The sequence below is a fragment of the Triticum dicoccoides genome, chromosome 7A, assembly GCF_002162155.2.
Source record: "Triticum dicoccoides isolate Atlit2015 ecotype Zavitan chromosome 7A, WEW_v2.0, whole genome shotgun sequence".
NCBI lineage: Eukaryota > Viridiplantae > Streptophyta > Magnoliopsida > Poales > Poaceae > Triticum > Triticum dicoccoides.
This window is the reverse complement of record NC_041392.1, coordinates 229,092,430-229,164,518: the sequence shown is the minus strand read 5'-3', so window position 1 is coordinate 229,164,518 and position 72,089 is coordinate 229,092,430. Positions and strand designations below refer to the sequence as shown.

The window sequence follows — 72,089 nt, the reverse complement described above, 5'->3', positions numbered from 1 at the left end:
ATGCCGCCGGCGACTGCGGCAACCCCGCCGGACCAAGGTCATGTTGCCTGCACCCTCTCCTTTCTTCTCCCTCTGTCATCTGATCACTCTCCTCTCCCCTGCAGTGCCCTCCACCGCAGCCATGGGAGTTCTCTGGAGCTGGAGCTCCCTCGGCGCCGTCCTCGCCTCCCGCCGCTGGATTCGTCTGGAAACGGAGCCGCCACCTCCAGATCCGTCGTCCTCCGCTGCCTCGCGTCCGTCCCCGACCTCCTCTGTCGCCCCTCATCGGAGATCGTGTCATCGCCATTCTCCAGATCGATCGGGGATCTAGCATTTGGGGTTGTCTTTCTTTATTTTGGTTCCGTAGTCAGACCTTTGTTTGGATGATGTATGTTTAACTTGTATTTGTGTGAAGTGGCGATTGTAAGCCAATTCTTTATCCCTTTCTTATTCAGTACATGCGATTGTGTGAAGATTACCTAATGTGCGGCTATGCCTCTAAGTCGTGCCCCGACACGTGGAAGATCACCTCTCGGTTTTCCCAACGTTGGCCGTTTCATCTGCCCCCAAGTTGCCTTTGTTTTCTCGCCCACCCACCCCCTTTTATTGAAGGATTTAGATTTCTTAATCAAGTATCCTTTTATTGACGGGAAGCCTATCCATTCTTTTTTGGCAATGTAATTACCCGGTGGTTCTCATGAAGATGCTTTACAAGTTCATCATTCTTCATTCTTTTCTTCTCCGGTGGACTAAATTCAAGAATTCAGTGTTGATCACATTCTTTTTCTTGTTTCAAATGTTTTCCCATGTCGGCGCACGTCTTAATCGCTCACCTCTCTCTATTCACTTCCGGAGTGCTTAAGATTATCTCAGAAGATTCAAGTTTCTATTCTTAATCTTTTCTAGCTATTTTGAGGTTGTTATCTCATTCAAGCCATTTAATTCAACCGGAGCAATCTCCTTTTCAAGTAATCGTTCAACGGTGTTTCTCTTGAGTGGGCCCTAACCCACAAGTCTTTTTCCAGGATCTTACCTAACTCTTGTAATTCTTTTCCGGAGTTATTCTCAAATTCTTTTCAAAGTTTGACGTAAGAATGAGTTATCATCAGTCAAATGTCTTTCTCCAAGATCTTTCAAATTCTTTTCATCATTGGTTCAACCATTCTAATTTTCATTCTGGAGTGACTCAACAATTTATGGTGGTGTATATCATCATCATTCTCAACACTGGAAGACCGAAGAAGAGTTTCTCTCAAATCTTGGTCCATTCTCTCAAAGATGTGTGGTTCTAGCTTGATGCCATCCTCTCATAATTGTTTTCGATTGTGATAATTCTTTTCACCCATCCGGAGCATTTCATGAGTTGTTTCCATTTCTTTCCCCCAAAGGCCATCTTTTCAAATATTACTCATTCCCAGCTTTCAGCTCTCGTTCTCCAAATCTTACCGGTGTATCATTCAAATATCCTCTAATCAGTTCATGATCTCTTTGTTCTCATGTATCTAAATCCCCTCAAGTATCTTCATTCATTTTCCAATTCTTCTAAGCAATTTATTCTCTCTCTTCACTCATTTTCAATTCTTATGGCGGTTTGTTCAAGATTCCTCTTCATATGTTCTCATCTCTATTCATTCATTCTTTCCAATCCTACTGACGGATCGTTGAAGACCTTTCTCAAGTTTGCGCCATATCTATCTTAATCCTTTCTACGAGAATAAGTAGTATGCCAAATCCGTTGCTGGTTATCAATTTAAAATGGTGAAGGATACGCATAACATAATTCTTATTCTTGCTTCATCCAAGCGATGGATTCATCTTCCAGAGTTTGTTCACGATGAGTAACTACTCGGTTCAAATGCTTCATACTTTCCCAGAGTTCCAAGATCTCTCAATTATATCACCACGAAGCTCCATCTAAATCTTCGCAAGGCTTCACCTTGTGTTTTCAACTTCTCTTTCTTTCTATCATCTTGTTTACCGGAGTTCTTCATGGAGGCTCTACATGGTGGTTCGTCAAGGATTCTTTTCATTCTTCAATTGTTCTTCAAGATTTTCTCTCGGAGTCATGACCCGCCAAGCTATACTCAATGATAAACATGGTGCTCAACACATGTTTTGTTTTAGGAGTTCAAGTATTCTTCATCGTGCATTCCAAAGTGCACTTCACCCTACCTTATCTATTGAGATGGTGTTATGTCATTCTTGTTAATTTCTCTTCGTGTTTCACAATTCTCAAATGTCAAGAAGGACATATTCTAAATCCATCATTTTCTCTTCGTTCAAAAGACCTTTCCAACCAATCAATCTTTCGTTGGAGTTATATTGGGTTATATTTCACCTAAAGCCTATCCTAAGGATGGTTGCAATTGTGGTGCTTATCAATGATCCAATCTTCTCCTTCCTATCTCGGTGAAGAAGTTTTTCGTCTCTTCTTTGTTCTCGATCAATCTTTATTTTCGGTGGCAGAACTTCACCTCAGTTTTGAGATGTTTTCCATAAGCCCACTACAAGCTTATTCTTTTCGTTGTTGATTTCCCAACAACCCCGTGCAACCCTTCTTTGCAAGGATGCTTTCCAAGTTCATTTGTGGCAGAAGTTGTCATTTTCTTCTCCGTTCCTTTATCCCAACAATCTAGCTTCTATTATTTTGTTCGGGAGGCATTGTGATGTTGCACTCTTCAACCCATCATCCCATTTTTGCAAAGATCATGTTCTTTCCTTAGCTTATCCATTTAACCGGAGTGTCGTGCCCTCTTTTCAAGTTCTTCCCATTATGTCAAGTTTTTGCCTCCCTTCTCAACCTGAGTGCTGTCTGAAATCATTCTTACCCCTTGTGCCATTCTTTCAATAGTTCCAGAGGCAGTGTGTTGTTGGTTTCATCAAGTATCCTCAAATTCATGATTCTAGTTCCTTCCATTTACAGTCGGAGTGCTGTCCAAATTATATCATTCTTGTTCCTTCTCTATCTTGTTTTAACCGGAGTGTTGTGTCTATCATTCCTCTTATAATCGGAGTCTCATCCAAGTGCTTTTATTTTCCCAAGCTCAAATTCTTTACCTTCCTTTTCCATCCGGGGTGTTGTCGTAATTGATCCTTATCATTCCTTGTACATCTTGTTTCAACCGAAGTGCTTGCCTGTACTTCTTGTCCATTGCAACCCTTTTCTTATGTCTTTCAACCTACAAGGCTCTAGTAAGGTTCCTTGTTCCTCTTTTCTAACAGAGTGTTTTCAACTTTGTTCATCTTCGTTGTATTCTTTCTTTCAATTTGTTCAACCTCTCAAGGTTCGTGGTTTCACTCGTTTTTCCAAGAAGCAACTTTGTTTCACCTTTTCTCTTCCTCTTTTGTTTTCCCTCCAGTGCCATTCTAGATCTCGGGATGAGATCCTCTTGTAGTGGTGGAGTATTGTGACGCCCCGAGACGATGCGCCAAGTGTCTTTCAGTTATTCGCTGTTTGTTGTCGTTTCATTCGCTTGCATGTTGCATCTTGCAATGTCATCATGTGCATTGCATCATCATGTTTTCAAAACTTGCTGTCGTCCGGGTCTCCCAGTTCTCTCTGTTGTCCGTTCTAAGCCTAGACACACTTGCACGCTCTCGCAACACGTCCGAAGTATTATTTTATAAGTGGCTGGAAAATGTTCTCAGAATGGGATGAAAGTTGGTGTGCGGTCTCATTATAGTGTAGGTAGACCGCCTGTCAAGTTTCATCGCGTTCGGAGTCCATTTGATGCCCCAACAGATAACTATAGCGGCAGTATAGCCGGTCTATCATCGGACATTTTCGGTCTCCGAGAACAGTCGCCGGGCCTCTCTCTCTTCTCTTCTCTCAGCCCTACCCGCTCTCCACAGCCCACCTAACCCCCCTTCGACCGGAGCCGTCAGATTACGATCGGAGGGCTCTGTAAGTCCCCAAAACCCCCCAAACCCGAGCTCCTACCCTATGTATACACCTCCCATTCTAAATTTGGGCATCCCCTAGCCTCCACCTACCTTCTAGCTTTCCCCTCAGGATCCCCGCAGCCGCCAGCCTCCTCCCTCCTCGATTTCAGCGCCAAGCCGCCCCTTCTCCGCCACTTGGCACTGTCCCACGTGCCAGCGCCGCCGCCAGCCGCCTCCTCACCCTATCTGCAGCTACAACGCGCCCCCCCTGCCTGCTTCCAATGCTATGGCCCACCGCGGCCCGCAACCGGCCTGCCCGGGCCGAATCGTTCCCTAATTGCCCGCCCAGCGCCCCTAGCTCCCGCGCCTCTCTCTGGAAACCTCCATCTTGAATAAGAGGGGGATAGCCAGTCCTATAAAAGACTACGCTTTTGGAAACCTCCATCTTGAAGCATGTAGAAGAGAGTACCTGGTCAGTTAACCAAGTAACGGCGTATAGCACAATCCTACCCGGAGATCCTCTCCTCGTCGCCCTGTGAGAGAGTGATCACCGGGTTGTATCTGGCACTTGAATGGGTGTGTTTTATTAAGTATCCGGTTCTAGTTGTCATTAGGTCGGAATACAACTCTGGGTCATCCTTTTAGCGAGGGACACGTCTATTCGAATAGATAAACTTCCCTGCAGGGGTGCACCACATTACCCAACACGCTCGATCCCTCTGGCCGGACACACTTTTCCTGGGTCATGCCCGGCCTCGGAAGATCAAAACGTCGCAACGTTACCTAGGCACAACAGAGAGGTCAACACACCGGTCTAAATCCTAAGCACACAGGGGTCTGGGCCCATCACCCCTTGCACACCTGTATGTTGCATATGCCACCGGAGAGCAGACCTAGCCTCCATGATACAAGAGCAGGCATTCCAGTACAACCAGCGTGCGCCGCTCAGTCACTGATGTCAAGAAGGCTTCGGCTGATCCCACGACGTCGAGTGCCCATAACTGTTCCCGTGTAGTTGGTTAGTGCGTATAGGCCAGTGGCCAGAATCAGATCAAATATCCAAATCTCGTTAGGTGTGTTATTTGAAGTATCCGTGGATGCCGACCAGGCCCAGGCCCACCTGCCTCCTAGGTGGTCCCAACATGCCCTATCGCCCCGCCACAATGTAACAATCAGGGGCCGTCGGGAACCCAGGCCCACCACTACCACTAGTAGAAAAAGGGGCTTTGGTTCGGCCAAAAAAGAGCATTAGTACTGGTTGCATTACGAACCGGGACTAATGTGAGAATTAGTCCCGGTTCAAGTGGCTAGGGCACCGTATAGGCATTACTCCCGGTTCAAATGGGACCTTTATTCCCGGTTGGTGCCACGAACGGGGACTAAAGGGTGCGATGCCCATTAGTACCGGTTCATGGCACGAACCGGTACTAAAGGTCTAACCTTAATTTAGTACCGGTTCGTGCCACGAACCGGTACTAATGGGATTGAGGCATTAGTACCGGTTTGTGGCACCAACCGGTACTAAAGGTTAGACCTTTAGTACCGGTTCGTGCCACGAACCGGTACTAATGGTGCAATTTTCAAATCCTACCCCCCCTGTGTATCGCCTTTTCAGTTTTGTATAAAGCAAAAGAAAATGATAAAAACTTCAAAAGTTAAAATCCTTCGAGATGTAGTTATGTTACTACATCTACTAGTTAGGAAAATTTAAAAACTTAAATTTTGACATGTTTTGCAAAAAGTGTAGGGAAAATGTAAAACGGCTATAACTTCTGCATACGATGTCAGAAAAAAACATATAATATATCAAAATGTTCAGCACAAAAATCCGCATCCGGTTTTGACCGCCTATGGCCTGTTTGCAAATTTTTAGAATCCACAAATTCTAAAAGGAAAAAAAGTTATGCTCAAATTTCAGGGTTTTCTTAATTTTTGTTCAATCTGGTCAAACTATGGTCAAACTACTTATTCAAGAAGTATTAGTGTTACTAAATATAATTATTCAAGAATATTAGTGTTACTAAATAATTATTTATTTTTTGTCAAATCTGGTCAAACTGTGGTCAAACTGTGGTCAAACTACTAATTCAAGAAATATTAGTGTTACTAAATAATTATTGTTTTTTAGAACGATAGTTTCAAACTCAAACAGTGAAATGTGTGACTTCATGCTCAAGCTAAACTCTTGAGGGTTAATAGGATTGGCATCTTACTATTGTCAGGAAAACAACAAGTGCAGACTTGGAAACGAGGGATGTAACACCCCGGATGTAACTTTCCCAATTTGTACTCCAACTCTTGCCGTTTCGGCGTTAAGTTAATTTATTTTCTCGGGTTCGGGTCTTTGTCTCCGTGTGTAGTTATCGTTGTCATGCATCTCATATCATGTCATCATGTGCATTGCATTTGCATACGTGTTCGTCTCATGCATTCGAGCATTTTCCCCGTTGTCAGTTTTGCATTCCGGCGCTTCGTTCTCCTCCGGTGGTCATTTCTACCTTTCTTTCGTGTGTGGGGATTAAACATTTCCAGATTGGACCGAGACTTGCCAAGCGGCCTTGGTTTACTACCGTAGACCGACTGCCAAGTTCCGTGCCATTTGGACTTCGTTTGATACTCCAACGGTTAACCGAGGGACCGATAAGGCCTCGTGTGTGTTGCAGCCCAACACCCCTCCAATTTGGCCCAAAACCCACCTAAACCCCTTCTATCATCTAGAGCGTTCGATCACGATCGCGTGGCCGAAAACCGCACCTCATTTAGACTCTCCTAGCTCCCTCTATGCCTATATATAGCCCCTCCTCCGAAATCCCGGATTCCCCTCGTCTCAAACCCTAAAAATCCACCTCGCGCCGCGCCGGACGTGTCCGTTCCGGCCGGACAATGTCCGCCGCCGCCCCGCACCCAACCACGCGTTGACACATGTCCCGCCGGTCTCCTCTCCGCCGCCGGCCCGGGAGGCCCAAACCGGGCCCCCGAGGCCCGTTCGCCGCCCCGCGCCGCCTGGGGTCCCCGCTGCCCGAGCGCCGCCACCGCGCTTGCTGGCCGCGGCCTTCGCCCGCCGGCGCCACCACCAGCCACCCCGCGCGCCATCACCGGCCGCCGCGCCGCCGCACGGGTTCCTCGCCGGCGCCGACATCCGTGCCCGCCGCCCGCAGCCCGGCCTCACTCCGGCAAGCTCCGCCACTCCGGAGGCCCCTCCTCCTCCTTCCCCGACCAATTCCGGTGATCTTCTCCAATTCCGGCGAGGTCTCGGTCGGCCTCGATCCACGTGCAAACCCTAGATCCAGATCTGGGGAGGTTGACTTTTTGCCCATCGTGGTTATTTTTTTGCAATATTCATCATGTCGTAACTCCGCATCCGTAGCTCTGTTTTTGGCATATAGCATATCAAAATGTTCATCTCAGAGAGTACATGATTTCATTCCATGGCATCATTTTCATTTGAGTTAATCTTGATGCCCGAAATGCTGTTAGAAGGAGGCTACTTGAGATATTTGTCAGATCTGCTGCTCCATTTAGCTTTTTGTCATTTTTGCAATGATTATTGTGTGCATGATATGCCCATGAGTTCTACATATGTTTTGTTAAGGGTTTTGTCATCTTTCCAGAGGTGCAACCCATGTATTTTTGTGATATGTGTGGTGACTAGCACAAGCTTGCAAAGTGGTGCAATTGGTAATTCTGATTTCAGGGACTTAGCATTTCCACCAAGTCTTTGACCTGTTTATCTCATATTGTCGTATGTTCATGTTGTTTCCTAGTGATCTGTGCCTCTTTTGAGGATGATCAGTAAGGATGTTTTGTTAATCTTGTAGTGCTCTATCCATCCATGTCTTTGTTTGCAATTATGGAGCACCCTAGCTTGAGTCAATCGAGCTCTACTTTTGCTACTTTGCGAATCTGGGCAGATTGTCAACTTGTTTGCAATTTGGCCGATGATGTTGTAGCTGATCCGTGCATACTATGCTATTGTTCTTGCCATGTCTAGCTTGCATTTTGTGTCTTCTTAATGGGTGTATGCTTAGCTTGTCAAGACTTGCTCTGTAATGAGTGCAACGAGCTCGTAAACATGCCTACTTGAGTTATGTTTCAGCATGTGCCAGTTTTCACTAAGTCTGAGAACTGATTATGTTTTTGCTATGTTCACATGCTTGCAATTGTATTTTCTGATCCCTTTTGGCTCAAGGTCACTAGGGACTTTTGTTAAGCTCTTTGAGTAGCTCTATGCCATGCTTTACTTTGCCATGTTCAGGTCCTGTAGCATACAGTTTTGTTGCTCCGAAGAGTGCTACCTGATCTGAAATTCCAGACAAGTGTTAATTTCACTGTCTGAAATCTGTTTACCATATGCATTTTTGCCCTGCTTGTTTGAACCTGTTAATGGATGAATTGGCCGTAGCTCACTGCTAGACTTTTGTTAAGCATCTTGTATGCATTCCTGCCATGTATTTTGTTGTCATGTTTGGGTGCTGTAGCTTGTTCATCTCATTGCATTTAGATGGCTACTTGCTGTAAATCGCAGACCGGTGTCATATTTGAATCGCTTGCCATTTCCAAACCGTAACTCCGATTCTGGCGCTCTTTATATATTTTTCAAGCGATTTCATCTCATCTTTCCACTGGCACACTTGGATTTCCATGTTGAGGCCAGGTTGTTGCATTTCCTGTCATATCTTGCATATGCATCCCGCATCGCATCCCGCCTAGCATATCATCCTTGCATCATCTTGTTTGATCCCTGCACGTGGTTGACTGTGTCCTTTTTGCTTGTTTGTCTTGTTTCGGTAGAGCCAGGAGACGAGTTCGCTAACGAGGAGCCCGTTGAGTTTTCTTTCGAGGATCCAGTCAACTCTGACAACTGTGCAGGCAAGATGATCATACCCTCGAAATCACTACTATCTTTGCTATGCTAGATTGCTCGCTCTTTTGCTATGCCAATGCTATGATGCCTACCACTTGCTTTAAAGCCTCCCAAATTGCCATGTCAAACCTCTAAACCACCATGTTCTAGCAAACCATTGATTGGCTATGTTACCTCTTTGCTCAGCCCCTCTTATAGCGTTGCTAGTTGCATGTGAAGATTGGAGGCCGTTCCTTGTTGGAACATTTATTTAATTGTTGGGATATCATTATATTATCTTGTTATCTTAATGCATCTATATACGTGGTAAAGGGTGGAAGGCTCGGCCTCTCGCCTAGTGTTTTGTTCCACTCTTGCCGCCCTAGTTTCCGTCATATCGGTGTTATGTTCCTGGATTTTTGCGTTCCTTACGCGGTTGGGTTATAATGGGAACCCCTTGATAGTTCGCCTTGATTAAAGCTTTTCCAGCAATGCCCAACATTGGTTTTACCATTTGCCACCTAGCCTCTTTTCCCTTGGGTTTCCGGAGCCCGAGGGTCATCTTATTTAACCCCCCCCCCCGGGGGCCAGTGCTCCTCTGAGTGTTGGTCCGAACCAAGCAGCCTGCGGGGCCACCTTGGGGAAATTCAAGGGTTGGTTTTACTCGTAGCTTGACCTATCTGAGTGTGCCCTGAGAATGAGATATGTGCAGCTCCTATCGTTATTTGTCGGCACATTCGGGCGGTGTTGCTGGTCTTGTTTTAACCTGTCGAAGTGTCTTGAAGAACCAAGATACCGAGTCTGATCGGAACGTCTTGGGAGGAGGTCTATTCCTTCGTTGACCGTGAGAGCTTGTCATGGGCTAATTTGGGACTCCCCTGCAGGGATTTGAACTTTCGAAAGCCATCCCGCGGTTATGGGCAGATGGGAATTTGTTAATGTCCGGTTGTAGACAACTGGAACCTTACCTTAATTAAAATGAATCAACTGAGTGTGTTACCGTGATGGTCTCTTCTCGGCGGAGTCCGGGAACTGGACACGGTGTTGGAGTAATGCTTGCGCAGGTTGTTCTCTAGTTTCTGGCTCGCGCTTCGCCTTCTCTTCTCGCTCTTTCTTTTGCGAACAGGTTAGCCACCATATATGCTAGTCGCTTGCTGCAGCTCCACATATTGACCTTGCCTTACCTATAAGCTTAAATAGTCTTGATCGCGAGGGTGCGAGATTGCTGAGTCCCTGTGGCTCACAGATTACTATTACACCAGATGCAGGGCCTGATGATTCTGCTCCAGGAGACACGTTTGAGCTCAAGTGGGAGTTCGACGAGGACTCTCAATGTTACTATGTTTCTTTTCCCGATGATCAGTAGTGGTGCCCAGTTGGGGTGATCGGGACCGTGTCGCATGTTGGGTTATCTTTTATTTTGGCGCCGTAGTCGGGCCATGAGTGTTTGGATGATGTAATGTTATTTATGTACTTGATTGACGTGGCAAGTGTAAGCCAACTATGTTATCTCCCCTTTTAATATCTATATTACATGGGATGTTGTGAAGATTACCTAACTTGCGACATATGCCTTCAATGCGATTATGCCTCTAAGTCGTGCCTCGACACGTGGGAGATATAGTCGCATCGAGGGTGTTACAAGTTGGTAATCAGAGCCTTCCCCGACCTTAGGAGCCCCATTGATTGATCATTTTTAGCGGTCGAGTTGTGTCTAGAAAAATGTTTTGAGTCATTTAGGAATTATATATCGGAGAGTTTAGGAATTCTTTTTACTTCCCAGTCTCCTCATCGCTCTGGTAAGGCATCCTGACGTAGAGTTTTGACTCTTCTCTTCTCAAATATAACTAAAAAAATTTAGGATCACGCGGGTATCTTGGAATCATTCCGATGGTTTTATGATGAGAACATTGTCTTGGTGCCTCCTATCAGGGGTTTTGTGGAAGTGTCCCGTGGAGTTGAGCTCTGAGGTGTTGTCGTCATAATTTTATCGTTGCAGTTCTGGAATACCTGAGTTTAGTACGCCGACATCGAAAATCTCTTTTATGTAGTTCGTTGGTGAGATAACCTCGACGCCACCCAGTACTGGGGCGGGAGTTCAGGAGTATCGCCATAACTTGTATAACGGATGCTTTTCGAAGGTTGAGGTAGATGGTTTCCGAAGTTTTCTTGGTTATGTGTTGAAGGATGGATACAGCTGGATGTAGGATTTTCTAGATTTGGGTGAGATATTATGCTTCCCCACGTATCCCGAACACCTGATTGCATAACCGGAAATGTTCGGGAGTTTCATAGGTGGGAATTCTAGTAGCTCTAGTTCTTCTTCCACGGATATTTGGTTTGAGATTGGGATTTCTTACCGATTATTCGTTCTTGATCCGTACCTTGTTGATTTATTTCTCTACCTAAATTCTAAGTGCCTTCTCAATTTATTGATATGTGACCATTTGAAGAGGAATGCATTCGTTCATTTTGTTCGGATGTGAAGACTATATGTTGCAATTTTCATTCCGTTGGATTCAGCTTCAATAATTGTTTATCAATGTGCTAATGGATGTCAACCTCTTCAGGATGGCTCCTCCAACGCGCACAACTCCGAATCCTGATCCACCACCACCTCCACCTCCTCCGGAGGCATGGCAAGCTGTGATGGCCGCAACCAATTCAAACACACAGTTGATCATGCACATTCTCCAAGAGCGCAATCAAGGCAACAAGGGAACCAAGGCAACAATCAGAATCACTTTGCTTCACTCAACCAGTTCCTTGCTAACGGGCCAAAGACTTTCAGCAATTGTGTTGAGGCAACCGATGCTGACGATTGGCTTGTGGATCTGTGCAAGCATTTCGAGTGCAGTAACGTCAGGCCTGAGGATTTCGTCAAGTTCGCTTCCTTCCAACTCAAAGATCAAGCTGCAGAATGGTTCCAGCAGTACAAGGATTCCAGAGGTGGACGTGTTATCACTTGGGATGAATTCCGTCAAGATTTTCGAGCTCTTCATATTCCTCAGAGCATGGTTGAAAGCAAGCGTGAGGAATTCCGCAACCTGAAGCAAGGCTCTTTGTCTGTCTATGACTACAACAAGTTGTTTCAGAAGCTCTCCCGCTTTGCCAAGCAGGACGTACCTAATGAGAAGAGCATGATATACCAGTTTAGGGGTGGTCTCAGAGAAGAAATTCAGCTAGCTCTTGTTCTCTTTGTGTAACGCCCTCGATGCGGCTATATCTCCCATGTGTCGAAGCACGACTTAGAGGCATAACCGCATTGAAAGCAATGTCGCAAGTGAGGTAATCTTCACACAAACCCATGTAATACATAAGGGAAAAGAGATACATAGTTGGCTTACAATCGCCACTTCACACAATACATGAATAAAACATTACATCATCCAGATACAAACAAGGTCCGACTACGGAACCAAAATAAAAGAAGAACCCCAAATGCGACATGGTCCCCGATCGGCCCCAACTGGGCTCCACTACTGATCAACTAGAACGAAACAACACAAAGGACAAGATCTTCATCGAGCTCCTCCTGAGCTGGGTTGCGTCATCTGCGCGGACTCATCGGCACCTGCAAACTGGTTTTTGAAGTATCTGTGAGTCACGGGGACTCAGCAATCTCGCACCCTCGCGATCAAGACTATTTAAGCTTATGGGTAAGGTAAAAGGTGTGAGGTGGAGCTGCCGCAAGCGACTAGCATATATGGTGGCTAACATACGCAAATGAGAGCAAGAAGAGAAGGAAAAGCATGGTCGATAAAAGTATGATCAAGAAGTGATCCTATAGCAACCTACGTCAAGCATAACTCCCACAACCGTGTTCACTTCCCGGACTCCGCTGGAAAGAGACCATCACGGTTACACACGTGGTTGATGCATTTTAATTAAGTTAAGGTTCAAGTTATCTACAACCGGACATTAACAAATTCCCATCTGCCCATAACCGCGGGCACGGCTTTTGAAAGTTCAAATCCCTGCAGGGGAGTCCCAACTTAGCCCATGACAAGCTCTACCGGAGGGAAAACAGAAGAGAAAGAGAAGAGGTAAAACTAAGTTGCTTCTTTGACAAACGAATGAAACCAAAGAACCTTGAGAGGTTGAACAAATTCGTGAAAGAAAAAAAATACAATAGAAATGAACGAAGTTGAAAGCACTCTGTTAGAAAAGAGGGACAAGGGAGAACAACTTCTGGCAGCACTCTGATAGAAAATAAAAGGAATTGAATAAGAACTTGATAAGATGAGAAGATACTTGATGAAATCACAACACACTGCCCCCGGAACTATTGAATGAAAGGAACTAGGGTAAGAAAGATCTCAGACGGCACTCCGGTTGAAAAGAGGTGCAAGGCTTGATAAGGCGAAAAGAACTTGAACAAAGGGGCACAATACTCCGATTAAACAAGATAGGGAAGGAATAAGAATGATATAATTTGGACAGCACTCCGTCTGAGAAGGGAGGCAAAACTTGGTAGAATGGGAAAATTCGAAAAGCAGGCATGACACTCCAGTTAAAAGGATAAGGACGAAAAGAACAAGATCCTGACAAAACAAGAAGATGGGTTTCAGAGAGCAACATCACAATGCCTCCGGAACGAAAGAGTAGAGTAAAGATAATTGCCATAGGAGAATGGAGAAGAAAATACCAACTTCTGCCAGAAATGAGCTTGAAAAGGAACCTTTAGGAGAAGGGTTGAACGGAGTTATTGGAAAGCCAACAACGAAAAGAATAAGCTTGATATGGTCTTATGGAGTACATCTCAAATTATGAGGTGACAACCTTCCACTCACGGAAAAGATTTGATTGGATTTATAAGACAAGGGGACGAGAAACTATTTCACCGGGAGGATAAATGAAGAATTTGGGTCATTTATGGGCACCATAAATAGCAACAATCCTTAGGGAAGGCTTTAGGTGAAATATTACCCAAGATAACTCCAATGACGAGATTGATGGATTTAAAATATCTCATTCTTGATAACATGTGAATCATGAAACATGAACTCAAGATATTAAGAATGACATAATACCACCTCCAATGATACGGAAGAAAGAATTGCACTCCGGATAGCAAGAAGAAGAATGCTGGAGCTCCTCTGAAAAGAATCTTGATGAACACTTCGAGAAGGAATTAAATCCTTGATGAACCATCATGTAGAACCTTCGTGAGAACTCCGGTAATAAAAGGATGATCAAAAGGAAGTGAAGGATGAAAAGGATAAGATTGAAACCTTGCAATGATTAGATGGAGCTTTGAAATGATATAATTGAAATAACTTGGAGCTCCGTAAAAGAAAGATTAACCAAAGCGATCAAGAACTATTCGTCATGAGCAAACTCCGGAGGAAAAGATTAACATATGGATGGAACAAGAATAAGAATTACATTATGCTTAACCTTCACCAATTTAATTGATGACAAGCAACGGATTTCGCACACTACTTATTCTCGTAGAAAGGATTAAGAGAGATATGGCGCAAACTTGAGAAAGTCTTCAATGATCCATCGGTAGAATTTGAAAAGCACGAATGCATAGATATCATACACGAAGGAAGAAAACTCTTGAACGAACCACCGTAAGAATTGAAAAGAACGATTAAAACATGAAGACACACCAGGAAGAATTAGCAATTAAACGAAGATGCTTGAGAGAATTTAGGTACAAGAGGACGAATAGGTCACGAGCTTAATAGAGAATATTTGAATGATGTACCGGTAAGATTTGGGGAACGAGAGATGAAAGCTGAGAATGAATAAACCTGAATTGATGGACTCCGGATAACAAACTGAGAAGACTCTTGAATTACTTTGGATAGGTGAAAAGAATTCTCACAATCAAAACAATTATGAGAGGATGGCAGAGAATGGGGCAAGATTTAAAAGAAACTCTTCTTCGGTCTTCAAAATCTAAGAATGACGACTGAAACACCACCATGAATTAGTGAGGTACTCCGGAATTAAAATTGGAAAGGTTGAACCAATGATGAAAAGAATTTGAAAGATCTTGGAGAAAACATTTGACTGATGACAATTCATTCTTACGTCAACTTTTAGAAGATTTGAGAATAACTCCGGGAGAATAAGAAGAGTCAGGTAAGATCCTGGAAAAAGACCTCTGGGTTAGGGCCCACTGAAAAGATACACTGTAGAACGATTCAAAAGAGAGAAAGCACCGGTTGAATTAAATGGCTAGAATGAGATAACATTCTCGAAAGAGCTGGAATGAAAGCAGAGTGGAAACACGAATCTCCGAGATATCTTGAGCACTCCGGAACAATTGAATAGCGAGAAGTGAATGATTAAGAATTGCACCAACATGAGAAAGCATTGAAACAAGGAAAGGATATGATCAAACACCAAAAGCTTGATTTGAACCCACCGGAGAAGATAAAAGAAACGAAGAATGATGAACTAGAAGCTCCGTTAGTATCTTCAAGAGAATCACCGGATAAGAACCTGAAGGAAAATGAATGGAGAGGCTTCCATAATAAAATGGATACTCGATTAAGAAATCTGAGTCCTTGAAGAAAAACAAGGGAGGGAGGGCGGGAAAACAAAGGCAACTTGGAAACGGATGAAACGAACAACGTTGAGAAGACTTTGAGTTGATCTTGCGGATGTTGAAAATGATCAGATCCACTTGAAGAGAAGCACACCGGTTGAAAAGGATTGACATGACAATCTCGATTATCATGAAGGATTGGTATCCACATTGGAGTATGAGAACACCGTTTAGAAAAGGTATGGAATCAACATTTAGACATTGAAGCAACTCGAATACCACAACTCAAAACAAAAAAACAAAGGATTGGCTTGTAGAATAAGCTGGAACAAACATATGATAGAGATTTCGCCCGAAGTTTTCGTGGTGGGGCCTACACGGGCTCGATCGTACAGCACCATCATGTACAAGGCAGTGCACATGACATACGAAGCGTCCCCGAGTCGGCATAGCCAAGGACTCTTTAAGACACAACAAGACCACTGTAAAACCGACCGTGAATAGGCGGACCACTAGACGTCGAACCCCAATTTCAAATCATACATCTGTCGGAAAGATATCCTAAGAGCTACTTGAATTCCCACTTATAAACTCCCGAAACTTTTCCGGTTATGCAATCAGGTGTTAGGGATAGAGGGGAAGCATAATATCTCACCCAAACTAACAAATCCTACATCCAGTTGTATCCATCCTTCAACACATAACCAAGAAACCTTCGGAAATCATCTACCTCAACCTTCAAAAAGCATCCGTTATACGAGTTATGGCAATACTCCCGAACTCCCGCCCCAGTATTGGGTGGCGTCGAGGTTATCTCACCAACAAACTGCATAAAAGAGATTTTTGATGTCGGCATACTAAACTCAGGTATTCCAGAACTGCAACGATAAAATTGTGACGACAACACCTCGGTGCTCAACTCCCCGGGACACTTCCACAAAACCCCTGACAGGAGGCACCAACACAATGTTCTCGTCACAAAACCATCGGAATGATTCCAAGATACCCGCGTGATCCTAAATTTTTTTTAGTGAAATTTGAGAAGAGAAGAGTCAAAACTCTACGTCAGGATGCCTTACCAGAGCGATGAGGAGACTGGGAAGTAAAAAGAATTCCTAAACTCTCCGATATATAATTCCTAAATGACTCAAAAACATTTTTCTAGACTCAACAACGGCTGCTAAAAACGATCAAGCAATGGGGGCTCCTAAGGTCGGGGAAGGCTCTGATTACCAACTTGTAACGCCCTCGATTCGGCTATATCTCCCACGTGTCGAAGCACAACTTAGAGGCATAACCGCATTGAAAGCAATGTCACAAGTGAGGTAATCTTCACACAAACCCATGTAATACATAAGGGAAAAGAGATACATAGTTGGCTTACAATCGCCACTTCACACAATACATGAATAAAACATTACATCATCCAAATACAAACAAGGTCCGACTACGGAACCAAAATAAAAGAAGAACCCAAATGCGACACGGTCCCCGATCAACCCCAACTGGGCTCCACTACTGATCAACTAGAACGAAACAACACAAAGGACAAGATCTTCATCGAGCTCCTCCTGAGCTGGGTTGCGTCATCTGCGCGGACTCATCGGCACCTACAAACTGGTTTTCGAAGTATCTGTGAGTCACGGGGACTCAGCAGTCTCGCAGCCTCGCGATCAAGACTATTTAAGCTTATGGGTAAGGTAAAAGGTGTGAGGTGGAGCTGCAGCAAGCGACTAGCATATATGGTGGCTAACATACACAAATGAGAGCGAGAAGAGAAGGCAAAGCACGGTCGATAAAAGTATGATCAAGAAGTGATCCTATAGCAACCTACGTCAAGCATAACTCCAACAACCGTGTTCACTTCCCGGACTCCGCTGGAAAGAGACCATCACGGTTACACACGCGGTTGATGCATTTTAATTAAGTTAAGGTTCAAGTTATCTACAACCGGACATTAACAAATTCCCATCTGCCCATAACCGCGGGCACGGCTTTCGAAAGTTCAAATCCCTGCAGGGGAGAACCAACTTAGCCCATGACAAGCTCTCACGGTCAACTCGGTATCCCGGTACAACAAGACATTTCGACAGCGTAAAACTAACCAGCAACACTGCCCGAATGTGCCGACAAATCCCGATAGGAGCTGCACATATCTCTTTCTCAGGGCACACTCAGATTGTCTTAGGTACAGGTAGGCCAGCCCAGAGTTGCCCCTGGTGGTCACCTGCAGCTAATAGGTTGGACCAACACTCAGAGGAGCACTGGCCCGGGGGGGGGGGGTAAAATAATGATGACCCTCTGGACGCGACTCCCAAGGGAAAAGAAAAGGCTAGGTGGCAAATGGTAAAACCAATGTTGGGCATTGCTGGAAGAGCTTTACTTAAGGCGAACTGTCAAGGGGTTCCCATTATAGCCCAACCGCGTAAGGAACGCAAAATCCGGGAACATAACACCGATATGACAGAAACTAGGGCGGCAAGAGTGGAACAAAACACCAGGCATAAGGCCGAGCCTTCCACCCTTTACCAAGTATATAGATGCATTAATTAAATATGATATATAGTGATATCCCAACAAGTAAACATGTTCCAACAAGGAACAGTATCTCCATGTTCCAACAAGGAACAAACTTGAATCTTCACCTGCAACTAACAACGCTATAAGAGGGGCTGAGCAAAGCGGTAACATAGCCAAACAACGGTTTGCTAGGACAAGGTGGGTTAGAGGCTTGGTTCAACAATATGGGAGGCATGACAAGCAAGTGGTAGGTATCGCAGCACAGGCATAGTAAAAGAGTAAGCAACTAGCAAGAAAAGATAGAAGTGATTTCGAGGGTATGGTCATCTTGCCTGAAATCTCGCAAGGAAGAAGAACGAGTCCCTGAAGAAGACAAACGGACGTAGTCGAACGGTTCCTCACAAACGCGACGTTAATCGGAACCAACCCGAAGAAACAACACCGGAAAGGAGCAAACAACATAGTAAACAACCACCACATAAGCATGGCATGATGCACAATCAAGTATGATGCATGTCCGGTTTAATGAAGCATGGCATGGCAAAATGCACAAGCAAATTCTACAAATTAAGTGGAGCTCAATATGTAACGAGTTGCATATTGACGAAACACCACATTAATTATTTAGTTCTCTCCCGGTTAGGTACCCAACAATATTAAATGTTGTTAAACATAGCAAGATGTGAAGCATAACAAAACTATACCATTAAGCAATTTAAATGGTGCCGGATATAACAAATAACCAATCCGGTAAATCCCCATATGCTTTAGTAATTTAATGCAACAACAATATAAACATTTAATAGTTGTTATCATGATGCGGATGACAGGTTCAAGTTGGATGCAATTTTTAGGAAAAAAGTTGACAGGAGCATTATATGAAGCATTTGTCATCGTGGCGGAAACGGAAAGGGGTGCCACGGCAATGATAACGAAACGGTGCCACGGCAATGTTTCGGTTCCCGGTAACTCGATTGAGATACCGATGCAAAGGAGAAGTGTGCGGATGCGGGTCATGCGATAAACGGTGGGGTGCTCCCGGTTATGTTTTCATAGATGTCCGGGGTCGTCGGTAAAGGTACTTGTCGCATCGCCGGGCGTAATCGTGCATGTGGGTCTTGTCGAGTCCGTTGGGGGTACTTGGTGTTTTGAGGGGCGACGGTAGTGGAACTTGACGGATTTGAATCCCTTCAGGGTTGTCGTGGTACATGGGGTCTTCGAACTTGCCGGTCTCGACGAAACGAAGGGTAACTTGGCAATCGACGGACGTTGTGGTACTTGTCAGCCTGAGTCTTGGCGTATCCGGGTTTTCTCAACGTAGTGCTAGTACAAAGCGATGGCCTGGAGTGGCACCGATATAGTCAACGCAGCGAGTCTTGGTGATGTCCGATGGGTCTCGTTTGTGGCCATGGTACAGTGACTCCATGAAAAAACAGAGCCAGATGGAAGCAAGGCCATGGCAGCGGCGGGTCAGTGCGCTTGACCGGATCCGAAGCCAGCATGTTCTCGAGGACAGGGGCACTCGGGGCAGCGGCGAGAGCATGCAGCATGCCAGTGGAGAGGTTGATGGCGACGGGTAGTGCAAGATGGTAGTACGGCGGCCTCTGTTGTGGGAGACGGCTGCAGGCGAGACAGGGGGCGGTGGAGCTCCATGGGGATGCATGAAGCAGAGGGCGCAAGCGTGATTTGAGCAACGTAGCAAGGTGCCACGGCCACCGGAGGCAGAGGCGATGCGTGATGGCTGGAGGCCGAGGTCGGTGGACGAAGCAGCAGCGGGCAACGACGGATCATGGGAGGCACCCTTGGTGCGCCTGCGGGATCGAGCACGGGGAGGAGGTGATGCGGGTCGTCCTCCTCGCCCTAGACAAGACGAGGCAGGGGAGGTCTTGGCGCGGGGCTCCGGCGACGCAGGGCGCTGCGGCGGGGCTTGGAGTCGGGGCGACGGACGAGGACGGCTTCCCCAACGGCACTGGGTCGGGCGTTGGAAGGCGTGTGATGCTGCGGGAGCGAGGGAAAAAGGGAGAGGCCATGGGGATCGAGAGGGAGTGGTTGCAAGTTTGTGTGCGAGGCTGACGGCGGAAGGGAACGAGAAGGAGGGGATCGGGAGAGAGCGAAGCTCTCCTGTGGCAGCGCGAGGGGAGAAGGTAGGCCTGGAGCTAGGTTAAGGAGGGCACAGGCTGGGCCTTGGAGACCGGCCCAGTAGAGAAAGGGGCTGCGCCTAGGCGCAAATGGGCCTAGAACTTGGCTGGGCTCTCTCTCTCCCTTAAGTCCTTAGTAAAAAAAACCCTAGAAAACAGAAAACCACAAAGAAAGAAAGGAGAGAAAAGAAAAGATTAGAGGAAGGATTTGTGCACGCGAAATATTTTCCCGGACTCGCAAAAATATGCTTGTTCCGAGAAAATAGAAAAGACCATGATAGAAAGATTTAAATTCAAACTCATTTGATTTAAATTCAAATAATTTGAATAGGAAGTGGGTGAAAGAAGGTCCAAAAATGTTCGGATTCTTGGTGGAGCTCCGGAAAAATAGAGAAAGGATAAATAGAAAAGTTAAAGGCCAAGAGTTGTGATAACAAAGGCATTGGGATTTTGCAAGTGTGTTAAGGTGAATTCCAAAATAGTGGAATATTTAATATAGCTCCCTAATATTGGGGTATATGTTATAAAGAGAAATCACCACGTGAATTCCCTCAGTTTAAATGGATCAAAGATCCATGCCATTTATTTAGTTGAGTTAAGAAAAGAAATGACATGATGGCATGATGACATGATGCAATGCACATGATGCAAAGATGAAATGCAACGGACCAAACAAATCACACGACGAAAACCCGGAAACCCTGGAAGGCATCTGAAGCTCCGGTCTTGGGGCGTCACACTTTGAGCCCTTGAGATACGATGAGTTCTACAACATGGCATTGAAGCAAGAGGCCGCTCAGTTGAGGTGTGATGCTTCCAAGAAGCGAGTCAGAGATGTTACTCCTTCTTCCTCTACTCAAGTGGCCAAGCAGCAGAAGTATTGGCTTCCTCCTCCTCCGTTCCGTCAGCCGTATCAGCAGAAGACCAAAGGTGGCAGTGGATCTTCCCACCCACCCAACCCTGGATTTCAGAACAAGACTTCGTCTCAAGCTCCAAGATCGAGTGCTCCGTATCACCGTCCGCTTTCAGAGGTCACGTGCAACAAGTGCCAACAGAAGGGTCACTATGCCAACAAGTGTTTCAACCAGAGACGTCTTCCTCCTCCTCCTCCTGTCAGATCGGCAAGTACAACTGTGGTCAAGCATAACCCCAAGCACGCCAAGGTCAATTTGCTGAATGCAGCTCAGGCAGAGGATTCGTCAGATGTCATCATGGGTAACCTTCCTGTTAACGATATTCCTGCAAGAGTTCTTTTTGACACTGGTGCATCGCATTGTTTTATGTCAAAGCCATTTTTTACCAAGCATGAGTTCGTTTCTTCTCATTTGGGTAAACAAATGGATATTGTTTCTCCTGGCAAACGTTTGAGTGCAAGTCTGGAGGTGCCAGATGTTACTATCACGTTGGGCGATTACAAGTTCCTTTCTTCCCCAATGGTTCTTGGTAACTCGGATATTGATCTTATTCTCGGAATGGATTGGCTTTCTATGCACAAGGCTCAGCTTGATTGTGCAGCCAGGCAGATTCAATTGACTCATTCGTCTGAGGATGTAATTGTCTTTGCCACTCGTGATGATACCATCCGTCTGTTTTCTCTCAATGAGAAGGGTGAACTGGATGCTATCTCGCAAATTCCAGTCGTTTGCGAATATCAAGACGTCTTTCCAGAAGAGCTTCCAGGAATGCCTCCGCACCGGCCATTTGATCTTGAGCCTGGCACGGAACCTTTGTGCAAGCGTCCTTACAAGCTCGGACCTGAAGAGTTGAAGGAGCTGAAGAAGCAACTCGATATTCAAGAGAAAATGGGTCTCATCCGGCCTATTCTTCTCCGTGGGGTTGTGGTGTTCTTTTTGTGAAGAAGAAGGATGGAACGGACCGGCTTTGTGTTGATTACCGTCCATTGAACAAGAAGACCATCAAGAACAAATACCCACTTCCCAACATCAACGAGCTGTTCGAACAACTCAAAGGTGCCCAAGTTTTCTCCAAGCTTGATCTCCGTATGGGTTATCATCAGATTCGAATCCGTGAGCAAGATATTCCCAAGACGGCTTTCAGGACAAGCTATGGTTCATACGAATACACTGTCATGTGTTTTTGGCCTCGTCAACGCTCCTCCGACTTTCTCTCGCATGACGAACTTCATCTTCAACGCCTACACCAATGACTTCGTTTTGGTCTATCTCGACGACATTCTGGTTTTCTCGAAGAACAAGGAAGATCATGCCAATCATTTGCTTTTGGTGCTCGATAAGCTCAGGGAACACAAGTTCTACGCCAAGTTCTCCAAGTGCGAATTTTGGCTCTATGAGGTTCTTTATCTTTGTCATATCATCTCTGCCAAGGGCATTGCCATGCATCCTGAGAAGGTGTCTGCAATTGTGAATTGGGAACCTCCTCAGAACGTGAAGCAACTCCGTAGCTTCCTCGGTCTCGCAAGCTACTGCCGAAGATTCGTTGAAAACTTTTCTAAGATCGCGAAGCCTCTCTCAAATCTTCTCCAGAAGCACATCAAGTACGTTTGGTCTCCGGAATGTGACATTGCTTTCAACACTTTGAAAGAGGAATTGATCACTGCTCCAGTTCTGACTCCGCCTGATGAATCCAAACCGTACGAGGTCTTTTGTGATGCCTCTCTCCAAGGTCTTGGCGCAATTTTGATGCAAGAGAAGAAAGTTGTTGCTTATACCTCTCGCCAGTTGAAGCCTAATGAGAAGAACTATCCCACTCATGATCTCGAGTTGGCGGTAGTTGTGCATACTCTTTTGACTTGGAGACATCTCTTATTGGGAAGAAAAGTGGACATTTTCACTGATCACAAGAGTCTCAAGTATGTCTTCACTCAGCCTAATCTCAACCTCAGGCAAACTCGATGGGTCGAAATGATTCAAGAGTATAATCCGAGTATCGAGTATACTCCAGACAAGGCCAATGTGATTGCTGACGCATTGAGCAGGAAAGCTTATTGCAACAGTCTGATTCATAAGCCTTATCAACCCGAGCTTTGTGAAGCTTTCCGCAAACTTAATCTGCAAGTTGTTCCTCAAGGTTTCCTCGCCAACCTTCAAGTCTCTCCTACCTTGGAAGACCAGATTCGCCAAGCCCAGCTTCTTGATGCTATGGTGAAAAAGGTGAAGATTTGGATTGCCAAGAGTCAACCCAAGTACAAGTGCTACCGCCTTGATGACAAGGATACTCTCTTCTTCGAGGATCGTATTGTTGTACCCAAAGGTGAACTTCGTAAAGTGATTTTGAACGAGGCTCACAATTCTCTCCTCTCCATCCACCCTGGGAGCACGAAGATGTATCAGGACCTTAAGCATGCTTATTGGTGGACTCGAATGAAGCGCGAGATTGCTAAATTCGTGAATGAATGTGATGTCTGCAGAAGAGTGAAGGCAGAACACCAAAGGCCAGCTGGTCTCCTCCAACCTCTTGCCATTCCAGAATGGAAGTTTGACCACATTGAAATGGACTTCGTGACTGGGTTTCCAAAGTCCAAGCGTGGCAATGATGCTATATTCGTTGTCATCGACAAACTCACTAAAGTGGCTCACTTTCTGCCTATCAAAGAGTCAATCACTGCAGCTCAATTGGCGGAAGTCTATACCTCTCGGATTGTCTCTCTGCACGGTATTCCACAAGTGATCTCTTCAGACCGTGGCAGCATCTTTACATCAAAGTTTTGGGATTCTTTTCAGAAGGCCATGGGCACTAACATCCGCTTCAGCACAGCTTTCCATCCTCAAACTAGCGGTCAAGTCGAGCGTGTCAACCAGATTCTTGAAGATATGCTCAGGGCTTGTGTGATCTCCTTCGGCATGAAGTGGGAGGATTGTCTTCCATATGCTGAATTCTCCTACAGCAACAGTTTTCAAGCAAGTTCGGGCAAGGCCCCATTTGAAATTCTGTATGGCAGGAAGTGCCGTACCCCTCTCAACTGGTCTGAAACCGGTGAACGTCAGCTTTTGGGTAATGACTTAATCACAGAGGTAGAGGAAATGTGCAAAGTCATTCGTGATAACCTCAAAGCAGCCCAATCCCGTCAGAAGAGCTACTATGATAGTAAGCACCGTGATTTGGCTTTCGAGATCGGAGATCATGTTTACCTCTGCGTCTCTCCTATGAAAGGTACTCGTCGCTTCGGTATCAAAGGGAAGCTTGCCCCCAGATATGTGGGACCTCGCCTATCAACTCGAGCTCCCTTCAAACTTTGCAAATGTTCATGACGTGTTCCATGTCTCTAAGCTTCGGAAGTGCTTCAAGACTCCTGACTGTACCGTCAACTTCGAGGACATTGAGCTCCAAGAAGATCTCTCTTATCGTGAGCACCTAGTTGTTATTCTTGAAGAGACTGAACGCAGGACTCGCAACAAGTCAATCAAATTTCTCAAAGTCAAGTGGTCACACCATTCCAACCGTGAAGCTACCTGGGAACGCGAGGATCACCTCCGTTCTGAGTACCCGGCGTTCTTTCAGTCCTAGATCTCGGGACGAGATCCTTTCGTAGTGGTGGAGTGTTGTAACACCCCGGATGTAACTTTCCCAATTTGTACTCCAACTCTTGACGTTTCCGGGGTTAAGTTATTTTATTTTCTCGGGTTCGGGTCTTTGCCTCCGTGTGTTGTTGTCTTTGTCATGCATCTCATATCATGTCATCATGTGCATTGCATTTTCATACGTGTCCGTCTCATGCATTCGAGCATTTTCCGCGTTGTCCGTTTTGCATTCCGGCGCTTCATTCTCCTCCGGTGGTCATTTCTAGTTTTCTTTCGTGTGTGGAGATTAAACATTTCCGTATTGGACCGAGACTTGCCAAGCGGCCTGGGTTTACTACCGGTAGACCGCCTGTCAAGTTTCGTATCATTTGGACTTCGTTTAATACTCCAACGGTTAACCGAGGGACTGAAAAGGCCTCGTGTGTGTTGCAGCCCAACACCCCTCCAATTTGGCCCAAAACCCACCTAAACGCCTTCTATCATCTAGAGCGTTCGATCACGATCGCGTGGCCGAAAACCGCACCTCATTTGGACTCTCCTAGCTCCTCCTATGCCTATATATAGTCCCTTCCCGAAAATTCGCGGATCCCCTCTCCAAACCCTAGTCTCCTTCGTCTCCACGCGCCGCCGGACAAAATTGCCACCGACGGACATTGTCCGATCCGCCTCCCCGCCGCCACGTGGTACACCGCCGTTCGCCGCCACCGACTACCGCCGCAACGGCCTGCAGGCCCGCGCGTGGCCCTCCCGGCCCACATCGCAGCGCCCTGCGCCCGGCTCCATCCACCGCCGCGCCGCGCCACCCGCTCCCCGCCGCCGCATCGCTGCCTCCCTCGCCAACGCCGGCATCCGGAGCTCCCTCCACCCGCTCCGGCCACCGCGGCCAGCACCGCCCCGCCGCCGCAGGCCCCGCCGCTCCTCGAAGCCCGTCGCCGCCGCCGCCGTCAGAACCGGCCGGGGAGAGGCCGGCCTCGCCTCTCCTTCATCTCCCCGTCGACGAACCGACCTCACTGGAGCTACAGTGCTCGCCGGAATCGCCTCGGTTCGCGTGCCATGAAACCCTTGATCCGGAGGTTCAATTTTCTTCTAAGTCCCAAAAATCCAAGATCCATATGCTCCTGTTCATGGCCTCGTAACTCCTCATCCGTAGCTCCGATTTGGGCATATAGCATATCAAAATGTTCATCTAAGAGAGTACATCATTTCATTCCATTGCATCATTTTCATTTGTGTTTATCTTGATGCCCGAAATGCTGTTAGAAGAGGGCTACTTGAGATATTTGTCAGATCCGCTGCTCCATTTAGCTTTTTGTCATTTTTGCCATGATTATTGTGTGCATGCTATGCCCATGAGTTCTACATATGTTTTGTTAAGGGTTTTGTCATCTTTCCAGAGGTGCAACCCATGTATTTTTGTGATTTGTGTGGTGACTAGAACAAGCTTGCAAAGTGGTGCTCTTGGTAATTCTGATTTCAGGAACTTAGCATTTCCACTAAGTCTTTGAGCTGTTTATCTCATGATACCATATGTTCATGTTGTTTCCTAGTGATCCGTGCCTCTTTTGAGGATGATCAGTAAGGATGTTTTGTTAATCTTGTAGTTCTCTATCCATCCATGTCTTTGTTTGCAATTATGGAGCACCCTAGCTTGAGTGCATCGAGCTCGTAAACATGCCTACTTGAGTTATGTTTCAGCATGTGCCAGTTTTCACTAATTCTGAAAACTGATTATGTTTTTGCCATGTTCACATGCTTGCAATTGTATTTTCTGATCCCTTTTGGCTCAAGGTCACTAAGGGACTTTTGTTAAGCTCTTTGAGTAGCTCCATTCTATGCTTTACTTTGCCATGTTCAGGTCCAATAGCATGTAGTTTTGTTGCTCCGAAGAGTGCTGCCTGATCTGAAAGTCCAGACAAGTGTTAATTTCACTAAGTCTGAAATCTGTTTACCATATGCATTTTTGCCATGCTTGTTTGAACCTGTTAATGGATGAATTGGCCGTAGCTCACTGCTAGACTTTTGTTAAGCATCTTGTATGCATCCCTGCCATGTATTTTGTTGTCATGTTTGGGTGATGTAGCTTGTTCATCTCATTGCATTTAGATGGCTACTTGCTGTAAATCATAGACCGGTGTCATATTTGAATCGTTTGCCATTTTCCAAACCGTAACTCCGATTCCGGCGCTCTTTATATCATTTTCAAGAGATTTCATCTCATCTTTCCAGTGGCACACTTGGATTTCCAAGTTGAGGCCAGGTTCATGCTTTCCTTGTCACATCTTGCATATGCATCCCGCATCGCATCCCGCATAGCATACCATCTTTGCATCATATTGTTTGATCCTTGCACGTGGTTGATTGTGTCCTTGTTGCTTGTTTGTCTTGTTTGGGTAGAGCCGGGAGACGAGTTCGCTAACGAGGAGCCCGTTGAGTTTGCTTTCGAGGATCCAGTCAACTCTGACAATTGTGCATGCAAGATGATCATACCCTCGAAATCACTTCTATCTTTGCTATGCTAGATTGCTCGCTCTTTTGCTATGCCAATGCTACGATGCCTACCACTTGCTTTCAAGCCTCCCAAATTTCCATGTCAAACCTCTAACCCACCATGTCCTAACAAACCGTTGATTGGCTATGTTATCGCTTTGCTCAGCCCCTCTTATAGCGTTGCTAGTTGCAGGTGAAGATTGGAGGCCGTTCCTTGTTGGAACATTTATTTACTTGTTGGGATATCATTATATTGCCATGTTATATTAATGCATCTATATATTTGGTAAATGGAGGAAGGCTCGGCCTCTCGCCTAGTGTTTTGTTCCACTCTTGCCGCCCTAGTTTCCATCATATCGGTGTTATGTTCCCGGATTTTGCGTTCCTTACGCGGTTGGGTTATAATGGGAACCCCTTGATAGTTCGCCTTGATTAATGCTCTTCCAGCAATGCCCAACATTGGTTTTACCATTTGCCACCTAGCCTCTTTTTCCCTTGGGTTTCCGGAGCTACTTGTAACACCCTCGATGCGACTATATCTCCCACGTGTCGAGGCACGACTTAGAGGCATAATCGCATTGAAGGCATATGTCGCAAGTTAGGTAATCTTCACAACATCCCATGTAATATATATATCATAAAAGGGGAGATAACATAGTTGGCTTACACCGCCACGTCAATCAAGTACATAAATAACATTACATCAACCAAACACTCATGGCCCGACTACGATGCCAAAATAAAAGATAACCCAACATGCGACACGGTCCCGGTCACCCTCAACTGGGCACCCCTACTGATCATCAGGAAAGGAAACATAGTAACGTTGAGAGTCTTCGTCGAACTCCCACTTGAGCTCAAACGCGTCTCCTGGAGCGGAATCATCGGGCCCTGCATCTGGTGTAATAGTGATCTGTGAGCCACAGGGACTCAGCAATCTTGCACCCTCACGATCAAGACTATTTAAGCTTATAGGTAAGGCAAGGTAAAATATATATGTGGAGCTGCAGCAAGCGACTAGGAAAATATAGTGGCTAACTTATTTGCAAAAGAGAGCGAGAAGAGGAGGCAAAGCGCGAGCGAGAAACTAGAGAACAACGTGCGCAAACATTACTCCAACACCGTGTCCACTTCCCAGACTCTGCCGAGAAGAGGCCATCACGGTAACACACTCAGTTGATTCATTTTAGTTAAGTTAAGGTTCAAATTATCTACAACCGGACATTAAGAAATTCCCATCTGCCCATAACCGCGGGCACGGCCTTCGAAAGTTCAAATCCCTGCAGGGGAGTCCCAACTTAGCCCAGGACAAGCTCTCACGGTCAACGAAGGAATAGACCTCCTCCCAAGACGTTCCGATCAGACTCGGTATCTCGGTTCTTCAAGACACTTCGATAGGTTAAAACAAGACCAGCAACACCGTCCGAATGTGCCGACAAATCCTGATAGGAGCTGCACATATCTCGTTCTCAGGGCACACTCAGATAGTTCAAGCTACGAGTAAAACTAACCCTCGAGTTTCCTCGAGGTGGCCCCGCAGGCTGCCTGGTTCGGACCAACACTCAGAGGAGCACTGGCCCGGGGGGGGGGGTTAAATAAGATGACCCTCGGGCTCTGGAAACCCAAGGGAAAAAGAGGCTAGGTGGAAAATTGTAAAACCAATATTGGGCATTGCTGGAAAAGCTTTAATCAAGGCGAACTATCAAGGGGTTCCCATTATAACCCAAGCGCGTAAGGAACGCAAAATCCGGGAACATAACACCGATATGACGGAAACTAGGGCGGCAAGAGTGGAACAAAACACTAGGCGAGAGGCCGAGCCTTCCACCCTTTACCAAATATATAGATGCATTAAGATAACATGGCAATATAATGATATCCCAGCAAGTAAATAAATGTTCCAACAAGGAACGGCCTCCAATCTTCACCTGCAACTAGCAACGCTATAAGAGGGGCTGAGCAAAGCGGTAACATAGACAATCAACGGTTTGCTAGGACATGGTGGGTTAGAGGTTTGACATGGAAATTTGGGAGGCTTGAAAGCAAGTGGTACGCATCATAGCATTGGCATAGCAAAAGAGCGAGCAATGTAGCATAGCAAAGATAGTAGTGATTTCGAGGGTATGATCATCTTGCCTGCACAGTTGTCAGAGTTGACTGGATCCTCGAAAGCAAACTCAACGGGCTCCTCATTAGAGAACTCGTCTCCCGGCTCTACCCAAACAAGACAAACAAGCAACAAGGCCACAATCAACCACGTGCAAGGATCAAACACTATGATGCAAAGATGGTATGCTATGCGGGATGTGATGCGGAATGCATATGCAAGATGTGACAAGGAAAGCATGAACCTGGCCTCAACATGGAAATCCAAGTGTGCCACTGGAAATATAAGATGAAATCGCTTGAAAATGATATAAAGAGCGCCAGAATCGGAGTTACGGTTAGGAAATGGCAAGCGATTCAAATATGACACCGGTCTGCGATTTACAGCAAGTAGCCATCTAAATGTAATGAGATGAACAAGCTACAACACCCAAACATGACAACAAAATACATGGCAGGGATGCATACAAGATGCTTAACAAAAGTCTAGCACTGAGCGACAGCCAATTCATCCATTAACCGGTTCAAACAAGCATGGCAAAAATGCATATGGTAAACAGAATTCAGACTTAGTGAAATTAACACTTGTCTAGAATTTCAGATCATGTAGCACTCTTCGGAGGAACAAAACTATATGCTACAGGACCTGAACATGGCAAAGTAAAGCATGGCATGGAGCTACTCAAAGATCTTAACAAAAGCCCTTAGTGACCTTGAGCCAAAAGGGATCAGAAAATACAGTTGCAAGCATGTGAACATGGCAAAAACATAATCAGTTCTCAGACTTAGTGAAAACTGGCACATGCTGAAACGTAACTCAAGTAGGCATGTGTACGAGCTCAATGCACTCACTACAGATCAAGTCATGACAAGCTAAGCATACACCCATCAGAAGACACAAAATTCCAGCTATACATGGCAATAACAGTAGCATAGCATGCACGGATCAACTACAACATCATCGGCAAAATTGCAAACAAGTTGACAATCTTCCCAGATTCACAAAGTAGCAAAAGTAGAGCTCGATTGAGTCAAGCTAGGGTGCTCCATAATTGCAAACAAAGACATGGATGGATAGAGCACTACAAGATTAACAAAACATCCTTACTGATCATCCTCAAAAGAGGCACGGATCACTAGGAAACAACATGAACACATGGCATCATGAGATAAACAGCTCAAAGACTTGGTGGAAATGCTAAGTTCCTGAAATCAGAATTACCAAGAGCACCACTTTGCAAGCTTGTTCTAGTCACCACACACATCACAAAAATACATGGGTTGCACCTCTGGAAAGATGACAAAACCCTTAACAAAACATATGTAGAACTCATGGGCATAGCATGCACACAATAATCATGGCAAAAATGACAAAAAGCTAAATGGAGCAGCAGATCTGACAAATATCTCAAGTAGCCCTCTTCTAATAGCATTTCGGGCATCAAGATGAACTCAAATGAAAATGATGCAATGGAATGAAATGATGTACTCTCTTAGATGAACATTTTGATATGCTATATGCCCAAATCGGAGCTACGGATGAGGAGTTGCGAGGCCATGAACAGGAGCATATGGATCTGGGATTTTTGGGACTTAAAACAAAATTGAACCTCCGGATCTAGGGTTTCACGGCATGCGAACCGAGGCGATTCCGGCGAGCACTGTAGCTCCGGCGAGGTCGGTTCGTCGGCGGGAGATGAAGGAGAGGCGAGGCCGGCCTCTCCCCGACCGGTTCTGACGGCGGCGGCGGTGGCGGGCTTCGAGGAGCGGCGGGGCCTGCGGCGGCAGGGCGGTGCTGGCCGCGGTGGCCAGAGCGGGCGGAGGGAGCTCCGGCCGCCGGCTTTGGCGAGGGAGGCGGCGATGCGGTGGCAGGGAGCGGGTGGCGCGGCGCGGCGGCGGATGGAGCCGGGCGCGGGGCGCGGCGATGTGGGCCGGGAGGGCCACGCGCGGGCCTGCGGGCCGGTGCGGCGGGAGTCGGTGGCGGCGAACGGCGGAGTGCCATGTGGCGGCGGGGAGGCGGATCGGACAATGTCCGTCGGTGGCAATTTTGTCTGGCGGCGCGTGGAGACGAAGGAGACTAGGGTTTGGAGAGGGGATCCGCGAATTTTCGGGAAGGGACTACATATAGGCATAGGTGGAGCTAGGAGAGTCCAAATGAGGTGCGGTTTTCGGCCACGCGATCGTGATCGAACACTCTAGATGATAGAAGGGTTTTAGGTGGGTTTTGGGCCAAATTGGAGGGGTGTTGGGCTGCAACACACACGAGGCCTTTTCGGTCCCTCGGTTAACCATTGGAGTATCAAACGAAGTCCAAATGATACGAAACTTGACAGGCGGTCTACCGGTAGTAAACCAAGGCCGCTTGGCAAGTCTCGGTCCAATCCGGAAATGTTTAATCCCCACACACGAAAGAGAGGTAGAATTGACCACCGGAGGAGAACGAAACGCCGGAATGCAAAACGAACAACGGAGAAAATGCTCGAATGCATGAGATGAACACGTATGAAAATGCAATGCACATGATGACATGATATGAGATGCATGACAAAGATAATAACGCACGGAGACAAAGACCCGAACCCAAGAAAATAAAATAACTTAACGCCGGAAACGGCAAGAGTTGGAGTACAAATTGGGAAAGTTACATCCGGGGTGTTACAACTTGTAACACACTCGATGCGACTATATATCCAACGTGTCGAGGCACGACTTAGAGGCATAATCGCATTGAAGGCATATGTCACAAGTTAGATAATCTTCACAACATCCCATGTAATATAGATATTAAAAGGGCAGATAACATAGTTGGCTTACACTCGCCATGTCAATCAAGTACATAAATAACATTACATCATCCAAACACTCATGGCCCGACTACGGCGCCAAAATAAAAGATAACCCAACACGCGACACGGTCCCGATCACCCCAACTAGGCACCACTACTGATCATCAGGAAAATAAACATAGTAACGTTGAGAGTCTTCGTCGAACTCCTACTTGAGCTCAAACGCGTATCCTGGAGCAGAATCATCGGGCCCTACATCTGGTGTAATAGTAATCTGTGAGCCACAGGGACTTAGCAATCTCGCACCCTCGCGATCAAGACTATTTAAGCTTATAGGTAAGGCAAGGTAAAATATATATGTGGAGCTGCAACAAGCGACTAGCAAAATATAGTGGCTAACTTATTCGCAAAAGAGAGCGAGAAGAGGAGGCAAAGCGCGAGTGAGAAACTAGAGAACAACATGCGCAAACATTACTCCAACACCGTGTCCACTTCCCGGACCCCACCGAGAAGAGGCCATCACGGTAACACACTCAGTTGATTCATTTTAATTAAATTAAGGTTCAAGTTACCTACAACCAGACATTAACAAATTCCCGTCTGCCCATAACCGCGGGCATGGCTTTCGAAAGTTCAAATCCCTGCAGGGGAGTCCCAACTTAGCCCATGACAAGCTCTCACGGTCAACGAAGGAATAGACCTCCTCCCAAGACGTTCCGATCAGACTCGGTATCTCGGTTCTTCAAGACACTTCGACAGGTTAAAACAAGACCAGCAACACCACCCGAATGTGCCGACAAATCCCGATAGGAGCTGCACATATCTCGTTCTCAGGGCACACCCAGATACGTCAAGCTACGAGTAAAACCAACCCTCGAGTTTCCCCGAGGTGGCCCCGCAGGCTGCCTCGTTTAGACCAACACTCAGAGGAGCACTGGCCTGGGGGGGGGTTAAATAAGATGACCCTCGGGCTCCGGAAACCCAAGGGAAAAAGAGGCTAGGTGGAAAATGGTAAAACCAATGTTGGGCATTGCAGGAAAAGCTTTAATCAAGGCGAACTATCAAGGGGTTCCCATTATAACTCAACCACGTAAGGAACACAAAATCCGGGAATATAACACCGATATGACGGAAACTAGGGCGGCAAGGATGGAACAAAACACTAGGCGAGAGGCCGAGCCTTCCACCCTTTACCAAATATATAGATGCATTAAGATAACATGGCAATATAATGATATTCCAACAAGTAAATAAATGTTCCAACAAGGAACGGCCTCCAATCTTCACCTGCAACTAGCAACGCTATAAGAGGGGCTGAGCAAAGCGGTAACATAGCCAATCAATGGTTTGCTAGGACATGGTGGGTTAGAGGTTTGATATGGCAATTTGGGAGGATTGAAAGCAAGTGGTAGGCATCGTAGCATTGGCATAGCAAAAGAGCGAGCAATCTAGCATAACAAAGATAGTAGTGATTTCAAGGGTATGATCTTCTTGCCTGCACAGTTGTCAGAGTTGATTGGATCCTCGAAATCAAACTCAACGAGCTCCTCGTTAGCAAACTCAACGAGCTCACAAACAAGCAACAAGGACACAATGAACCATGTGCAAGGATCAAACAATATGATGCAAAGATGGTATGCTATGCGGGATGCGATGCGGGATGCATATGCAAGATGTGACAAGGAAAGCATGAACCTGGCCTCAACTGGGAAATCCAAGTGTGCCACTGAAAAGATGAGATGAAATCGCTTGAAAACGATATAAAGAGCGCCAGAATCGGAGTTACGGTTTGGAAATGGCGAGCGATTCAAATATGACACCGGTCTGCGATTTACAGCAAGTAGCCATCTAAATTCAATGAGATGAACAAGCTACAACACCCAAACATGATAACAAAATACGTGGCAGGGATGCATACAAGATGCTTAACAAAAGTCTAGCACTGAGCTATGGCCAATTCATCCATTAACAGGTTCAAACAAGCATGGCAAAAATGCATATGGTAAACAGATTTCAGACTTTGTGAAATTAACACTTGTCTGGAATTTCAGATCAGATAGCACTCTTCAGAACATCAAAACTATATGCTACAGGACCTGAACATGGCAAAGTAAAGCATGGCATGGAGCTACTCAAAGAGTTTAACAAAATTCCCTTAGTGACCTTGATCCAAAAGGGATAAGAAAATACAATTGCAAGCATGTGAACATAGCAAAAACATAATCAGTTCTCAGACTTAGTGAAAACTGGCACATACTGAAACATAACTCAAGTAGGCATGTTTACGAGCTCGATGCACTCACTACAGAGCAAGTCATGACAAGCTAAGAATACACCCATTAAGAAGACAAAAAATGCAAGCTAGACATGTCAAGAACAATATCATAGCATGCACAGATCAACTACAACATCATCGGCAAAATTGCAAACACGTTGACAATCTGCCCAGATTCACAAAGTAGCAAATGTAGAGCTCGATTGACTCAAGCTAGGTGCTCTATAATTGCAAACAAAGACATGGATGGATAGATCATTACAAGATTAACAAAACATCCTTACTGATCATCCTCAAAAGAGGCACGAATTACTAGGAAACAACATGAACATATGGCAATATGAGATAAACAGCTCAAGTACTTCGTGGAAATGCTAAGTCCCTGAAATCAGTATTACCAAGAGCACCACTTTTCAAGCTTGTGCTAGTCACCACAGACATCACAAAAATACATGGGTTGCACCTCTGGAAAGATGAAAAAACCATTAACAAAATATATGTAGAACTGATGGGTATAGCATGCACACAATAATCATGGCAAAAATGACAAAAAGCTAAATGGAGCAGCAGATCTGAAAAATATCTCAAGTAACCCCTCTTCTAACAGCATTTCGGGCATCAAGATGAACTCAAATGAAAATGATAAAATGTAATGAAATGATGTACTCTCTGAGATGAACACTTTGATATGCTATATGCCCAAAACAGAGCTACGGATGCAGAGTTACGAGGCTATGAACATGAGCAAAAAAATTAGGGACCCAGGGAAAAAAACGGGGTCAACCCTAAAATTTGGATCTGGATCTAGGAACACGGTTCCCGAGGTTCGACGCCGTAGCCAAAACGGATCAGAAAAGACAATTGCAAGCATGTGAACATGGCAAAAACATAATCAGTTCTCAGATTTAGTGAAAACTGGCACATGTTGAAACATAACTCAAGTAGGCATGTTTACGAGCTCGATGCTCTCACTCAAGAGCAAGTCATGACAAGCTAAGCATACACCCATTAAGAAGACACAAAATGCAATCTAGACATGTCAAGAACAATAGCATAGCATGCACGGATCAACTACAACATCATCGGCAATATTGCAAACAAGTTGACAATCTGCCCAGATTCACAAAGTAGCAAAAGTAGAGCTCGATTGGCTCAAGCTAGGGTGCTTCATAATTGCAAACAAAGACATTGACGGATAGAACACTACAAGATTAACAAAACATCCTTACTGATCATCCTCAAAAGAGGCACGGATCACTAGGAAACAACATCAACATATGGCAATATGAGATAAACAGCTCAAGTACTTCGTGGAAATGCTAAGTCCCTGAAATCAGGATTACCAAGAGCACCACTTGTCAAGCTTGTGCTAGTCACCATAGACATCACAAAAATACATGGGTTACACCTCTGGAAAGATGACAAAACCCTAAACAAAACATATGTAGAACTCATGGGCATAGCATGCACACAATAATCAGGGCAAAAATGACAAAAAGCTAAATGGAGCAGCAGATCTGACAAATATCTCAAGTAGCCCTCTTCTAACAGCATTTCGGGAATCAAGATGAACTGAAATGAAAATGATGCAATGGAATGAAATGATGTACTCTCTGAGCTAAACATTTTGATATGCTATATGCCCAAAACGGAGCTATGGATGCAGAGTTACGAGGCTATGAACATGAGCAAAAAAATTAGGGACTCAGGGAAAAAAACGGGGTCAACCCTAAAATTTGGATCTGGATCTGGGAACACGGTTCCCGAGGTTCGACGCCGTAGCCAAAAGGGATCAGAAAATACAATTGCAAGCATGTGAACATGGCAAAAACATAATCAGTTCTCAGATTTAGTGAAAACTGGCACATGCTGAAACATAACTCAAGTAGGCATGTTTACGAGCTCGATGCTCTCACTCAAGAGCAAGTCATGACAAGCTAAGCATACACCCATTAAGAAGACACAAAATGCAAGCTAGACATGTCAAGAACAATAGCATAGCATGCACGGATCAACTACAACATCATCGGCAATATTGCAAACAAGTTGACAATCTGCCCAGATTCATAAAGTAGCAAAAGTAGAGCTCGATTGACTCAAGCTAGGGTGCTCCATAATTGCAAACAGAGACATGGATGGATAGATCGCTACAAGATTAACAAAACATCCATACTGATCATCCTCAAAAGAGGCACGGATCACTAGGAAACAACATGAACATATGGTAATATGAGATAAACAGCTAAAGTACTTTGTGGAAATGCTAAGTCCCTGAAATCAGGATTACCAAGAGCACCACTTGTCAAGCTTGTGCTAGTGACCATAGACATCACAAAAATACATGGGTTGCACCTCTGGAAAGAAGACAAAACCCTAAACAAAACATATGTAGAACTCATGGGCATAGCATGCACACAATAATCAGGGCAAAAATGACAAAAAGCTAAATGGAGCGGCAGATCTGACAAATATCTCAAGTAGCCCTCTTCTAACAGCATTTCGGGCATCAAGATGAACTGAAATGAAAATGATGCAATGGAATGAAATGATGTACTCTCTGAGCTGAACATTTTGATATGCTATATGCCCAAAATGGAGCTATGGATGCAAAGTTACAAGGCTATGAACATGAGCAAAAAAATTAGGGACTTAGGGAAAAAAAGGGGTCAACCCTAAAATTTGGATCTGGATCTGGGAACACGGTTCCCAAGGTTCAACACTGTAGCCAAAAGGGATCAGAAAATACAATTGCAAGCATGTGAACATGGCAAAAACATAATCAATTCTCAGATTTAGTGAAAACTGGCACATGTTGAAACATAACTCAAGTAGGCATGTTTACGAGCTCGATGCTCTCACTACAGAGCAAGTCATGACAAGCTAAGCATACACCCATTAAGAAGACACAAAATGCAATCTAGACATGTCAAGAACAATAGCATAGCATGCACGGATCAACTACAACATCATCGGCAATATTGCAAACAAGTTGACAATCTGCCCAGATTCACAAAGTAGCAAAAGTAGAGCTCGATTGGCTCAAGCTAGGGTGCTTCATAATTGCAAACAGAGACATGGACGGATAGATCTCTACAAGATTAACAAAACATCCTTACTGATCATCCTCAAAAGAGGCACGGATCACTAGGAAACAACATGAACATATGGCAATATGAGATAAACAACTCAAGTACTTCGTGGAAATGCAAAGTCCCTGAAATCAGGATTACCAAGAGCACCACTTTTCAAGCTTGTGCTAGTCACCATAGACATCACAAAAATACATGGGTTGCACCTCTGGAAATATGAAAAAACCCTTAACAAAACATATGTAGAACTCATGGGCATAGCATGCACATAATAATCATGGCAAAAATGACAAAAAGCTAAATGGAGCAGCAGATCTGACAAATATCTCAAGTAACCCTCTTCTAACAGCATTTTGGGCATCAAGGTGAACTCAAACGAAAATGATGCAATGGAATGAAATGATGTACTCTCTGAGGTGAACATTTTGATATGCTATATGCCCAAAATGGAGCTACGGATGCAGAGTTACGAGGCTATGAACATGAGAAAAAAAATTACGGACATAGGGAAAAAACGGGGTCAACCCTAAAATTTGGATCTGGATCTGGGAACACGGTTCCTGAGGTTCGACGCCGTAGCCAAAAGGGATCAGAAAATACGATTGCAAGCATGTGAACATGGCAAAAACATAATCAGTTCTCAGATTTAGTGAAAACTGGCACATGCTGAAACATAACTCAAGTAGGCATGTTTACGAGCTCAATGCTCTCATTACAGAGCAAGTCATGACAAGCTAAGCATACACCCATTAAGAAGACACAAAATGCAAGCTAGACATGTCAAGAACAATAGCATAGCATGCACGGATCAACTACAACATCATCGGCAAAATTGCAAATAAGTTGACAATCTACCCAGATTCACAAAGTAGCAAAAGTAGAGCTCGATTGACTCAAGCTAGGGTGCTCCATAATTGCAAACAAAGACATGGATGGATAGATCACTACAATATTAACAAAACATCCTTAGTGATCATCCTCAAAGTAGGCACGGACCACTAGGAAACAACATGAACATATGGCAATATGAGATAAACAGCTCAAGTACTTCGTGGAAATGCTAAGTCCCTGAAATCAGGATTACCAAGAGCACCACTTTTCAACCTTGTGCTAGTCACCACAGACATCACAAAAATACATGGGTTGCACCTCTAGAAAGATGAACAAACCCTTAACAAAACATATGTAGAACTCCTAGGCATAGCATGCACACAATAATCATGGCCAAAATGACAAAAAGCTAAATGGAGCAGCAGATCTGACAAATATCTCAAGTAGCCCTCTTCTAACAGCATTTAGGGCATCAAGATGAACTCAAATGAAAATGATGCAATGGAATAAAATGATGTACTCTCTGAGTTGAACATTTTGATATGCTATATGCCCAAAACGGAGCTACGGATACAAAGTTACGAGGCTATGAACATGAGCCAAAAAATTATGGACTTGAGGAAAAAAACGGGGTCAACCCTAAAATTTGGATCTAGATCTGGGAACACGGTTCCCGAGGTTCGACACTGTAGCCAACAGGGATCAGAAAATACAATTGCAAGCACGTGAACATGGCAAAAACATAATCAGTTCTCAGACTTAGTGAAAACTGGCACATGCTGAAACATAACTCAAGTAGGCATGTTTATGAGCTTGATGCACTCACTACAGAGCAAGTCATGACAAGCTAAGCATACACCCATTAAGAAGACACAAAATGCAAGCTATACATGTCAAGAACAATAGCATAGCATGCACGGATCAACTACAACATCATCCGCAAAATTGCAAACAAGTTGACAATCTGCCCAGATTCACAAAGTAGCAAAAGTAGAGCTCGATTGACTCAAGCTAGGGTTCTCCATAATTGCAAACAAAGACATGGATGGATAGATCACTACAAGATTAACAAAACATCCTTACAGATCATCCTCAAAAGAGGCACGGATCAGTAGGAAACAACATGAACATATGGCAATATGAGATAAACAGCTGAAGGACTTAGTGGAAATGCTAATTCCCTGAAATCAGGATTACGAAGAGCACCACTTTGCAAGCTTGTGCTAGTCACCACAGACATCACAAAAATACATGGGTTTCACCTCTGGAAAGATGACAAAACCCTTAACAAAACATATGTAGAACTCATGGGCATAGCATGCACACAATAATCATGGCAAAAATGACAAAAAGCTAAATGGAGCAGCAGATCTGACAAATATCTCAAGTAGCCCTCTTCTAACAACATTTCAGGAATCAAGATGAACTCAAATGAAAATGGTGCGATGGAATGAAATGATGTACTCTCTGAGGTGAACATTTTGATATGCTATATGCCCAAAACGGAGCTACGGATGCAAAGTTACGAGGCTATGAACATGAGCAAAAAAATTATGGACTTGGGGAAAAAAACGGGGTCAACCCTAAAATTTGGATCTGGATCTGGGAACACGGTTCCCGAGGTTCGACGCCGTAACCAAAAGGGATCAGAAAATACAATTGCAAGCGTGTGAACATGGCAAAAATATAATCAGTTCTCAGACTTAGGTGAAAACTGGCACATGCTGAAACATAACTCAAGTAGGCATGTTACGGAGCTCGATGCACTCACTACAGAGCAAGTGAAGACAAGCTAAGCATAAACCCATTAAGAAGACACAAAATGCAAGATAGACATGTCAAGAACAATAGTATAGCATGCACGGATCAACTACAACATCATCGGCAAAATTGCAAACAAGTTGACAATCTGCCGAGATTCACAAAGTAGCAAAAGTAAAGCTCGATTGACTCATGCTAGGGTGCTCCATAATTGCAAAGAAAGACATGGATGGATACATCACTACAAGATTAACAAAACATCCTTACTGATCATCCTCAAAAGAGGCACGGATCAGTAGGAAACAACATGAACATATGGCAATATGAGATAAACAGCTCAAGGAATTAGTGGAAATGCTAAGTTCTTAAAATATTAATTACCAAGAGCACCACTTTGCAAACTTGTGCTAGTCACCACACATATCAAAAAAATACATGGGTTGCACCTTTGGAAAGATGACAAAACCTTTAACAAAACATATGTAGAACTCATAGGCATAGCATGCACACAATAATCATGGCCAAAATGACAAAAATCTAAATGGAGCAGCAGATCTGACAAATATTTCAAGTAGCCCTCTTCTAACAGCATTTAGGGCATCAAGATGAACTCAAATGAAAATGGTGCATTGGAATGAAATGATGTACTCTCTGAGATGAACATTTTGATATGCTATATGCCCAAAACGGAGCTACGGATGCAGAGTTACGAGGCTATGAACATGAGAAAAAAAATTAGGGACTTCGGGAAAAAACGGGGTCAACCCTAAAATTTGGATCTGGATCTGGGAACACGGTTCCTGAGGTTCGACTTCTTAGCCAAAAGGGATCAGAAAATACAATTGCAAGCATGTGAACATGGCAAAAACATAATCAGTTCTCAGATTTAGTAAAAACTGGCACATGCTGAAACATAACTCAAGTAGGCATGTTTACGAGCTCGATGCTCTCTCTACAGAGCAAGTCATGACAAGCTAAGCATACACCCATTAAGAAGACACAAAATGCAAGCTAGACATGTCAAGAACAATAGCATAGCATGCACGGATAAACTACAACATCATCGGCAAAATTGCAAAAAAGTAGACAATCTACCCAGATTCACAAAGTAGCAAAAGTAGAGCTCGATTGACTCAAGCTAGGGTGCTCCATAATTGCAAACAAAGACATGGATGGATAGATCACTACAATATTAACAAAACATCCTTAGTGATCATCCTGAAAAGAGGCACGGACCACTAGGAAACAACATGATCATATGGCAATATGAGATAAACAGCTCAAGTACTTCGTGGAAATGCTAAGTCCCTGAAATCAGGATTACCAAGAGCACCACTTTTCAACCTTGTGCTAGTCACCACAGACATCACAAAAATACATGGGTTGCACCTCTAGAAAGATGACCAAACCCTTAACAAATCATATGTAGAACTCCTAGGCATAGCATGCACACAATAATCATGGCCAAAATGACAAAAAGCTAAATGGAGCAGCAGATCTGACAAATATCTCAAGTAGCCCTCTTCTAACAGCATTTAGGGCATCAAGATGAACTCAAATGAAAATGATGCAATGGAATGAAATGATGTACTCTCTGAGTTGAACATTTTGATACGCTATATGCCCAAAACGGAGCTACAGATACAAAGTTACGAGGCTATGAACATGAGCAAAAAAATTATGGATTTAGGGAAAAAAACGGGGTCAACCCTAAAATTTGGATCTGGATCTGGGAACACGGTTCCCGAGGTTCGACACTGTAGCCAAAAGGGATCAAAAAATACAATTGCAAGCACGTGAACATGGCAAAAACATAATCAGTTCTCAGACTTAGTGAAAACTGGCACATGCTGAAACATAACTCAAGTAGGCATGTTTACGAGCTTGATGCACTCACTACAGAGCAAGTCATGACAAGCTAAGCATACACCCATTAAGAAGACACAAAATGCAAGCTATACATGTCAAGAACAATAGCATAGCATGCACGGATCAACTACAACATCATCCGCAAAATTGCAAACAAGTTGACAATCTGCCCAGATTCACAAAGTAGCAAAAGTAGAGCTCGATTGACTCAAGCTAGGGTTCTCCATAATTGCAATCAAAGACATGGATGGATAGATCACTACAAGATTAACAAAACATCCTTACAGATCATCCTCAAAAGAGGCAGGGATCACAAGGAAACAACATGAACATATGGCAATATGAGATAAACAGCTCAAGGACTTAGTGGAAATGCTAAGTCCCTGAAATCAGGATTACGAAGAGCACCACTTTGCAAGCTTGTGCTAGTCACCACAGACATCACAAAAATAAATGGGTTTCACCTCTGGAAAGATGACAAAACCCTTAACAAAACATATGTAGAACTCATGGGCATAGCATGCACACAATAATCATGGCAAAAATGACAAAAAGCTAAATGGAGCAGCAGATCTGACAAATATCTCAAGTAGCCCTCTTCTAACAGCATTTCGTGCATCAAGATGAACTCAAATGATAATGATGCAATGGAATGAAATGATGTACTCTCTGAGATGAATATTTAAATATGCTATATGCCCAAAACGGAACTATGGATGCAAAGTTACGAGGCTATAAACATGAGCAAAAAAATTAGGGACTTAGGAAAAAAACGGGGTCAACCCTAAAATTTGGATCTGGATCTGGGAACACGGTTCCCGAGGTTCGACGCCGTAGCCAAAAGGGATCAGAAAATACAATTGCAACCATGTGAACATGGCAAAAACATAGTCAGTTCTTAGACTTAGTGAAAACCGGCACATGCTGAAACATAACTCAAGTAGGCATGTTACGGAGCTCGATGCACTCACTACAGAGCAAGTCATGACAAGCTAAGCATACACCCATTAAGAAGACACAAAATGCAAGATAGACATGTCAAGAACAATAGTATAGCATGCACGGATCAACTACAACATCATCGGCAAAATTGCAAACAAGTTGACAATCTGCCCAGATTCACAAAGTAGCAAAAGTAAAGCTCGATTGACTCATGCTAGGGTGCTCCATAATTGCAAAGAAAGACATGGATGGATAGATCACTACAAGATTATCAAAACATCCTTACTGATCATCCTCAAAAGAGGCACGGATCAGTAGGAAACAACATGAACATATGGCAATATGAGATAAACAGCTCAAGGAATTAGTGGAAATGCTAAGTTCTTGAAATATGAATTACCAAGAGCACCACTTTGCAAACTTGTGCTAGTCACCACACATATCAAAAAAATATATGGGTTGCACCTTTGGAAAGATGACAAAACCCTTAACAAAACATATGTAGAACTCATAGGCATAGCATGCACACAATAATCATGGCCAAAATGACAAAAATCTTAATGGAGCAGCAGATCTGACAAATATTTCAAGTAGCCCTCTTCTAACAGCATTTAGGGCATCAAGATGAACTCAAATGAAAATGATGCATTGGAATGAAATGATGTACTCTCTGAGATGAACATTTTGATATGCTATATGCCCAAAACGGAGCTACGGATGCAGAGTTACGAGGCTATGAACATGAGAAAAAAAATTAGGGACTTCGGGAAAAAACGGGGTCAACCCTAAAATTTGGATTTGGATCTGGGAACACGGTTCCTGAGGTTCGACTTCGTAGCCGAAAGGGATCAGAAAATACAATTGCAAGCATGTGAACATGGCAAAAACATAATCAGTTCTCAGATTTAGTGAAAACTGGCACATGCTGAAACATAACTCAAGTAGGCATGTTTACGAGCTCGATGCTCTCACTACAGAGCAAGTCCTGACAAGCTAAGCATACACCCATTAAGAAGACACAAAATGCAAGCTAGACATGTCAAGAACAATAGCATAGCATGCACGGATCAACTACAACATCATCGGCAAAATTGCAAATAAGTTGACAATCTACCCATATTCTCTAAGTAGCAAAAGTAGAGCTCGATTGACTCAAGCTAGGGTGCTCCATAATTGCAAACAAAGACATTGATGGATAGATCACTACAAGATTAACAAAACATCCTTAGTGATCATCCTCATAAGAGGCACGGACCACTAGGAAACAACATGAACATATGGCAATATGAGATAAACAGCTTAAGTACTTCGTGGAAATGCTAAGTCCCTGAAATCAGGATTACCAAGAGCACCACTTTTCAACCTTGTTCTAGTCACCACAGACATCACAAAAATACATGGGTTGCACCTCTAGAAAGATGACAAAACCCTTAACAAAACATATGTAGAACTCATACGCATAGCATGCACACAATAATCATGGCCAAAATGACAAAAAGCTAAATGGAGCAGCAGATCTGACAAATATCTCAAGTAGCCCTCTTCTAAAAGCATTTAGGGCATCAAGATGAACTCAAATGAAAATGATGCAATGGAATGAAATGATGTACTCTCTGAGGTGAACATTTTGATATCCTATATGCCCAAAACGCAGCTACGGATACAAAGTTACGAGGCTATGAACATGAGCAAAAAAATTATGGACTTAGGGGAAAAAACGGGGTCAACCCTAAAATTTGGATCTGGATCTGGGAACACGGTTCCCGAGGTTCGACACCGTAGCCAAAAGGGATCAGAAAATACAATTGCAAGCATGTGAACATGGCAAAAACATAATCAGTTCTCAGACTTAGTGAAAACTGGCACATGCTGAAACATAACTCAAGTAGGCATGTTTACGAGCTCGATGCACTCACTACAGAGCAAGTCATGACAAGCTAAGCATACAACCATTAAGAATACACAAAATGCAAGCTAGACATGGCAAGAACAATAGCATAGCATGCACGGATCAACTACAACATCATCGGCAAAATTGCAAACAAGTTGACAATCTGCCCAGATTCACAAAGTAGCAAACGTAGATCTCGATTGACTCAAGCTAGGGTGCTCCATATTTGCAAACAAAGACATGGATGGATAGATCACTACAAGATTAACAAAACATCCTTACTGATCATCCTCAAAAGAGGCACGGATCAGTAGGAAACAACATGAACATATGGCAATATGAGATAAACAGCTCAAGGAATTAGTGGAAATGCTAAGTTCTTGAAATCTGAATTACCAAGAGCACCACTTTGCAAACTTGTGCTAGTCACCACACATATCAAAAAAATACATGGGTTGCACCTTTGGAAAGATGACAAAACCCTTAACAAAACATATGTAGAACTCATAGGCATAGCATGCACACAATAATCATGGCCAAAATGACAAAAAGCTAAATGGAGCAGCAGATCTGACAAATATCTCAAGTAGCCCTCTTCTAACAGCATTTAGGTCATCAAAATGAACTCAAATGAAAATGATGCAATGGAATGAAATGATGTACTCTCTGAGTTGAACATTTTGAGATGCTATATGCCCAAAACGGAGCTACGGATGCAAAGTTACGAGGCTATGAATATGAGCAAAAAAATTATGGACATAGGGAAAAAAACGGGGTCAACCCTAAAATTTGGATCTGGATCTGGGAACACGGTTCCCGAGATCGACACCGTAGCCAAAAGGGATCAAAAAATACAATTGCAAGTATGTGAACATGGCAAAAACATAATCAGTTCTCAGATTTAGTGAAAACTGGCACATGCTGAAACATAACTCAAGTAGGCATGTTTACGAGCTCGATGCTCTCACTACAGAGCAAGTCATGACAAGCTAAGCATACACCCATTAAGAAGACACAAAATGCAAGCTAGACTGTCAAGAACAATAGCATAGCATGCACAGATCAACTACAACATCATCGGCAAAATTGCAAACAAGTTGACAATCTGCCCAGATTCACAAAGTAGCAAATGTAGAGCTCGATTGACTCAAGCTAGGTGCTCCATAATTGCAAACAAAGATATGGATGGATAGATCATTACAAGATTAACAAAACATCCTTACTGATCATCCTCAAAAGAGGCACGGATTACTAGGAAACAACATGAACATATGGCAATATGAGATAAACAGCTCAAGTACTTCGTGGAAATGCTGTCCCTGAAATCAGTATTACCAAGAGCACCACTTTTCAAGCTTGTTCTAGTCACCATAGACATCACAAAAATACATGGGTTGCACCTCTGGAAAGATGACAAAACCCTTAACAAAATATATGTAAAACTGATGGGCATAGCATGCACACAATAATCATGGCAAAAATGACAAAAAGCTAAATGGAGCAGCAGATCTGACAAATATCTCAAGTAACCCCTTTTCTAACAACATTTCGGGCATCAAGATGAAGTCAAAAGAAAATGATGCAATGTAATGAAATGATGTACTCTATGAGATGAACACTTTGATATGCTATATGCCCAAAACAGAGCTACGGATGCAGAGTTACGAGGCTATGAACATGAGCAAAAAAATTAGGGACTCAGGGATAAAAACGGGGTCAACCCTAAAATTTGGATCTGGATCTAGGAATACGGTTCCCGAGGTTCGACGCTGTAGCCAAAAGGGATCAGAAAATAAAATTGCAAGCATGTGAACATGGCAAAAACATAATCAGTTCTCAGATTTAGTGAAAACTGGCACATGCTGAAACATAACTCAAGTAGGCATGTTTACGAGCTCGATGCTCTCACTACAGACCAAGTCATGACAAGCTAAGCATACACCCATTAAGAAGACACAAAATGCAAGCTAGACATGTCAAGAACAATAGCATAGCATGCACGGATCAACTACAACATCATCGACAATATTGCAAACAAGTTGACAATCTGCCCAGATTCACAAAGTAGCAAAAGTAGAGCTCGATTGGCTCAAGCTAGGGTGCTTCATAATTGCAAACAAAGACATTGACGGATAGAGCACTACAAGATTAACAAAACATCCTTACTGATCATCCTCAAAAGAGGCACGAATCACTAGGAAACAACATGAAGATATGGCAATATGAGATAAACAGCTCAAGGACTTAGTGGAAATGCTAAGTCCCTGAAATCAGGATTACGAAGAGCACCACTTTGCAAGCTTGTGCTAGTCACCACAGACATCACAAAAATACATGGGTTTCACCTCTGGAAAGATGACAAAACCCTTAACAAAACATCGAACATATAAATGACGCTAGACTACCCGCCATCCTGGGTGAATTGCGTTCGCTGCTACGTCTCGTTCGCACGATCTATTGCAGATTGTACCTTTTAAAGCGCTGTTAAAGGCTGAGCCGTCCATTCTTCTTTACTTATGCATTTCACTTCTATGTGCATGACTGATGTGTCCTGTTTGGTGGGGCTTCAGCAAATCGTGTGGGTATTTTCTAATTTATTAGTACCCAAAGTATTCACCCCAACGGTGAAAACCTAAAAGAAACGAGTGACTCCCTCCTCTCTCTCTTCTATTTTCTCCCTCGCCTAGCCCAGCGCCGCCGCCATCGCCTCCTCGCCCAGCCCAGCACCGATGCCATCGCCGCCTCCTCTCCGAGCATCGCCGCCGCCGCCTCCTCTCCCAGCACCGACGCCGACGCCATAACCCCTTCCCCTCTATCCCATGGGGTCGGGGTGAGCACCGTCGACCCCATCGTTTGTCCTCTGCCCACGCAAGTCCGTTCACCTCGGCCTCCTCCTGTGTCGTCATCGGCGCAGCAGAGGCGGTCGAGCTGTTGAGGTGAGCAGCGTCGGGCAACTGTACGGTGTGTACTCTTCTTTTTTTCTTATTCGTCGATGACGCATCTGTGCTTTCCCGCGTCGCCTCACCTGCTACCACCAACAACAGCATAGGGATCTAGGCGAGGAAGAGCTGCAGCCGACCGCCAAGGGGGAGGGGCCCAAGGATAGGCCTGCGCTGGCGGTGGCGATGACAGAGGCGGAGGTGCAAGTGAAGGAGCAGGACGGAGGAGTGGTGGACAAGGCCACCATGGCCGCCTTTGACACAGCGCCTGCATCTTCATCCACTGCCTCTCTGCCATGTACGTGGCTCCTACCATGCATCTCCTTGTTAGTTAGGATGACTTCTTTTTGGGTAATCTTGGTGACTAATTTGATGTTTCTGTTGAATGTTTGGGGGATTTCCTGGGGGGGGGGATAGTGGTAGTTAATTTATTGGCATCAGTTAGCACTTTTGAAGATTAGTTTATTGACTTGAGGTTACAATCCATGAAATTTACATTTTTGGTATTTCCTTCTTATTGCTCATCACATTTTTATATATGTGTGCCATGGTTAAAGTTTGCTACTATTATTTCACAGAAATAGTTAGCTATAGAGGTTAGTTGATCAATTTGGTTATAGCTTATGGTGCATACCAAGAACAAACGATTGTTTTTGAAAGGTTTGATTGCAGGTATACCCAAATCAAGGTCTTTTATCTAATTGGGTGGATAACTACTTTTCAGGTGTCTTCTGATTACCACAATAACACAATTTCCTTATTCATGCTTTACGGTTAGTATTTTTTTTCACTCTGACAAATTAACTTTTGTTGGTTGCATGTCAAGTAACAAAGCTAATACTTTTTGTTGCTTCATTGGCATGGTTAGTTTTACATCATTTACTAAGTTGAAAGCAGTTGAGATGTATAACTTAATATCTACTGTTTTGTTGCGCGTTGCTATTCCTTGAGGCTGCTCGAAGATGATCCTTATTTCATATGCAGACAGCTAATTGCTGTAACATGTTTATACTGGTTGGCGTAGCTGTTTGGATGGCAGTTTTCATAGCTTAGTGGCATTGTTTTAGCATGTCTTTTTTTTCTCTGTATCCTGTTGGTGCCTTTGGAAACTAAGAATTACTTTTTCTAGGATTCTTGCTGGAGGAGATGAACTTTTATGGTGAGTTTTTCCCCTGTATGCCTCGCTTCAGATAAGGTTTACCTCTGTTTAGTGCCATTATTGTTGTTGAACAATTGAAGATGTCTTAAATGCACATAACATTGCTAAACCTGTAGGCTGATGCTATTGTTATTATAGAGGAGCTGTTCAAGGCCAAGGTTTTCCTTGTGAGAATGCCATAATTACAAGAAAAGATTGCCTGAAAGGTCTTTATGGAGATGCACTCACTCGGTCAGTTGCCCATTGTATTTTTTGGCCTGTTTGTTACAATTTCTTGCGGCACATACTGCTGTTCGTACAACCTGCAGGTTAGAGGGCCTGTCGAGGCTAGCGTGAGGTCTGCTATGGCATCGATGATGTAGGTGTCATGACTGTGAGGACTGCTCACACTTCTCCGCTCACAAACCGTGTGGCAGAGTAAATACTCCGGTCCACGACAATTAGACCTTCCTCCCTCCTAGCTATGGTATTGCAGCGATCTTGTTCCACCTTCATTCGTTGAGTTGAAGCATTAGAAGACATCCTATTTTTCTAGCTATATTTTGCAATGTTACTGGTGAAATATTTTGTATATGGGTGAGGATATGGTCGCAGTGGCATGAGCTTTTTCATACATTGATTTGTTTATGCAAACCGATGTTTTCTGTTGTTAGGATCATCTGCTCTTTGATACATATTTATTACCTTCACTATGCTCATGGTGCTGCCATGCTACTATTTCTTAATAAGCTTCTCCATCAAACATGTTCTAATTATGTCTTTCGAGCTGGGGGTTGCTCACCTGACCTTTCATGAAAAAGATGGCAATCTGTTCGGTTTGCGATCATTTATTTATTTTAATTAAGATACCTAGGAAAGTTAGACAGACATAAAACTTGGTCTAGGAACTCCTTGATATTGCAATGGGTACTCTGTTTTCATCTCAATTTATTAGTTGCTAGAGGTTGTACCTTTGACGTGGACCATAAGTTGTCCATATGAGCTGAACTTTCTCCAGAGGAGAAAGTCCCGATGCAAGCCGCCATGTTTCTTAGCTGTAAATTTAGTTTTACCATCGTCTGAAGAATTTCTTCCTACCTAGTTGCTAGGCCTGACCAGTATTCAGGCACCCTAGCCTTTTTGTCCCTTGGCAAGAAACCTTGGCAGGTGCCATGAGCTACAGAAGCTGGAGTCCGAAACTCCTAGAGGGATTGGAAGGTTTACGGTGTTTGAAATGAGAACCCAATAAAATTCTTTTCCATGTCGTTGTCCAGCTGGAACTGATATTCTTATTTCTCTCGTTAACACTGGATAATGTGTGTATTCCGTACTTGTATCATGCTTTTTGGGAAATAATTGGAAGATTGCTCGTTAACTTATTTCTCACTTGACCCCATCTATCCAGGTGCCACAAAGTGCCCAGGCAGCAGGAAGCACATATAAAACCATTGATGCTCTTTTCCGTAGGAGAAATAAGTGAACGGGCAATCTTTTCATCTCTGTATAAATTCAGATGTGATTAGCCAGGTCCAGAAGGTTTGGTCTATTTCTCACTTAATCCCATCTGTTCCTCTTTAGATAGTACTTTTTCTTTGAGTTCATATGCGATTAGCCTTCATGATGCATGGATGCAAATTTTGCAGTTGGATTCTTGATGTGCACATAAATACGTTGAGAAGATGGAACTAGAATTAAGCTTCCGTCCATCTGCAGGTTAGCATATGCCATTAATAGCAAAAGATCCTTCTCAATGTTACATGTGCTTGAGCTGCTATTTTGAAACATAACTGTTGAGGTGCTTATCTTTTAGTTTGAGTTTTGTTAATATGGTCTGAATTTATCATAATTATACTATTTTAAGACGAATATAAATTGCTGGAGTTAATATATGTCATGACCCACTGATCATGAACAACAATCAACTCCTAGCCATGCCAAAACAAAGCTAAAGATGGATATTGCAAAGAAAGGTATGACATGATAACCAATACGGACAACAACAAGATAGTATAATCCTTCAACATAAGTAAAACATAAGATGGGGTCAACAAGCATATGCTTGCCTTGCTGGTCAACGTCCTGATGAAGCTGCGGATCGAACTCATAACACCCCTCGTTGCCGGACTCTATTGAAACGACGAAGAAACCTTGGAAAAGAAGCAAACAGAGAAAAATCAGTATTCATTAATTTCCAAAATGTGTAGAGCGCATGAATTGTATGAGATGTCACGCAGAAAGTTGAAAATGAAGCTACTGAAATTGGCAACAAAAATTTTCTTGGGCGTCTTAGAATGCAAGTTGTGAATTTTTAAAGAATTAAAGACATTTTGTTAAAGTACATCATCTTTTAGACTGACTAAGCTTGATTTTGTTATGGATTTTACAAGTTTGAGCACTTTTATGTGATTTTCCTCATAAATCAAATGTTAGAGTGAAAACTTTTATATACAGGGAAGTCCAGCCTTAGTCTGACATTGTGACAAGCAAGTAAATTAAACAGTACTGAATATGCCATCTTTCTTCATAGCTAATCAATCTCTCTTTCTCTCATCTGCACGCAGGTCACGGCTAACGTCATCAAGCATCAACATGAAGAAACAAGCAGCCAACAGAATGCAGCAAAGCAGCTAGCGGCAGCAAGCAGCAAACAACATCAGCAGCATGCAGCCAGCAACATGCAGAGGCGATTTCTCACCTTGCTGTTAGTGCCGAGGTCGGGCGGAGCAGAGCAACGAGCTCCACACAGTGGCAATGATGATCAGCGTCGAGGAAGAATTAGGAGGGACCCATGGCTTTGAATGCCGAGGTCAGGCGGAGCAGAGCAACGAGCACCACACAGCGGCAATGACGGTCAGCGTTGAGGAATAAGTAGGAGGGACCCATGGCGTGGTCCAGGGGAGACGTGGACAACGCGGAGCCCATCACGGTCTGTCGAGTTGTTCGGTGAGGAGGATGAGCGCAGCGGCGACCGACGAAACCGAAGAAGGCAGCCTCGGTCCAAGAGGTTCCTGCGCGCTGGCACCTGGAATCACCATTAAAGGGACGACAGGAGCAACATTAATGAAGCTAGGAGTCTACTAGGAGCAAGAATGCACCAGAAATACGAGGTGGTTCCCGGCGGTGTCCAGCGGGCATGCATGTCAGAGCCAGAGGTGTGGACGTCCATCCCGACCGAGGGCTGGTGTATCCGGCCGATTCATCCGGTTGACGTTGCAACAGCGACTGGCATCCCCGGCGGGCTGGACGAGAAAGGGGATCTAGGAGGGAAATGAAGTGAGGGAAGCAACGGGGCAGAGTAGGAGAAAAGGTGAAGGGGTAGGGGTTTGCCGGCGCGTGTGGGCGTGGTGGTTCAGTAGTGGGGGCCGGTGGCAGCTGTCTTCCATCATGTATGCTGAAGGCATTCCATCTAAAACAACATTGAGTGCGTGTTTAGATCAGGTAAGACAATGGCAAGAATAAATCCACCTATCTGACTTTCCTCTAGGAATTTCAATTTGTCAGGAGCTGAAATATTGTGACCCGTGTTCACTTATGTGTTGCTAACTTTACAAGCGGCAATCACACACTGATTACACCATGTACTATTGGATTGACGCACTTCCTTGAGCTCTATGCGGTGCACCTGTCAAAGTTGGTAAATGAAGCGGTAAGTTTTTCTTTTTTTCGGGGTCAGGGTCATGAGAAGCGGTAAGTTAAACTTGAAGAGAAGCGCCAGTCCACAACAATCTGTCATTCTCCCCTCCACAGTGCACGTGGCACCCTTCACAACAAATGAAGCACAGAAGCGACATCTCTACAAAAACCAGAGCCAAATCCAACGGCATCGTTGCTCGAAAAACACCACACCGATAAATGCAATATATAGTGATACTTATCGATAATTCACTTCTGAGCCCAGGCTCAGCTGCACCCGCGTTGATTGAAAAACAAATACAAGAAAAATTTGAAAAAAATCCATTTTTTGTACGGTAGATAATTTGATGCGTGAGGTCCGCTCTAATTTTCAAACCATTTGAACATCTGAGCAGCTTTTGGCAAAAAAAAAACAAATTCAGGGTCTATAAAAAAGTTTACTGTTCACGCACTACCCGGTTTGTCCTTTTTGCTCTTTTTAACTGAGAGCTACTTAGATGTCGAAATGGTCTGGAAATTGGAGTGGACCTCACGCAATAAATTTTCTACCACTAAAACAAATGGAATTTTTTCTTCCTGACCGGGTGCAGATGAGTTTGGGCACCGAAATGTTGCACTCGCTACTTATGAACTTTTTCCTTATGTTTGAAGATTACCGGTCTCTAAATATTCTAACTCGCATGCCTTCAAAGCTTGGTTTGCTCCCGCCCTTTGCGCCATCGGCGCAACGGGTCATCTAGTATGTAGAACTCATGGGCATAGCATGCACACAATAATCATGGCAAAAATGACAAAAAGCTAAATGGAGCAGCAGATCTGACAAATATCTCAAGTAGCCCTCTTCTAACAGCATTTCAGGCATCAAGATGAACTCAAATGAAAATCGTGCAATGGAATAAAATGATGTACTCTTTGAGATGAACATTTGATATGCTATATGCCCAAAACGGAGCTACGGATGCAAAGTTACGAGGCTATGAACATGAGAAGAAAAATTAGGGACAGGGAAAAAAACGGGGTCAACCCTAAAATTTGGATCTGGATCTGGGAACACGGTTCCTGAGGTTCGACGCCGTAGCCAAAAGGGATCAGAAAATACGATTGCAAGCATGTGAACATGGCAAAAATATAATCAGTTCTCAGATTTAGTGAAACTGGCACATGCTGAAACATAACTCAAGTAGGCATGTTTACGAGCTCGATGCTCTCACTACAGAGCAAGTCATGACAAGCTAAGCATACACCCATTAAGAAGACACAAAATGCAAGCTAGACATGTCAAGAACAATAGCATAGCATGCACAGATCAACTACAACAGCATCGGCAAAATTGCAAATAAGTTGACAATCTACCCAGATTCACAAAGTAGCAAAAGTAGAGCTCGATTGACTCAAGCTAGGTTGCTCCATAATTGCAAACAAAGACATGGATGGATAGATCACTACAAGATTAACAAAACATCCTTACTGATCATCCTCAAAATAGGCACGAACCACTAGGAAACAACATGAACATATGGCAATATGAGATAAACAACTCAAGGACTTAGTGGAAATGCTAAGTCCCTGAAATCAGGATTACCAAGAGCACCACTTTTCAACCTTTTGCTAGTCACCACAGACATCACAAAAATACATGGGTTGCACCTCTAGAAAGATGACAAAACCCTTAACAAAACATATGTAGAACTCATAGGCATAGCATGCACACAATAATCATGGCCAAAATGACAAAAAGCTAAATGGAGTAGCAGATCTGACAAATATCTCAAGTAGCCCTCTTCTAACAGCATTTAGGGCATCAAGATGAACTCAAATGAAAATGATGCAATGGAATGAAATGATGTACTCTCTGAGTTGAACATTTTGATATGCTATATGCCCAAAACGAAGCGACGGATGCGAAGTTACGAGGCTATGAACATGAGCAAAAAATTATGGACTTAGGGAAAAAAATGGGGTCAACCCTAAAATTTGGATCTGGATCTGGGAACACGGTTCCCGAGGTTCGACACCATAGCCAAAAGGGATCAGAAAATACAATTGCAAGCATGTGAATATGGCAAAAACATAATTAGTTCTCAGACTTAGTGAAAACTGACACATGCTGGAACATAACTCAAGTAGGCATGTTTACGAGGTCGATGCACTCACTACAGAGCAAGTCATGACAAGCTAAGCATACACCCATTAAGAAGACACAAAATGCAAGCTAGACATGGCAAGAACAATAGCATAGCATGCACAGATCAACTAGAACATCATCGGCAAAATTGCAAACAAGTTGACAATCTGCCTAGATTCACAAAGTAGCAAACGTAGAGCTCGATTGACTCAAGCTAGGGTGCTCGATAATTGCAAACAAAGACATGGATGGATACATCACTACAAGATTAACAAAACATCCTTACTGATCATCCTCAAAAGAGGCACAGATCACTAGGAAACAACATGAACATATGGCAATATGAGATAAACAGCTCAAGGACTTGGTCAAAATGCTAAGTCCCTGAAATCAGGATTACCAAGAGCACCACTTTGCAAGCTTGTGCTAGTCACCACAGACATCACAAAAATACATGGGTTGCACCTCTGGAAAGATGACACAATCCTTAACAAAACATATGCAGAACTCATGGGCATAGCATGCACATAATAATCATGTCAAAAATGACAAAAAGCTAAATGGAGCAGCAGATCTGACAAATATCTCAAGTAGCCCTCTTCTAATAGCATTTCGGGTATCAAGGTGAACTCAAATGAAAATGATGCAATGGAATGAAATGATGTACTCTCTGAGATGAACATTTTGATATGCTATACGCCCAAAGCGGAGCTAGGGATGCAAAGTTACGAGGCTATGAACATGAGCAAAAAAATTATGGACTTGGGGAAAAAAACGGGGTCAACCCTAAAATTTGGATCTGGATCTGGGAACACGGTTCCCGAGGTTCGACGCCGTAACCAAAAGGGATCAGAAAATACAATTGCAAGCATGTGAACATGGCAAAAACATAATCAGTTCTCAGACTTAGTGAAAACTGGCACATGCTGAATCATAACTCAAGTAGGCATGTTACCGACCTCGATGCACTCACTACAGAGCAAGTCATGACAAGCTAAGCATACACCCATTAAGAAGACACAGAATGCAACATAGACATGTCAAGAACAATAGCATAGCATGCACGGATCAACTACAACATCATCGGCAAAATTGCAAACAAGTTGACAATCTGCCCAGATTCACAAAGTAGCAAAAGTAAAGCTCGATTGACTCAAGCTAGGGTGCTCCATAATTGCAAAGAAAGACATGGATGGATATATCACTACAAGATTAATAAAACATCCTTACTGATCATCCTCAAAAGAGGCACGGATCAGTAGGAAACAACATGAACATATGGCAATATGAGATAAACAGCTCAAGGACTTAGTGGAAATGCTAAGTTCCTGAAATCAGAATTACCAAGAGCATCACTTTGCAAACTTGTGCTAGTCACCACACACATCAAAAAAATACATGGGTTGCACCTTTGGAAAGATGACAAAACTCTTGACAAAACATATGTAGAACTCATAGGCATAGCATGCACACAATAATCATGGCCGAAATGACAAAAAGTTAAATGGAGCAGCAGATCTGACAAATATCTCAAGTAGCCCTCTTCTAACAGCATATAAGGCATCAAGATGAACTCAAATGAAAATGATGCAATGGAATGAAATGATGTACTCTCTGAGATGAATATTTTGATATGCTATATGCCCAAAACGGAGCTACGGATGCAAAGTTACGAGGCTATGAACATGAGCAAAAAAAATATGGACTTAGGGAAAAAAACGGGGTCAACCCTAAATTTTGGATCTGGATCTGGGAACACGGTTCCCGAGGTTCGACACCGTAGTCAAAAGGTATCAGAAAATACAATTGCAAGCATGTGAACATGGCAAAAACATAATCAGTTCTCAGATTTAGTGAAAACTGGCACATGCTGAAACATAACTCAAGTAGGCATGTTTACGAGCTCGATGCTCTCACTACAGAGCAAGTCATGACAAGCTAAGCATACACCCATTAAGAAGACACAAAATGCAAGCTAGACATGTCAAGAACAGCATAGCATGCACTGATCAACTACAACATCATCGGCAATATTGCAAACAAGTTGACAATCTGTCCAGATTCACAAAGTAGCAAAAGTAGAGCTCGATTGGCTCAAGCTAGGGTGCTTAATAATTGCAAACAAAGACATTGACGGATAGAGCACTACAAGATTAACAAAACATCCTTACTGATCATCCTCAAAAGAGGCACGAATCACTAGGAAACAACATGAAGATATGGCAATATGAGATAAACAGCTCAAGGACTTAGTGGAAATGCTAAGTCCCTGAAATCAGGATTACGAAGAGCACCACTTTGCAAGCTTGTGCTAGTCACCACAGACATCACAAAAATACATGGGTTTCACCTCTGGAAAGATGACAAAACCCTTAACAAAACATATGTAGAACTCATGGGCATAGCATGCACACAATAATCATGGCAAAAATGACAAAAAGCTAAATGGAGCAGCAGATCTGACAAATATCTCAAATAGCCCTCTTCTAACAGCATTTCAGGCATCAAGATGAACTCAAATGAAAATCGTGCAATGGAATGAAATGATGTACTCTTTGAGATGAACATTTTGATATACTATATGCCCAAAACGGAGCTACAGATGCAGAGTTACGAGGCTATGAACATGAGAAGAAAAATTAGGGACAGGGAAAAAAAACGGGGTCAACCCTAAAATTTGGATATGGATCTGGGAACACGGTTCCTGAGGTTCGACGCGGTAGCCAAAAGGGATCAGAAAATACAATTGCAAGCATGTGAACATGGCAAACGCATAATCAGTTATCAGATTTAGTGAAAACTGGCACATGCTGAAACATAACTCAAGTAGGCATGTTACCGACCTCAATGCACTCACTACAGAGCAAGTCATGACAAGCTAAGCATACACCCATTAAGAAGACACAAAATGCAAGCTAGACATGTCAAGAACAATAGCATAGCATGCACGGATCAACTACAACATCATCGGCAATATTGCAAACAAGTTGACAATCTGCCCAGATTCACAAAGTAGCAAAAGTAGAGCTCGATTGGCTCAAGCTAGGGTGCTTCATAATTGCAAACAAAGACATTAACGGATAGAGCACTACAAGATTAACAAAACATCCTTACTGATCATCCTCAAAAGAGGCACGAATCACTAGGAAACAACATGAACATATGGCAATATGAGATAAACAGCTAAATTACTTCGTGGAAATGCTAAGTCCCTGAAATCAGGATTACCAAGAGCACCACTTTGCAAGCTTGTGCTAGTCACCACAGACATCACAAAAATACATGGGTTGCACCTCTGGAAAAATGACACAATCCTTAACAAAACATATGTAGAACTCATGGGCATAGCATGCACACAATAATCATGTCAAAAATGACAAAAAGCTAAATGGAGCAGCAGATCTGACAAATATCTCAAGTAGCCCTCTTCTAACTGCATTTCGGGCATCAAGGTGAACTCAAATGAAAATGATGCAATGGAACGAAATGATGTACTCTCTGAGGTGAACATTTTGATATGCTATATGCCTAAAACGGAGCTACGGATGCAAGGTTACGAGGCAATGAACATGAGCAAAAAAATTATGCACTTGGGGAAAAAACGGGGTCAACCCTAAAATTTGGATCTGGATCTAGGAACACGGTTCCCGAGGTTCAACGCCGTAACCAAATGGGATCAGAAAATACAATTGCAAGCATGTGAACATGGCAAAAACATAATCAGTTCTCAAACTTAGTGAAAACTGGCACATGCTGAAACATAATTCAAGTAGGCATGTTACCGAGCTCGATGCACTCACTAAAGAGCAACTCATGACAAGCTAAGCATACACCCATTAAGAAGACACAAAATGCAAGATAGAATTGTCAAGAACAATAGCATAGCATGCACGGATCAACTACAACATCATTGGCAAAATTGCAAACAAGTTGACAATCTGCCCAGATTCACAAAGTAGCAAAAGTAAAGCTCGATTGACACAAGCTAGGGTGCTTCATAATTGCAAAGAAAGACATGGATGGATAGATCACTACAAGATTAACAAAACATCCTTACTGATCATCCTCAAAAGAGGCACGGATCAGTAGGAAACAACATGAACATATGGCAATATGAGATAAACAACTCAATGACTTTGTGAAAATGCTAAGTCCCTGAAATCAGGATTACGAAGAGCACCACTTTACAAGCTTGTGCTAGTCACCACAGACATCACAAAAATACATGGGTTTCACCTCTAGAAAGATGACAAAACCCTTAACAAAACATATGTAGAACTCATGGGCATAGCATGCACACAATAATCATGGCAAAAATGACAAAAAGCTAAATGGAGCAGCAGATCTGACAAATATCTCAAGTAGCCCTCTTCTAACAGCATTTCAGGCATCAAGATGAACTCAAATGAAAATCATGCAATTTTATATGCCCAAAACGGAGCTACGGATGCAGAGTTACAAGGCTATGAACATGAGAAGAAAAATTAGGGACTTAGGGGAAAAAAACGGGGTCAACCCTAAAATTTGGATCTGGATCTGGGAACACGGTTCCTGAGGTTCGACGCCGTAGCCAAAAGGGATCAGAAAATACAATTGCAAGCATGTGAACATGGCAAAAACATAATCAGTTCTCAGATTTAGTGAAAACTGGCACATGCTGAAACATAACTCAAGTAGGCATGTTTACGAGCTCGATGCTATCACTACAGAGCAAGTCATGACACGCTAAGCATACACCCATTAAGAAGACATAAAATGCAAGCTAGACATGTCAAGAACAATAGCGTAGCATGCACGGATCACCTACAACATCATCGGCAAAATTGCAAATAAGTTGACAATCTACCGAGATTCACAAAGTAGCAAAAGTAGAGCTCAATTGACTCAAGCTAGGGTGCTCCATAATTGCAAACAAAGACATGGATGGATAGATCACTACAAGATTAACAAAACATCCTTACTGATCATCCTCAAAAGAGGCACGGACCACTAGGAAACAACATGAACATATGGCAATATGAGATAAACAGCTCAAGTACTTCGTGGAAATGCTAAGTTCCTGAAATCAGGATGACCAAGAGCACCACTTTTCAACCTTGTGCTAGTCACCACAGACATCACAAAAATACATGGGTTGCACCTCTGAAAAAATGACAAAACCCTTAACAAAACATATCTAGAACTCATAGGCATAACATGCACACAATAATCATGGCCAAAATGACAAAAAGCTAAATGGAGCAACAGATCTGACAAATATCTCAAGTAGCCCTCTTCTAACAGCATTTAGGGCATCAAGATGAACTCAAATGAAAATGATGCAATGGAATGAAATGATGTACTCTCTGAGATGAACATTTTCATACGTTATATGCCCAAAACGGAGCTACGGATGCAGAGTTACGAGGCTATGAACATGAGAAGAGAAATTAGGGACTTAGGGAAAAAAACGGGGTCAACCCTAAAATTTGGATCTGGATCTGGGAACACGGTTCCTGAGGTTCGACGCCGTAGCCAAAAGGGATCAGAAAATACAATTGTAAGCATGTGAACATGGCAAAAACATAATCAGTTCTCAGATTTAGTGAAAACTGGCACATGCTGAAACATAACTCAAGTTGGCATGTTTACGAGCTCGATGCTCTCACTACAGAGCAAGTCATGACAAGCTAAGCATACACCCATTAAGAAGACACAAAATACAAGCTAGACATGTCAAGAACAATAGTATAGCATGCACGGATCAACTACAACATCATCGACAAAATTGCAAATAAGTTCACAATCTACCCAGATTCACAAAGTAGCAAAAGTAGAGCTCGATTGACTCAAGCTATGGTGCTCCATAATTACAAACAAAGACATGGATGGATAGATCACTACAAGATTAACAAAACATCCTTACTGATCATCCTCAAAAGAGGCACGGACCACTAAGAAACAACATGAACATATGGCAATATGAGATAAACAGCTCAAGTACTTCGTGGAAATGCTGTCCCTGAAATCAGGATTACCAAGAGCACCACTTTTCAACCTTGTGCTAGTCACCACAGACATCACAAAAATACATGGGTTTCACCTCTAGAAAGATGACAAAACCCTTAACAAAACATATGTAGAACTCATAGGCATAGCATGCACACAATAATCATGGCCAAAATGACAAAAAGCTAAATGGAGCAGCAGATCTGACAAACTCAACTAGCCCTCTTCTAACAGCATTTAGGGCATCAAGATGAACTCAAATGAAAATGATGCAATGGAATGAAATGATGTACTCTCTGAGGTGAACATTTTGATATGCTATATGCCCAAAACGGAGCTATGGATGCAAAGTTACGAGGCTATGAACATGAGCAAAAAAATATGGACTTAGGGAAAAAACCGGGGTCAACCCTAAAATTTGGATCTGGATCTGGGAACACGGTTCCCGAGGTTCGACACCGTAGCCAAAAGGGATCAGAAAATACAATTGCAAGCATGTGAACATGGCAAAAACATAATCAGTTCTCAGACTTAGTGAAAACTGGCACATGCTGAAACATAACTCAAGTAGGCATGTTTACGAGCTCGATGCACTCACTACAGAGCAAGTCATGACAAGCTAAACATACACCCATCAAGAAGACACAAAATACAAGCTAGACATGGCAAGAACAATAGCATAGAATGCACGGATCAACTACAACATTATCGACAAATTTGCAAACAAGTTGACAATCTGCCCAGATTCACAAAGTAGCAAAAGTAGAGCTCGATTGACTCAAGCTAGGGTGCTCCATAATTGCAAACAAAGACAAGGATGGATAGATCACTACAAGATTAACAAAACATCCTTACTGATCATCCTCAAAAGAGGCACGGATCACTAGGAAACAACATGAACATATGGCAATATGAGATAAACAGCTCAAGGACTTTGTGGAAATGCTAAGTCTCTGAAATCAGGATTACCAAGAGCACCACTTTGCAAGCTTGTGCTAGACACCACACATATCCAAAAAATACATGGGTTGCACCTCTGGAAAGATGACAAAACCCTTAACGAAACATATGTAGAACTCATGGGCATAGCATGCACACAATAATCATGGCAAAAATGACAAAAAGCTAAATGGAGCAGCAGATCTGACAAATATCTCAAGTAGCCCTCTTCTAACAGCATTTCGGGCATCAAGATGAACTCAAATGAAAATGATACAATGCAACGGAATGATGTACTCTCTGATATGAACATTTTGATATTCTATATGCCCAAAACGGAGCTACGGATGCAAAGTTACGTGGCTATGAACATGAGCAAAAAAATTATGGACTTGGGGAAAAAAACGTGGTCAACCCTAAAATTTGGATCTGGATCTGGGAACACGGTTCCCAAGGTTCGACGCCGTAGCCGAAAGGGATCAGAAAATACAATTGCAAGCATGTGCACATGGCAAAAACATAATCAGTTCTCAGACTTAGTGGAAACTGGCACATGCTGAAACATAACTCAAGTAGGCATGTTTACGAGCTCGATGCACTCACTACAGAGCAAGTCATGACAAGCTAAACATACACCCATTAAGAAGACACAAAATACAAGCTAGACATGGCAAGAACAATAGCATAGCGTGCACGGATCAACTACAACATCATCGGCAAAATTACAAACAAGTTGACAATCTGCCCAGATTCACAAAGTAGCAAAAGTAGAGCTCGATTGACTCAAGCTAGGGTGCTCCATAATTGCAAACAAAGACAAGGATGGATAGATCACTACAAGATTAACAAAACATCCTTACTGATCATCCTCAAAAGAGGCACGGATCACTAGGAAACAACATGAACATATGGCAATATGAGATAAACAGCTCAAGGACTTTGTGGAAATGCTAAGCCCCTGAAATCAGGATTACCAAGAGCACCACTTTGCAAGCCTGTGCTAGTCACCACACACATCAATAAAATACATGGGTTGCACCTCTGGAAAGATGACAAAACCCTTAACAAAACATATGTAGAACTCATGGGCATAGCATGCACACAATAATCATGGCAAAAATGACAAAAAGCTAAATGGAGCAGCAGATCTGACAAATATCTCAAGTAGCCCTCTTCTAACAGCATTTCGGTCATCAAGACGAACTCAAATGAAAATGATGCAATGGAATGAAATGATGTAATCTCCGAGGTGAACATTTCGATATGCTATATGCCCAAAACGGAGCTACCGATGCAGAGTTACGAGGCTATGAACATGAGCAAAAAAATTAGGGACTTAGGGAAAAAATGGGGTCAACCCTAAAATTTGGATCTGGATCTGGGAACACGGTTCCCGAGGTTCGACGCCGTAGCCAAAAGGGATCAGAAAATACAATTGCAAGCATGTGAACATGGCAAAAACATAATTGATTCTCAGACTTAGTGAAAACTGGCACATGCTGAAACATAACTCAAGTAGGCATGTTTACGAGCTCGATGCACTCAGTACAGAGAAAGTCATGACAAGCTAAGCATACACCCATTAAGAAGACATAAAATGGAAGCTATACGTGGCAAGAACAATAGCATAGCATGCACGGATCAACTACAACATCATCGGCAAAATTACAAACAAGTTGACAATCTGCCCAGATTCACAAAGTAGCAAAAGTAGAGCTCGATTGACTCAAGATAGGGTGCTCCAAAATTTCAAACAAAGACATAGATGGATAGATCACTACAAGATTAACAAAACATCCTTACTGATCATCCTCAAAAGAGGCACGGATCACTAGGAAACAACATGAACATATGGCAGATCTGACAAATATCTCAAGTAGCCTTCTTCTAACAGCATTTCGGGCATCAAGATGAACTCAAATGAAAATGATGTAATGGAATGAAATGATGTACTCTCTGAGATGAACATTTAGATATACTATATGCCCAAAACGGAGCTACGGATGCAGAGTTACGAGGCTATGAACATGAGCAAAACAATTAGGGACTTAGGGAAAAAAACGGGGTCAACCCTAAAATTTGGATCTGGATCTGGGAACACGGTTCCCGAGGTTCGACGCCGTAGCCAAAAGGGATCAGAAAATACAATTGCAAGCATGTGAACATGGCAAAAACATAATCAGTTCTCAGACTTAGTGAAAACTGGCACATGCTGAAACATAACTCAAGTAGGCATGTTTACGAGCTCGATGCACTCACTACAGAGCAAGTCATGACAAGCTAAACATACACCCATCAAGAAGACACAAAATACAAGCTAGACATGGCAAGAACAATAGCATAGCATGCACGGATCAACTACAACATTATCGACAAAATTGCAAACAAGTTGACAATCTGCCCAGATTCACAAAGTAGCAAAAGTAGAGCTCGATTGACTCAAGCTAGGGTGCTCCATAATTGCAAACAAAGACAAGGATGGATAGATCACTACAAGATTAACAAAACATCCTTACTGATCATCCTCAAAAGAGGCACGGATCACTAGGAAACAACATGAACATATGGCAATATGAGATAAAAAGCTCAAGGACTTTGTGGAAATGCTAAGTCTCTGAAATCAGGATTACCAAGAGCACCACTTTGCAAGCTTGTGCTAGTCACCACACATATCCAAAAAATACATGGGTTGCACCTCTGGAAAGATGACAAAACCCTTAACGAAACATATGTAGAACTCATGGGCATAGCATGCACACAATAATCATGGCAAAAATGACAAAAAGCTAAATGGAGCAGCAGATCTGACAAATATCTCAAGTAGCCCTCTTCTAACAGCATTTCGGGCATCAAGATGAACTCAAATGAAAATGATACAATGCAACGGAATGATGTACTCTCTGATATGAACATTTTGATATTCTATATGCCCAAAACGGAGCTACGGATGCAAAGTTACGTGGCTATGAACATGAGCAAAAAAATTATGGACTTGGGGAAAAAAACGTGGTCAACCCTAAAATTTGGATCTGGATCTGGGAACACGGTTCCCAAGGTTCAACGCCGTAGCCGAAAGGCATCAGAAAATACAATTGCAAGCATGTGAACATGGCAAAAACATTATCAGTTCTCAGACTTAGTGGAAACTGGCACATGCTGAAACATAACTCAAGTAGGCATGTTTACGAGCTCGATGCACTCACTACAGAGCAAGTCATGACAAGCTAAACATACACCCATTAAGAAGACACAAAATACAAGCTAGACATGGCAAGAACAATAGCATAGCATGCACGGATCAACTACAACATTATCGACAAAATTGCAAACAAGTTGACAATCTGCCCAGATTCACAAAGTAGCAAAAGTAGAGCTCGATTGACTCAAGCTAGGGTGCTCCATAATTGCAAACAAAGACAAGGATGGATAGATCACTACAAGATTAACAAAACATCCTTACTGATCATCCTCAAAAGAGGCACGGATCACTAGGAAACAACATGAACATATGGCAATATGAGATAAACAGCTCAAGGACTTTGTGGAAATGCTAAGCCCCTGAAATCAGGATTACCAAGAGCACCACTTTGCAAGCCTGTGGTAGTCACCACATACATCAATAAAATACATGGGTTGCACCTCTGGAAAGATGACAAAACCCTTAACAAAACATATGTAGAACTCATGGGCATAGCATGCACACAATAATCATGGCAAAAATGACAAAAAGCTAAATGGAGCAGCAGATCTGACAAATATCTCAAGTAGCCCTCTTCTAACAGCATTTCGGTCATCAAGACAAACTCAAATGAAAATGATGCAATGGAATGAAATGATGTAATCTCCGAGGTGAACATTTCGATATGCTATATGCCCAAAACGGAGCTACCGATGCAGAGTTACGAGGCTATGAACATGAGCAAAAAAATTAGGGACTTAGGGAAAAAAATGGGGTCAACCCTAAAATTTGGATCTAGATCTGGGAACACGATTCCCGAGGTTCGACGCCGTAGCCAAAAGGGATCAGAAAATACAATTGCAAGCATGTGAACATGGCAAAAACATAATCAGTTCTCAGACTTAGTGAAAACTGGCACAAGCTGAAACATAACTCAAGTAGGCATGTTTACGAGCTCGATGCACTCACTACAGAGCAAGTCATGACAAGCTAAACATACACCCATCAAGAAGACACAAAATACAAGCTAGACATGGCAAGAACAATAGCATAGCATGCACGGATCAACTACAACATTATCGACAAAATTGCAAACAAGTTGACAATCTGCCCAGATTCACAAAGTAGCAAAAGTAGAGCTCGATTGACTCAAGCTAGGGTGCTCCATAATTGCAAACAAAGACAAGGATGGATAGATCACTACAAGATTAACAAAACATCCTTACTGATCATCCTCAAAAGAGGCACGGATCACTAGGAAAGAACATGAACATATGGCAATATGAATAAACAGCTCGAGGACTTAGTGGAAATGCTAAGTCCCTGAAATCAGGATTACCAAGAGCACCACTTTGCAAGCTTGTGCTAGTCACCACACATATCCAAAAAATACATGGGTTGCACCTCTGGAAAGATGACAAAACCCTTAACGAAACATATGTAGAACTCATGGGCATAGCATGCACACAATAATCATGGCAAAAATGACAAAAAGCTAAATGGAGCAGCAGATCTGACAAATATCTCAAGTAGCCCTCTTCTAACAGCATTTCGGGCATCAAGATGAACTCAAATGAAAATGATACAATGCAACGGAATGATGTACTCTCTGATATGAACATTTTGATATTCTATATGCCCAAAACGGAGCTACGGATGCAAAGTTACGTGGCTATGAACATGAGCAAAAAAATTATGGACTTGGGGAAAAAAACGTGGTCAACCCTAAAATTTGGATCTGGATCTGGGAACACGGTTCCCAAGGTTCAACGCCGTAGCCGAAAGGCATCAGAAAATACAATTGCAAGCATGTGAACATGGCAAAAACATAATCAGTTCTCAGACTTAGTGGAAACTGGCACATGCTGAAACATAACTCAAGTAGGCATGTTTACGAGCTCGATGCACTCACTACAGAGCAAGTCATGACAAGCTAAACATACACCCATTAAGAAGACACAAAATACAAGCTAGACATGGCAAGAACAATAGCATAGCATGCACGGATCAACTACAACATTATCGACAAAATTGCAAACAAGTTGACAATCTGCCCAGATTCACAAAGTAGCAAAAGTAGAGCTCGATTGACTCAAGCTAGGGTGCTCCATAATTGCAAACAAAGACAAGGATGGATAGATCACTACAAGATTAACAAAACATCCTTACTGATCATCCTCAAAAGAGGCACGGATCACTAGGAAACAACATGAACATATGGCAATATGAGATAAACAGCTCAAGGACTTTGTGGAAATGCTAAGCCCCTGAAATCAGGATTACCAAGAGCACCACTTTGCAAGCCTGTGGTAGTCACCACATACATCAATAAAATACATGGGTTGCACCTCTGGAAAGATGACAAAACCCTTAACAAAACATATGTAGAACTCATGGGCATAGCATGCACACAATAATCATGGCAAAAATGACAAAAAGCTAAATGGAGCAGCAGATCTGACAAATATCTCAAGTAGCCCTCTTCTAACAGCATTTCGGTCATCAAGACGAACTCAAATGAAAATGATGCAATGGAATGAAATGATGTAATCTCCGAGGTGAACATTTCGATATGCTATATGCCCAAAACGGAGCTACCGATGCAGAGTTACGAGGCTATGAACATGAGCAAAAAAATTAGGGACTTAGGGAAAAAAATGGGGTCAACCCTAAAATTTGGATCTAGATCTGGGAACACGGTTCCCGAGGTTCGACGCCGTAGCCAAAAGGGATCAGAAAATACAATTGCAAGCATGTGAACATGGCAAAAACATAATCAGTTCTCAGACTTAGTGAAAACTGGCACATGCTGAAACATAACTCAAGTAGGCATGTTTACGAGCTCGATGCACTCACTACAGAGCAAGTCATGACAAGCTAAGCATACACCCATTAAGAAGGCACAAAATGCAAGCTAGACATGGCAAGAACAATAGCATAGCATGCACGGATCAACTACAACATCATCGGCAAAATTGCAAACAAGTTGACAATCTGCCCAGATTCACAAAGTAGCAAAAGTAGAGCTCGATTGACTCAAGCTAGGGTGCTCCATAATTGAAAACAAAGACATGGATGGATAGATCACTACAAGATTAACAAAACATCCTTACTGATCATTCTCAAAAGAGGCACAAATCACTAGGAAACAACATGAACATATGGCAATATGAGATAAACAGCTCAAGGACTTTGTGGAAATGCTAAGTCCCTGAAATCAGGATTACCAAGAGCACCACTTTGCAAGCTTGTGCTAGTCACCACACACATCAAAAAAATACATGGGTTGCACCTCTGGAAAGATGACAAAACCCTTAACGAAACATATGTAGAACTCATGGGCATAGCATGCACACAATAATCATGTCAAAAATGACAAAAAGCTAAATGGAGCAGCAGATCTGACAAATATCTCAAGTAGCCCTCTTCTAACAGCATTTCGGGCATCAAGATGAACTCAAATGAAAATGATACAATGCAACGAAATGATGTACTCTCTGATATGAACATTTTGATATTCTATATGCCCAAAACGGAGCTAAGGATGCAAAGTTACGTGGCTATGAACATGAGCAAAAAAATTATGGACTTGGGGAAAAAACGTGGTCAACCCTAAAATTTGGATCTGGATCTGGGAACATGGTTCCCGAGGTTCGACGCTGTAGCCAAAAGGGATCAGAAAATACAATTGCAAGCATGTGAACATGGCAAAAACATAATCAGTTCTCAGACTTAGTGAAAACTGGCACATGCTGAAACATAACTCAAGTAGGCATGTTTACGAGCTCGATGCACTCACTACAGAGCAAGTCATGACAAGCTAACCATACACCCATTAAGAAGACACAAAATGCAATCTAGACATGTCAAGAACAATAGCATAGCATGCACGGATCAACTACAACATCATCGACAAAATTGCAAACAAGTTGACAATCTGCCCGGATTCACAAAGTAGCAAAAGTAGAGCTCGATTGACTCAAGCTAGGGTGCTCCATAATTGCAAGCAAAGACAAGGATGGATAGATCACTACAAGATTAACAAAACATCTTTACTGATCACCCTCAAAAGAGGCACAGATCACTAGGAAACAACATGAACATATGGCAATATGAGATAAATAGCTCAAGGACTTTGTGGAAATGCTAAGTCCATGAAATCAGGATTACCAAGTGCACCACTTTGCAATCTTGTGCTAGTCACCACACACATCACAAAAATACATGGGTTGCACCTCTGGAAAGATGACAAAACCCTTAACAAAACATATGTAGAACTCATGGGATAGCATGCACACAATAATCATGGCAAAAATGACAAAAAGCTAAATGGAGCAGCAGATCTGACAAATATGTCAAGTAGCCCTCTTCTAATAGCATTTCGGGCATCAAGATGAACTCAAATGAAAATGATGCAATGGAACGAAATGATGTACTTCCTAAGATGAGCATTTAGATATGCTATATGCCCAAAACAGAGCTACGGATGCAAAGTTACGAGACTATGAACATGAGCAAAAAAATTAGGGACTTAGGGAAAAAACGGGGTCAACCCTAAAATTTGGATCTGGATCTGGGAACACGGTTCCCGAGGTTGGACACCGTAGCCAAAAGGGATCAGAAAATACAATTGCAAGCATGTGAACATGGCAAAAACATAATCAGTTCTCAGACTTATTGAAAACTGGCACATGCTGAAACATAACTCAAGTAGGCATATTTACGAGCTCGATGCACTCACTAAAGAGCAAGTCATGACAAGCTAAACATACACCTATTAAGAAGACACAAAATGCAAGCTAGACATATCAAGAACAATAGCATGGCATGCACGAATCAACTACAACATCATCGGCAAAATTGCAAACAAGTTGACAATCTGCCCAGATTCACAAAGTACCAAAAGTAGAGCTCGATTGACTCAAGCTAGGTTGCTCCATAATTGCAAACAAAGACATGGATGGATAGATCACTACAAGATTAACAAAACATCCTTACTGATCACCCTCAAAAGAGGCACGGATCACTAGAAAACAACATGAACATATGGCAATATGAGATAACCAGCTCAAAGACTTAGTGGAAATGCTAAGTCCCTGAAATCAGGATTACCAATAGCACCACTTTGCAAGCTTTTGCTAGTCACCACACACATCAAAAAAATACATGGGTTGCAACTCTGGAAAGATGACAAACCCTTAACAAAACATATGTAGAACTCACGGGCATAGCATGCACACAATAATCATGGCAAAAATGACAAAAAGCTAAATAGAGCAGCAGATCTGACAAATATCTCAAGTAGCTCTCTTCTAATATCATTTCGTGCATCAGGATGAACTCAAATGAAAATGATGCAATGGAATTAAATGATGTACTCTCTGAGACAAACATTTTGATATGCTATATGCCCAAAACGGAGCTACGGATGCAAAGTTTCGAGGCTATGAACATGAGCAAAAAAATTAGGGACTTACGGGAAAAAAACGGGGACAACCCTAAAATTTGGATCTGGATCTGGGAACACGGTTCCCGAGGTTCGACGTCGTAGCGAAAAGGGATAACAAAATACAATTGCAAGTATGTGAACATGGCAAAAACATAATCGGTTCTCAGACTTAGTGAAAACTGGCACATGCTGAAACATAACTCAAGTAGGCATGTTTACGAGCTCGATGCACAAACTACAGAGCAAGTCATGACAAGCTAAGCATACACCCATTAAGAAGACACAAAATGCAAGCTAGACATGTCAAGAACAATAGCATAGCATGCGCGGATCAACTACAACATCATCGGCAAAATTGCAAACAAGTTGACAATCTGCCCAGATTCACAAAGTAGCAAAAGTAGAGCTCGATTGACTCAAGCTAGGGTGCTCCATAATGTAAACAAAGACATGGATGGATAGATCACTACAAGATTAACAAAACATCCTTACTGATCATCCTCAAAAGAGGCATGGATCACTAGGAAACAACATGAACATAAGGCAATATGAGATAAACAGCTCAAGGACTTAGTGGACATGCTACGTCCCTGAAATCAGGATTACCAAGAGCACCACTTTGCAAGCTTGTGCTAGTCACCACACACATCAAAAAAATACATGGGTTGCACCTCTGGAAAAGATGACAAAACCCTTATCAAAACATATGTACAACTCATGGGCATAGCATGCACACAATAATCATGGCAAAAATGACAAAAAGCTAAATGGAGCAGCAGATCTGACAAATATCTCAAGTAGCCCTCTTCTAATAGCATTTCAGGCATTAAGATGAACTCAAATGAAAATGATGCACTGGTATGAAATGATGTACTCTCTGAGACGAACATTTTGATATGCTATATGCCCAAAACGGAGCTACGGATGCAAAGTTTCGAGGCTATGAACATGAGCAAAAAAATTAGGGACTTACAGAAAAAAACGGGGTCAACCCTAAAATTTGGATCTGGATCTGGGAACACGGTTCCCGAGGTTCTACGTCGTAGCCAAAAGGGATCACAATATACAATTGCAAGCATGTGAACATGGCAAAAACATAATCAGTTCTCAGACTTAGTGAAAACTGGCACATGCTGAAACATAACTCAAGTAGGCATGTTTACGAGCTCGATGCACTCACTACAGACCAAGTCATGACAAGCTAAGCATACACCCATTAAGAAGACACAAAATGCAAGCTAGACATGTCAAGAACAATAGCATAGCATGCACGGATCAACTACAACATCATCGGCAAAATTGCAAACAAGTTGACAATCTGCCCAGATTCACAAAGTAGCAAAAGTAGAGCTCGATTGACTCAAGCTAGGGTGCTCCATAATGCAAACAAAGACATGGATGGATAGATCACTACAAGATTAACAAAACATCCTTACTGATCATCCTCAAAAGAGGCACGGATCACTAGGAAACAACATGAACATAAGGCAATATGAGATAAACAGCTCGAGGACTTAGTGGACATGCTAAGTCCCTGAAATCAGGATTACCAAGAGCACCACTTTGCAAGCTTGTGCTAGTCACCACACACATCAAAAAAATACATGGGTTGCACCTCTGGAAAAGATGACAAAACCCTTATCAAAACATATGTAGAACTCATGGGCATAGCATGCACACAATAATCATGGCAAAAATGACAAAAAGCTAAATGGAGCAGCAGATCTGACAAATATCTCAAGTAGCCCTCTTCTAACAGCATTTCGGGCATCAAGATGAACTCAAATGAAAATGATGCACTGGAATGAAATGATGTACTCTCTGAGATGAACATTTAGATATGCTATATGCCCAAAACGGAGCTACAGATGCAAAGTTACGAGGCTATGAACATGAGCAAAAAAATTAGGGACTTAGGGAAAAAAGGGGTCAACCCTAAAATTTGTATCTGGATCTGGGAACATGGTTCCCGAGGTTCGACGCCATAGCCAAAAGGGATCAAAAAATACAATTGCAAGCATGTGAACATGGCAAAAACATAATCAGTTCTCAGATGTAGTGAAAACTGGCACATGCAGAAACATAACTCAAGTAGGCATGTTTACGAGCTCGATGCACTCACTACAGTGCAAGTCATGACAAGCTAAGCATACACCCATTAAGAACACACCAAATGCATGCTAGACATGTCAAGAACAATAGCATAGCATGCACGGATCAACTACAACATCATCGGCAAAATTGCAAACAAGTTGACAATCTGCCCAGATTCACAAAGTAGCAAAAGTAGAGCTCGA

The 72,089-nt window shown here is 43.1% G+C and overlaps 2 long non-coding RNA genes across 2 annotated transcripts; both read left to right on the top strand.

Moving 5' to 3' along the window:
- Window positions 1-47,538: 47,538 nt before the first annotated feature.
- LOC119334744 lies at window positions 47,539-48,960 on the top strand. Its single transcript, XR_005161524.1, has 5 exons — window positions 47,539-47,640; window positions 48,067-48,115; window positions 48,472-48,501; window positions 48,640-48,732; window positions 48,810-48,960. It is a non-coding gene; the product is annotated as an uncharacterized LOC119334744 (long non-coding RNA).
- Window positions 48,961-49,872: 912 nt separating this feature from the next.
- LOC119331658 lies at window positions 49,873-51,433 on the top strand. Its single transcript, XR_005160611.1, has 3 exons — window positions 49,873-50,016; window positions 50,124-50,193; window positions 51,042-51,433. It is a non-coding gene; the product is annotated as an uncharacterized LOC119331658 (long non-coding RNA).
- The last annotated feature ends 20,656 nt before the right edge of the window (window positions 51,434-72,089 follow it).